Source organism: Lolium perenne, chromosome 4, assembly GCF_019359855.2.
Source record: "Lolium perenne isolate Kyuss_39 chromosome 4, Kyuss_2.0, whole genome shotgun sequence".
Classification (NCBI taxonomy): domain Eukaryota; kingdom Viridiplantae; phylum Streptophyta; class Magnoliopsida; order Poales; family Poaceae; genus Lolium; species Lolium perenne.
The window spans coordinates 48,855,668-48,927,756 of record NC_067247.2 but is presented as its reverse complement, the minus strand read 5'-3'; the positions used below and the strand labels follow the sequence as shown (position 1 = coordinate 48,927,756).

Genomic DNA, 72,089 nt, shown 5'->3' with positions numbered 1-72,089 from the left:
GTCATATTCGTGCATTTTCTGGAACTAACCTATTAACAAGATGCCGAAGTGCCAGTTGCTGTTTTCTGCTGTTTTTGGTTTCAGAAATCCTAGTAACGAAATATTCTCGGAATTGGACGAAACAAAGACCCAGGGGCCTATTTCGCCACGAACCTTCCAGAAGACCGAAGAGCATACGAAGTGGGGCCACGAGGTGGCCAAACCACAAGGCGGCGCGGGCCCTGTGGTGTGGGCCCCTCGTCAGCCCCCCGACTCTGCCCTTCCGCCTACTTAAAGCCTCCGTCGCGAAACCCCTGATGCGAAAAGCCACGATACGGAAAACCTTACTGAGACGCCGCCGCCGCCGATCCCATCTCGGGGGATTCTGGAGATCTCCTCCGGCACCCTGCCGGAGAGGGGATTCATCTCCCGGAGGACTCTACACCGCCATGGTCGCCTCCGGAGTGATGAGTGAGTAGTTCACCCCTGTACTATGGGTCCATAGCAGTAGCTAGATGGTTGTCTTCTCCTCATTGTGCTTCATTGTTGGATCTTGTGAGCTGCCTAACATGATCAAGATCATCTATCTGTAATACTCTATGTTGTGTTTGTCGGGATCCGATGGATAGAGAATACCATGTTATGTTAATTATCAAGTTATTATATATGTGTTGTTTATGATCTTGCATGCTCTCCGTTACTAGTAGAGGCTCTGGCCAAGTTTTTGCTTTTAACTCCAAGAGGGAGTATTTATGCTCGATAGTGGGTTCATGCCTGCATTGACACCGGGGACAGTGACAGAAAGTTCTAAGGTTGTGTTGTGCTGTTGCCACTAGGGATAAAACATTGGCGCTATGTCCGAGGATGTAGTTGTTGATTACATTACGCACCATACTTAATGCAATTGTCTGTTGCTTTGCAACTTAATACTGGAAGGGGTTCGGACGATAACCTGAAGGTGGACTTTTTAGGCATAGATGCAGTTGGATGGCGGTCTATGTACTTTGTCGTAATGCCCAATTAAATCTCACTATACTTATCATGTCATGTATGTGCATTGTTATGCCCTCTCTATTTGTCAATTGCCCGACTGTAATTTGTTCACCCAACATGCTTTTATCTTATGGGAGAGACACCTCTAGTGAAATGTGGACCCCGGCCCATTCTTTTAATACTGAAATACAAATCTGCTGCAATACTTGTTTTACTGTTTTCTCTGCAAACAATCATCTTCCACACAATACGGTTAATCCTTTGTTACAGCAAGCCGGTGAGATTGACAACCTCACTGTTTCGTTGGGGCAAAGTACTTTGGTTGTGTTGTGCAGGTTCCACGTTGGCGCCGGAATCTCTGGTGTTGCGCCGCACTACATCCCGCCGCCATCAACCTTCAACGTGCTTCTTGACTCCTACTGGTTCGATTAAACCTTGGTTTCTTACTGAGGGAAACTTGCCGCTGTGCGCATCACACCTTCCTCTTGGTGTTCCCAACGGACGTGTCAACTACACGCATCAAGCAAATTTCTGGCGCCGTTGCCGGGGAACTGAAGAAAAGCTACACCACAAAGATTTCTAACTCCCACGTCAACTACGCACCAGCAAAATTTCTGGCGCCGTTGCCGGGGAGATCAAGACACGCTGCAAGGGGAGTCTCCACTTCCCAATCTCTTTACTTTGTTTTTGTCTTGCTTTATTTTATTTACTACTTTGTTTGCTGCACTTATATCAAAACACAAAAAAAATTAGTTGCTAGCTTTACTTTATTTACTGTCTTGCACTCTATATCAAAAACACAAAAAAATTAGTTTACTTGCATTTACTTTATCTAGTTTGCTTTATTTACTACTGCTAAAATGGCCAACCCTGAAAATACTAAGTTGTGTGACTTCACTAGCACAAATAATAATGATTTCCTATGCACACCTATTGCTCCACCTGCTACTACAGCAGAATTCTTTGAAATTAAACCTGCTTTACTTAATCTTGTTATGAGAGAGCAATTTTCTGGTGTTAGTTCTGATGATGCTGCTGCCCATCTCAATAATTTTGTTGAACTATGTGAAATGCAAAAATATAAAGATGTAGATGGTGACATTATAAAATTAAAATTGTTCCCTTTCTCATTAAGAGGAAGAGCTAAAGATTGGTTGCTATCTCTGCCTAAGAATAGTATTGATTCCTGGACTAAATGCAAGGATGCTTTTATTGGTAGATATTATCCCCCTGCTAAAATTATATCTCTGAGGAGTAGCATAATGAATTTTAAACAATTGGATAATGAACATGTTGCTCAAGCTTGGGAAAGAATGAAATCTCTGGTTAAAAATTGCCCAACCCATGGACTGACTACTTGGATGATCATCCAAACCTTCTATGCAGGACTAAATTTTTCTTCGTGGAATTTATTGGATTCAGCTGCTGGAGGTACCTTTATGTCCATCACTCTTGGTGAAGCAACAAAGCTTCTTGATAATATGATGATTAATTACTCTGAATGGCACACGGAAAGAGCTCCACAGGGTAAGAAGGTAAATTCTGTTGAAGAATCCTTTTCCTTGAATGATAAGGTTGATGCTATTATGTCTATGCTTGCGAATGATAGGACTAATGTTGATCTTAATAATGTTCCATTAGCTTCATTGGTTGCTCAAGAAGAACGTGTTGATGTAAACTTCATTAAAAATAATAATTTCAACAACAATGCTTATCGGAACAATTCTAGTAATAACTATAGGCCATATCCTTATAATAATGGTAATGGTTATGCTAATTCTTATGGGAATTCTTACAACAATAATAGGAATACACCCCCTGGACTTGAGGCCATGCTTAAAGAATTTATTAGTACACAAACTGTTTTTAACAAATCTGTTGAGGAAAAGCTCAATAAAATTGATATTCTTGTTTCTAGAGTTGATAGTCTTGCCTCTGATGTTGATCTTTTGAAATCGAAAGTTATGCCTAATAGGGATATTGAAAATAAAATTGTTACTACAGCAAATGCCATCCAAGTTAGAATTAATGAGAATATAAGATTAATGGCTGAACTGCGTGCTAGGTGGGATAGAGAAGAAAATGAAAAACTAGCTAAAAAGGAAAATGTAGCTAAAGTTTGGACTATTACCACCACTAGCAATGCTAATAATTCACATGTTGCTGCACCTCCTACTATCAATGGTAAAATAATTGGTGTTGGCAATGCTTCTACTCCTAGTGCAAAGCGTGCAAAATTACCTGAAACTACTAAAACTGCTGAAACTGCTTGTGATAAAACTGCTGAAATTTTTTCCAACCTTGAGGATGATAATCCCATTGCTTTAGATTGTAATGATTTAGATTTTGATGATTGCCATATCTCTGAAGTTATAAAGTTCTTACAAAAACTTGCTAAGAGTCCCAATGCTAGTGCTGTAAACTTGGCTTTCACAAAACATATTACAAATGCTCTTATAAAAGCTAGAGAAGAGAAACTAAAACTTGAAACTTCTATTCCTAGAAAGCTAGAGGATGGTTGGGAGCCCATCATTAAAATGAGAGTCAAAGATTTTGATTGTAATGCTTTATGTGATCTTGGTGCAAGTATTTCTGTTATGCCTAAGAAAGTCTATGATATGCTTGACTTGCCACCATTGAAAAATTGTTATTTGGATGTTAATCTCGCTGATGATGCTAAAAAGAAACCTTTGGGGAAGGTTGATAATGTTCATATTATGGTTAACAATAACCTTGTCCCCGTTGATTTTGTTGTCTTGGATATTGAATGCAATGCATCTTGCCCCATTATATTGGGAAGACCTTTTCTTCGAACCGTTGGTGCCACTATTGATATGAAGGAAGGTAATATTAAATATCAATTTCCTCTCAAGAAAGGTATGGAACACTTCCCTAGAAAGAGAATGAAGTTACCTTATGATTCTATTATTAGAACAAATTATGATGTTGATGCTTCGTCTCTCGATGTTACTTGAGTTACACTTTCTGCGCCTAGCTGAAAGGCGTTAAAGAAAAGCGCTTATGGGAGACAACCCATGTTTTTACTACAGTATTTTTGTTTTATATTTGAGTCTTGGAAGTTGTTTACTACTGTAGCAACCTCTCTTTATCTTAGTTTTGAGTTTTGTTGTGCCAAGTAAAGTCTTTGATAGTAAAGTAAGTACTAGATTTGGATTACTGCGCAGTTCCAGATTTCTTTGCTGTCACGAATCTGGGTCTACCTCCCTATAAGTAGCTCAGAAAATTAAGCCAATTTACGTGCATGATCCTCAGATATGTACGCAACTTTCATTCAATTTGAGCATTTTCATTTGAGCAAGTCTGGTGGCCTAATAAAATCCATCTTTACGGACTGTTCTGTTTTGACAGATTCTGCCTTTTATTTTGCATTGCCTCTTTTGCTATGTTGGATGAATTTCTTTGATCCATTAATGTCCAGTAGCTTTATGCAATGTCCAGAAGTGTTAAGAATGATTGTGTCACCTCTGAACATGTGAATTTTTATTATGCACTAACCCTCTAATGAGTTGTTTCGAGTTTGGTGTGGAGGAAGTTTTCAAGGATCAAGAGAGGAGTATGATGCAATATGATCAAGGAGAGTGAAAGCTCTAAGCTTGGGGATGCCCCGGTGGTTCACCCCTGCATATTTTAAGAAGACTCAAGCGTCTAAGCTTGGGGATGCCCAAGGCATCCCCTTCTTCATCGACAACATTATCAGGTTCCTCCCCTGAAACTATATTTTTATTCCGTCACATCTTATGTACTTTGCTTGGAGCGTCAGTTTGTTTTTGTTTTTTTGTTTTGTTTGAATAAAATGGATCCTAGCATTCACTTTATGGGAGAGAGACACGCTCCGCTGTAGCATATGGACAAATATGTCCTTAGGCTCTACTCATAGTATTCATGGTGAAGTTTCTTCTTCGTTAAATTGTTATATGGTTGGAATTGGAAAATGCTACATGTAGTAACTCTAAAAATGTCTTGGATAATTTGATACTTGGCAATTGTTGTGCTCATGTTTAAGCTCTTGCATCATATACTTTGCACCCATTAATGAAGAAATACTTAGAGCTTGCTAATTTGGTTTGCATATTTGGTTTCTCTAGAGTCTAGATAACATCTAGTATTGAGTTTTGAACAACAAGGAAGACGGTGTAGAGTCTTATAATGTTTACAATATGTCTTTTATGTGAGTTTTGCTGCACCATTAATCCTTGTGTTTGTTTCAAATAACCTTGCTAGCCTAAACCTTGTATCGAGAGGGAATACTTCTCATGCATCCAAAATCCTTGAGCCAACCACTATGCCATTTGTGTCCACCATACCTACCTACTACATGGTATTTATCCGCCATTCCAAAGTAAATTGCTTGAGTGCTACCTTTAAAATTCCATCATTCACCTTTGCAATATATAGCTCATGGGACGAATAGCTTAAAAACTATTGTGGTATTGAATATGTACTTATGCACTTTATCTCTTATTAAGTTGCTTGTTGTGCGATAACCATGCTTCTGGGGACGCCATCAACTATTCTTTGTTGAATATCATGTGAGTTGCTATGCATGTCCGTCTTGTCTGAAGTAAGAGAGATCTACCACCTTTATGGTTGGAGCATGCATATTGTTAGAGAAGAACTTTGGGCCGCTAACTAAAGCCATGATTCATGGTGGAAGTTTCAGTTTTGGACACATATCCTCAATCTCATATGAGAATAATAATTGTTGCCACATGCTTATGCATTAAAGAGGAGTCCATTATCTGTTGTCCATGTTGTCCCGGTATGGATGTCTAAGTTGAGAATAATCAAAAGCGAGAAATCCAAAATGCGAGCTTTCTCCTTAGACCTTTGTACAGGCGGCATGGAGGTACCCCATTGTGACACTTGGTTAAAACATGTGCATTGCAAAGATCCGGTAGTCCAAGCTAATTAGGACAAGGTGCGGGCACTATTAGTATACTATGCATGAGACTTGCAACTTGTAAGATATAATGTACATAACTCATATGCTTTATTACTACCGTTGACAAAATTGTTTCATGTTTTCAAAATAAAAGCTCTAGCACAAATATAGCAATCGATGCTTTCCTCTTTGAAGGACCATTCTCTTTACTTTTATGTTGAGTCAGTTCACCTATCTCTCTCCACCTCAAGAAGCAAACACTTGTGTGAACTGTGCATTGATTCCTACATACTTGCATATTGTACTTGTTATATTACTCTATGTTGACAATTATCCATGAGATATACATGTTACAAGTTGAAAGCAACCGCTGAAACTTAATCTTCCTTTGTGTTGCTTCAATACCTTTACTTTGATTTATTGCTTTATGAGTTAACTCTTATGCAAGACTTATTAATACTTGTCTTGAAGTACTATTCATGAAAAGTCTTTGCTTTATGATTCACCTGTTTACTCATGTCATTACCATTGTTTTGATCGCTGCATTCACTACATATGTTTACAAATAGTATGATCAAGGTTATGATGGCATATCACTTCAGAAATTATCTTTGTTATCGTTTTACCTGCTCGGGACGAGCAAAACTAAGCTTGGGGATGCTTGATACGTCTCCGACGTATCGATAATTTCTTATGTTCTATGCCATATTATTGATGATACCTACATGTTTTATGCACACTTTATGTCATATTCGTGCATTTTCTGGAACTAACCTATTAACAAGATGCCGAAGTGCCAGTTGCTGTTTTTTGCTGTTTTTGGTTTCAGAAATCCTAGTAACGAAATATTCTCGGAATTGGACGAAACAAAGACCCAGGGGCCTATTTCGCCACGAACCTTCCAGAAGACCGAAGAGCATACGAAGTGGGGCCACGAGGTGGCCAAACCACAAGGCGGCGCGGCCAAGGGGGGGCCCGCGCCGCCCTGTGGTGTGGGCCCCTCGTCAGCCCCCCGACTCTGCCCTTCCGCCTACTTAAAGCCTCCGTCGCGAAACCCCTGATGCGAAAAACCACGATACGGAAAACCTTACTGAGACGCCGCCGATCCCATCTCGGGGGATTCTGGAGATCTCCTCCGGCACCCTGCCGGAGAGGGGATTCATCTCCCGGAGGACTCTACACCGCCATGGTCGCCTCCGGAGTGATGAGTGAGTAGTTCACCCCTGGACTATGGGTCCATAGCAGTAGCTAGATGGTTGTCTTCTCCTCATTGTGCTTCATTGTTGGATCTTGTGAGCTGCCTAACATGATCAAGATCATCTATATGTAATACTCTATGTTGTGTTTGTCGGGATCCGATGGATAGAGAATACCATGTTATGTTAATTATCAAGTTATTACATATGTGTTGTTTATGATCTTGCATGCTCTCCGTTACTAGTAGAGGCTCTGGCCAAGTTTTTGCTTTTAACTCCAAGAGGGAGTATTTATGCTCGATAGTGGGTTCATGCCTGCATTGACACCTGGGACAGTGACAGAAAGTTCTAAGGTTGTGTTGTGTTGTGTTGTTGCCACTAGGGATAAAACATTGGCGCTATGTCCGAGGATGTAGTTGTTGATTACATTACACACCATACTTAATGCAATTGTCTGTTGCTTTGCAACTTAATACTGGAAGGGGTTCGGACGATAACCTGAAGGTGGACTTTTTAGGCATAGATGCCCAATTAAATCTCACTATACTTATCATGTCATGTATGTGCATTGTTATGCCCTCTCTATTTGTCAATTGCCCGACTGTAATTTGTTCACCCAACATGCTTTTATCTTATGGGAGAGACACCTCTAGTGAACTGTGGACCCCGGTCCATTCTTTTAATACTGAAATACAAATCTGCTGCAATACTTGTTTTACTGTTTTCTCTGCAAACAATCATCTTCCACACAATACGGTTAATCCTTTGTTACAGCAAGCCGGTGAGATTGACAACCTCACTGTTTCGTTGGGGCAAAGTACTTTGGTTGTGTTGTGCAGGTTCCACGTTGGCGCCGGAATCTCTGGTGTTGCGCCGCACTACATCCCGCCGCCATCAACCTTCAACGTGCTTCTTGACTCCTACTGGTTCGATTAAACCTTGGTTTCTTACTGAGGGAAACTTGCCGCTGTGCGCATCACACCTTCCTCTTGGGGTTCCCAACGGACGTGTCAACTACACGCATCAAGCAAATTTCTGGCGCCGTTGCCGGGGAACTGAAGAAAAGCTACACCACAAAGATTTCTAACTCCCACGTCAACTACGCACCAGCAAAATTTCTGGCGCCGTTGCCGGGGAGATCAAGACACGCTGCAAGGGGAGTCTCCACTTCCCAATCTCTTTACTTTGTTTTTGTCTTGCTTTATTTTATTTACTACTTTGTTTGCTGCACTTATATCAAAACACAAAAAAAATTAGTTGCTAGCTTTACTTTATTTACTGTCTTGCACTCTATATCAAAAACACAAAAAAAATAGTTTACTTGCATTTACTTTATCTAGTTTGCTTTATTTACTACTGCTAAAATGGCCAACCCTGAAAATACTAAGTTGTGTGACTTCACTAGCACAAATAATAATGATTTCCTATGCACACCTATTGCTCCACCTGCTACTACAGCAGAATTCTTTGAAATTAAACCTGCTTTACTTAATCTTGTTATGAGAGAGCAATTTTCTGGTGTTAGTTCTGATGATGCTGCTGCCCATCTCAATAATTTTGTTGAACTATGTGAAATGCAAAAATATAAAGACGTAGATGGTGACATTATAACATTAAAATTGTTCCCTTTCTCATTAAGAGGAAGAGCTAAAGATTGGTTGCTATCTCTGCCTAAGAATAGCATTGATTCCTGGACTAAATGCAAGGATGCTTTTATTGGTAGATATTATCCCCCTGCTAAAATTATATCTCTGAGGAGTAGCATAATGAATTTTAAACAATTGGATAATGAACATGTTGCTCAAGCTTGGGAAAGAATGAAATCTCTTGTAACATGATCATTCAGTGCGTCATAATCCACCCATCGGGTGTACTCCCCTATACCTACACCATAGGTATTTCCTACATTCGTATCCGACTCAACCTGTGTCGGATACCCTCCAACTTCCTCCTCATTCCATGGATAACTCTGGTGCTGGGACGTGGCATCTTCATTCATCTCCCCATCATAATACGTTGTGGTACTATGAGTTCCAGTATCAGACCCCCAACGCCAACCCCTGGAATTCTCGATAGGAGTCTCGGAACGCTGGTTGTTTCCGGATTCCTCTCCGCCTTCGTATCCCCCATAGGAACTACCCAGATAGTTCCCAGGTGTAACAGGGGTAGGTTCACGTGCAAGTGGATCAATACTGATGTAGTCACCAGCTGAATAAACTGGTGTGTGCACCACATTCTCCATAGGTTCTTTCCCCCTACTCTCCTCCTTGGGTTCAGTGAATTCCTCAAGCATCGTATCAATTGCTCCTATCAGATGATGATTCAACTGAAAGAGTAATGATATGAAGTTACGGCTATTGTCCATGTATTTGGCTGCTTCGGCTGGTTTGCTTTTGGCATATTTGAAATGGTTCAGCATGGGATCATTATCCTCCTCCATATGAGGAATGTGTGTGAATTCGGAACCCATAAGCTCTTTCGTCTTATGCTCCCGAATATCGGTTATGGCTCTCATAACAGCTATATGGTAAGCTGTGTTGGTTGTCCTAGCTTCCCCAGCTGGCATGACTACGCTCATTCCCAAAGATTCGGGAAGTCGCAGTCCTACCCTGCACTTGGCCAATACCGGACCATCATAGAACATGTATTTCTTTACTGGAATCTGGGGATCGCACCCAAATTCCAGTAACATGGCTCGTAGGATGTCAGCAAGTCCTCCTTGGTATTCGTTCAGTGTGGAATCCATAACTTTCACGTTTCTTCCCGGTCGTGAACTTGCCATGTTGGCTGTAGAAATAGAAAGATTATAAGATTAGTAATAATGCATCATAATAGAGATAATAAAGAATTATCGCACTAAAAGATATGATTGTTGTATTCTCAATTGAATATACACCATATTTTTAGAGAATTCTTTACTAATCCTATTTGACTCCTAACGTTTAGTCCCATTTACTAGGTTCCAACCTAAGGTCAAAGCTTTTGCTCTGATACCAACTGTGGTGACCCTGCATACCACTGCATGTTGTAGTATGCCAGTCGTTGATATAACATTCACGAAGTACCATTCCGCAAATATTACATCCCTTAGAGTAGTACAACAGAACATAGCAGGGTCCATAACTCATTCATTTATTATTACAACTATCATACACATGTCATCTTGGAGCTCCTCTTGGGTCCTAAGAGGAATACTCCTGGGTTCGAGGCGAACCCAACTTAACTTACAATACAAGAGTCTCATTAAACTAAACATTTATTTCATCGAGCAGCTAAATACTAGGAGTTCGGGCTGCTCGGTTACTATTATACTCTCGGATATCTCTAGGCTTGGTCTCCTCCGGAAGCCTCCCCGGATCTGTAGACTATGAGATAGTCTACGCCCTCAACACCTCCTGAGAGGTCAGGTTCATCATAGCCGATGATCTCGGCTCCTTCATTTTTGTCGAAGTCCTCCTCCAGACGATTCAGACAATCTAAGCATGAGATTTAAGAGTGGTATGAGTACGAGCGTACTCAACAAGTTCATTATAGATAAGAGGTGTTTGATGCACTAGCTACGATATTAGACCAGAAAGTCTAATACCAATGCAAGTTTTGGTAAACATTTCTTCAAGAGATTGCTTTTATTCCAAAGAGCTATGTCCGTCAGCCTTCACCGGTTTACTAGAACTTCATGGAGCTCCTTTCCGGCCGCGTTCGCAGTTCCTTATCCCGGAACAGGGAGTGACAGGTCACAGTTCTTTACACTCTGCAGAGGTGTGTTGCTTTACCCATAAGAGATCTTAACCTTGGTGCCAACCGGGCAGCTCTCCCGTCCACACTTCCTTTGGTGTGAGGCCTGGTATAAGGTCTAGCCAATCATGTTCCTCCGCTACCTCGAACACCCACCCTTTGTTGCATGCCCCGACCCTGGGTCCACGTCGGTCCCATTATTCCTGTAGATTTCAAGGTGGACCCCGACCACGACAACAGTGCTGGGCTCTACCATACACTCCTACGCCGGTAGCTGCAACCCATCATAGACCGCAATACCGTGGGGACTTAGGACTCCCCAGCCTCACCGCTTGCTCCTTCGGGCGACAAGTGTACTACAGACTATGCCGTGGGGACTTAGGACTCCCCAGCCTCACCGCTTGCCCCCTTGGATTACAAGTGTACTATGGTAAAGCGCATCCGTTGATGAACGAGAGGTGGAAACACTTTTGACTACTCCGTCCCACTCCGGATCTTATGGTTAACACGGGTATTACGGCACAAGAATTACTGGCGACATTTGTTGTTTAATCCTAGATGGATATAAACCCTTGCAATGGAACCTCCACTATATCAACACAATCCATGGTTCCATTGCCCACCACATAGTCATATTCATAGTTATGAAAGTAGTGGTTTTGGTTTTTATGTAATAGTGATAACCATAGTACTTTGCAAGTAATTTGATAGAAATACTCAAATGACATGAGCAAGTGATGAACTTGCCTGAACACTGCAAAGTTTTGCAGTTGGAAGGTGTGGACTGACCCTTGTCCTCTGTTTCTGAAAAATAGCATCATTGTCCGATAAGGGCAATGGTTAAAGAAGCAATTATGCATGATTCCATTTTTAGGGTTTGTTCCCCCCTTCCGATGTCGTTATTATTTCATGTAAGAAGTTAATACTAAGAGTAATTTGGGGATACTTGATTTAAAGTAAAATACAACCTTGAAATGTTGTCAAGGTGTTTTTTAAAGTCCAAATGCATTAATGGACTTATTTTCATTATTGAAAATAATATGTGTGATTTAAATCATTATTTAAATCATCAATTTAAGAATTATTCTTCTTTGTCTTCAAAAATTCTCTTTGATATTTTATTTAGATAGAGAATTTTATGCTGATTAATTTTCATATTTTTACTTATTTTTTTAGAGCGGTATTTTATTTTATAAAATTCTTGGAAATTCTCATTTAAATGGGTATTTTGGAAATGTCCAAAATACCCCTCGGGCCCACCTGTCAGGCGGCCGAGCTGGTTAGATTGGACCAACCCAGTGGGCTCGGTCCAACCGACCCAGTCGCTTCGTCGTCCTCCCTCACTCTCGAACCCTAATCCCCTACTCGCTCTGGCGACGCGCGCGTCGCCGCCCCCTTTGCCGAATTGTTCCGGCCGACTCCGGCCATCGCCGCCGGCGAGATGTGGCGCATCTGATCCGCCGTTCGACGGCGCTTCAGATCCACCGCGCCGATCTGTGTTTCGCCGCTTCCTCGACGCGTCCCCATCGCCTCTGCTCGCCTGCCGTGGTGTGCTGCGGCGAGTTCGTCGCCGCCGATGCTCCTGGTGCCGAGGCCGTGTGCCTCGTCGTGCCTGCGCTGGAGCCTCCGTGCTTCGGCGACCGCCTGGCTTGGCTTGGCCTGGCGCCGCCGCGCCCTGGCGTGTGCCGCCGTGGCCGCCATGGTGGTTGGCCTGCTCGACCCTGGTACGTCCTCCACCTCTTCTTCTCCCATGTGTGTCTGTTCTTCTTCCTCTCTTGCGTCTGGCTCGCCTACTGGCCTCATTCCCCATGTGGAGATGTTGGCCGTGCCGATGCGCTGCTGCGGCTTGCTAGCTTGTGCTTTCTTTGCTATCTTTGTGTGTGTCTGCTTCTTTGTGCATCTGCCATGGTTCTAGCTTGCTGTGCTGTGCTGTTCTTGCTCAATTTCTTACTGTTGCAACTCATGAACTATTGCTTATGAGCATGCTGTGGTGCTCTGTGTAATTTTAGTGACTCCTGCTGATTCTCTGTATAATATTCCTTTCCTGTATATGCCATGGATTGCTCTTGGCTTGATCATTCTGTGATGATCCTTGCCTTTGGCAAGTGCCAGTGCTCCAGATGTGCTATTATATGTGCTCTAATTCCTGGACATGCTCAATTGAGCCTAACTGTTGCATTAACAACTCCATCACTTGATGGAGTGCTTCTGGATACAATTGTAAAGCTCTATTCACTTATCTGTGATGCAATTGTTCAATTATATGGTTAATTTAATTATCTGGGCCTTGTGATGATACTATGCTTGGCTATAGTGATCTGTAGCAAAAGTAAGTGATGCTTTGATGATCAATTGATCATTACTTGCTTGTGAGCAAGTGTGTGCTCCTCTCTGTGACTCACTGGTGTTCACCAGTGCTGTTTGTGCTTCATACAGGCTTAACCTGGTGTGTACTGTTGTTGGCTTAAGCAACTGCTGTTGCTTGCAGTGATCCATTGGATCACTGCAAAGCCCTGGTGCTTTGATCTGTTTGTTTAGTTCACTTATCTGTATTTGCCTGAATTATTCTGAAGTGGATAAGTGATGTGATCTGCCTTGCAGTTGTGATCATCCAATTAATTGTGACAGGGCTAGATGGATGCCAACACTCAGTTGTGTACCCTAGCCCTCTACTGAATCCAAATGGATAATGATGTGTGGGTTCTTGTGCTGGCTGTAGGTTGAGGTAGCCCTGGCAGCACTGTGATGCTGTCAAGGGTAGCTCCCTTCTTCTGTGGCTTGCTCTAGTTGGTAATTGCTTGCTGGATTTGAACAACTGCTCACTGGCTTGATCCAATACTGGACTTCCAGTGGATTTTGATGTTGAGAAAATATATAGACAAAGATTTGTCTATAGTCTGATGGCCTAGCTAGCTGTAGTGCTTAGTGTGTGGGTTAGGCTAACTATGAATTCATTCTTGGCTGGATTCCTTTAGTTATGCACTGATTTGCATAACTGATGTTCCCATAGGGTGATTACCTAGTGGTCTTACCCATATTTGCTTGCACCAACTGGCTTTGTAGCCAGATGATGACACAAACAGGGTATTCTACCCTTCTGTGCTCCTGTGATGCATTGTATGCTTATTTATGAGCAAAACAGAGTTTTGCTCAGGTTGATCTTGTTTATACCTCACTCCAGCTCCTAGATGATTTGTTGATGTAGAGGTTTTGCTTCTGTGATGATCTTGTGGTTGGTTTACTTGCTCTGCTCCTCCTGGTGATCTGGTGGGGCTTGATTCAGTGCTGTGGTGAGTTAGCAGATGGAACAGCAGTGGCTGTTCTTGTGTTCTTGTGTTCTTGTGTTCTTACCAGTGAAGCCTGTCGATGGATATGGCTTAGGGTTTGCTTCTGAAAAGCTTATATTTGGTGCTCCCCTGCCTCCCTGGTCGACAGCTCTTGCTTGTCACTTTGGTGACTCACTGTGTGTGTGTGCTGCATGCACACAGCCCTGTGAGCAGGCTGTGTGTGTGTGTAGACCTGTGCTGAGCACCTAGACCTGGGTCTTGACTATGGCATGGATCATCTCGGCCACTTTGATCCTATCTGCTCATTTCCTATTTTCAATTTATTTCTAACCTGCCAAGTGGCTATGCCACTTGGCATAACTTGTGTTTGTTGTGTTTTTGTGCAGGTTCAAAATGATGATCAAATAGGCAAGATGATCTTCAAGCACAAGTTTGGATGATATTCACATTGTAGTATTTAGGATAGATTCATACTTGTACTTTTCTTTTTATTTTCTTTTATTTTACAATTTCTCCAATTCTTGTAATGTGTTGTAAAATTCATTTATTTCCATTATGAATATTGTAAAGACAATGTATCTTGTGTATTAATCAATAAAGCTCAAAGTTTTCTCTAATGAGCTTTACTATAGTTTAATTGTTCATATTGTTTATTATTTATAATTTACTTGATGAATTTCCTCACAATTGGATTTATGAGGTATTCATTTGATGTTTGAATTTGAATTTCAAATTCAACTTAAGTTTGAATTCAATCATGCAACTTAAGTTATGATGCAGACTCTCCCCTCTCTTCTCAAAACCCTAATTTAGTTAGATAAGAGCAAGTTTATCGCACTCTCAAAACCCTAACCCTGTAAGGTGTCGAGAGAGAAACTTGTTCCCCTTCGTTGCAGTTTTTGTTTAAAAGCGCGAAATTTCCCCAGAATTTACTATGAAATGCACATCCCTTTCTAAAATCTACCCCTCGATCGCCTCTAAACCTGGGACATTACAGGCCTTTGCCTGAAAATGAATTTATTGCATCTGCTAGAGACAGTATTCCACAATCTACAACAACGGTCACAACTGCATCAACAAGGGGGAATTTGAGAGCAAGAGGAAGAGGCAGGGCAACAGGAGGAAGAGAAGCTACTGCAGCTGGAAGTAGAGGAAGAGGAAAAAGAAATGCTACAGGTCATGGTACTGTACATGCAACCACAAGTAGAGGAAGAAAAACAAGAAAAACCAATTCTACGGTTGGTAATGCAGATGCAAACACAACAAGAGGTCACACCGGCATTCCTGATTTGAATGATGCTATTCCTGAGCTAAATGCACAGGAATGGATGCAAACACAACAAGAGGTCACACCGGCATTCCTGATTTGAATGATGCTATTCCTGAGCTAAATGCACAGGAATGGCCTCTCAGTCAGAATGCACCACAAGCAGATGATGCATTAGATGCCTAGTTGTTTCCATATTCAACATGTAATTCTCTTTATTTTCATTCGCTGAAATCACAGGTCATGGTACTACATCACACTATAATTGCATTTCTTATCAGTGCTCTGATCTTAACTGTCTGCGGAATAATAGTGTACTGGTTGCCCTGGAATAATAGACTGTGGTATAATAGATGTGCAGATGGTTGTTGCATGTCCTCTGTTTTTTAGTTCAGTTAACTGTCTGCATTCTTCAGTTAGTTCAGTTTACTATACCACACTGTAGCAGTCTCCGTTCTTCAGTTAGTTGCATTCTCTTGTTTCTGCTAAATGTATTCACAATACTTATGAATTGAAACCAGAATCCTCTTTATTTTCATGTCCGTAAGCAGCTGTGCGGCCATGGATTATCCATACAAACAAGTTAATCAAAGAAACAAGTTGTGCACTTCGATTGCTCAGGTTCAGCAAATTTTGAAATAATCATTATATTCAGCAATAGAACAAGCCCAGCATTTACAATATATTCAGGTAAACTGCACTCATTATAGACATACATGCATACAACATTACACAACTACCAACTACACAGAGGAAAGCCATTTCTTTGTTATCCCTATTTCTCATATCTTCTATGTGATTTGTATGCAACATCTTGTTCTCTGCCTTCAATTTGTCGACCTCAAGCTGCACGTCAGCTAGCTTTCTCGCAAGCTTCTCCACATCTTCTTCCTTGTAGTTACTCCGGAATTGGTTCTGCAAATGACGCAAGAAAAACAATGTTCTTCAGTTAATACATGTGCAATGTTAGCTGAAACTGATTACCAGACACGCACAACCAGCGGAATTCATGCTCACCTCCGAAACTAACAGTCAAAATAAGACATAAGGAATGCTATGTATCTGACGGCATGTTAGCTTAGCGATGTGGTGCTTCACTGTTTCTGTCCAGATGGGACTCTTCTTTTGCTTGCACTGACCAGCGTACACAGCAGGGGCTGCCACCACCCGTAAGACCAGCCCGTACTGTATCAGCACCAAAGAAGAGCACCGCGCACACTGACAACATGAAATGTTTCAGCACGTAGCAGCTCCATGTAGAGTACAATAGAATAGAAAGGAAAAGATGGACTGATCTGCTACCACGGTGTGAATGAAATCATTGGCCTGCAAACAAAAGCAAATGAGGTTCAGAGTTGGTTAAATGAGCAGATCAAACTCACAAAGGTCATACCTGGATGATAGCTACAATTTAAGTAATCTATCTACTTTACTTGTATGATTTCCAGATATGCAACATAGAAGTTTCACATGTAGCTCTAATTAAACTCCCAAGGAAATCCCTGGAGGTGGGGATTCGAGATGTTTCACTGGAGGTGGGGGATTCGGGAAGCTGAATCGAGGGCAGCACGGGAGAAATCGGGAGCGAGAGGGGGGAGAGGGTAGAAACATACACTGGCCGCAGACTCCTCCTTCGCCTATTAACGCCGCCGGCCTGGGCAACCGCCTCGAGGTCTCGAATCGGACCGCCGCCGCCGGGGATGAACCTTTTGTTACGAGCGGCAGCAGCTCCGGTCAACGGATCGGCTGAATTTTTTTTCTTGCCCCAAACACCTCAACTCTGAAACTTGGATCAAAATCCCCACCCGGCTGCCTCCTTTCCCCTCAGATTAGGACGCCAATTCTTTCCTTGCCTAGCATCGATTAGCCTTGCCTCGTAGATGAACGTTGGTATCTCCTCGTTCTACTACAGGGGTTTTTTTGCAAACATTAAACTGGCCTGGCGTGAGTCATCATCCCTCGTGGCGTCTCAGGTGGCAACTCTGGACGCGATTAGTGCCTAAATGACCCCGAAAACCAACATTAGGTACCAGTAACGCACGTTTTGCAACTTTAGGTACTAAAGTGCACCCGAATGCCAAGTTTAGGTACTAATGGTGCATATAGCTCTAAAATGTATGACAGTGACAGCACGCGGGCCCGGGCCAGCTCTGGTGCATGCACCCAGCAAGCAACATGCGCATGCGCAAAGCGGCATGATTGCAAGGTTAACGCAAAACGACAAGAAACAGTACAACTTCGCTTTTTGCGGGAGAGCTCCGCGCGCGCGGTCAACTGTGAGGGAGCGGATTCGGTTTTCCACCACATTTCACCAAGGCGTTCTATCTTTCTTACGGCTATCACTTTCCAAACAGGGTAGTAATGCATCTAAAATGCATATATATTCTTTGTAATATAGTGTGTCATATTTCATCATAATTAACTCGTATAAGGTGTTATAATCATGATTCAGGATGATATGGGTGATTTTTTTTAAAGATCTCTTTTATTTCTATTATAACCTTTCTGGACGGGAAAAACCATGTTTTTCGTATTTTTGACTTCCAAAGACATCCGCGAACTAAAAAGGACCTGAGATTTTTTATACGCAACTATTTTATGAAGAGTGAAGTCATGGAGCACTTGCACCTCACCTGAGCCGGCCAGAGGGCATTCACATGAGCAGCAATAATATTCCTCCGAGGATTAAGCATTGCTGCGTCCTTAGACTTTTGTGACTAACATTCTTCCACTGTGCTTTGCATTCCTTCTACCATAAAGATAACTCGCGCTGCCAGTTTGACCCTTCATACCCCCAAAGATGAAAGAAATACTTAAACTGAAAACATGCATAAACCCTTAACTTGAGAATACGAAAGCCAACACCCTTAGAGGAAACTGTGAAGGAGTAAATTCGATCAGCAATCAAAGAAACCTTGAGATCACCACAGTGGCCACCAATGACTGCCTCTAAAGCCAAAGAAATCATATCTTCATCAAAATGGAAAGAGACATGTCCAAAGAAAACCACCATCGTAAAATGAGCAGATCTAATATAAGGGTGGACTACAGATTGGAACAAGGACCTGACCTCCTTAGCAAAACCTATCCCATGCGAGAAATCCAGATCCAAGACAAGAGAAGCATGCACCGCCATTGAGGATGGATAAATTGGATTCGACTCAATAACACGATCTTGATCGGCAGATAGATTCATTTCTACTAAGGAGTCATGTACCAACAACTTTCTACCTCTTAAGATCAGCCAATCATAACCTTTACATGATGACATGCAACCCGGATCTCAGACACACATCTGATACATTCGGAGGGAGAGAATTTACGTGTATCCACGATGATGCCATCAACTGTAAGGAGCTGGATCTTGCGCTCCTTGGGAGAAACCTCCAAAAACCCATTATTATAGATTTGATCCCTGCGTCTTCAGAAGACGTGTTCAGTACCGATCCCTCCACTTCCAACAGGTAGGACTCGATAGAGCACCGAGATACATGACGAGAGGGAGGGAGAAATGGAGCGAAGGGTAGGAAGGCACCGGCGCCGGCGTGGCACCGGTGACTTCAACGTGGAAACCCTAGATCGAAATGCAGTCGCCTCTCTCCAACAGGGCAGTCGTCGAGTGCACACACCGTTCCATAATAAATAGATGACCACACTAGAATTAGGGAATAAATTTGTTGGCTTGTTTGAATGCTTAAGATTTTTTTTTTTTGCATCGTTCAAGGGTTCTGCTGGTTCCTCACAATATCTACATCACTCCGTGTTTGGTGCATTTACAGTCCGTATCTATTTTTTGCCAATACATGCTTCCGTTTTTTGTTTCTGTGATTTCTATTTATCTTTGCTTCCCCAAAAAAATGAGAAAATAAATGTGGCACCACTCAATTCTATCTGTATCCGCTCCGTTTTCATCCCTTCTGGTACATGTAAAAGATATTTGCAGACAAAACAAAACTAACACGAAAGGAGTAGCAAATAAATTAGAAAAAGGATCAGAAAAAGCTCTCAATCAAATCTTGTAACCAAGAATATGACTTCCTAGAAGAATGTGGCCAATTTTGCTCCCGGGCTCGCCCTTTATTTTGAAGATTTGAAAGAAAAATGTATTTTTAGAATTTCATTTTTTATGAAATATGTACTTATAGCTAGGCAAAGATGTATATATATTCAAGTGTGCAAAGTCTCAATTACACAGGAACACCAAAAAAAATTGAAGGAAGAAACACAAAATTATAGATCTAGGTGTGTGAACAATACACCTTCAAACCTTATCAAGTTTTGACTTTTTCGTGTCACCCATAATGTAACATATTTCAGATTCAGATAATGCACGCTTGGCATATATATTATTACCAAATTATTTTTAAGAATTTTTGAAACTTCGAAATGTCATTTTCGAATATTAAAATACATTGAGCTTGAGTCTGAATGCACTTTCCAGCCATATATTTCAGCCTTTGCAGTGCTTCTGCAAAGATAGCCTTTGAACGATAAGGGCCTTTCTTTAGCAGCAAGGCATTATGTCAAACGGGATGCAAAAGGCTGAGGACTAGAAGAGCATCTTGCAAATGTCAAACACAATTAGTACAAGCAAACAACAAAATTTTCTTTCACACGGCCAACCAAACAACCATATTTTAGTTGGAGCTAGACTTATTGAGCAACTTGTGTCCATGTTTGAAGAAGTGGTTGCCAACTTTGTCCCGACCGATAGTGACGACTGACTAGGTGCCAACTTGTATATTTCATCTGCTTTAAATTAAGTGTCACAATTTTGTTTAGTTATAGATGTATCTACAGATTAAGATGCACCATATCTAAACGAATTTGTCACACTTAATTTTAAATTTAGAAAGTGTTAGTCAAAAGAGCAGGTAAGGAGGGAGAGAGAGAGAGGCGATGCTTTATTCATGCCCACGCATCACATGTTTAACATATCTTCTTTCTATGGACAATGTGAAAGTTTACATACAATAATCCACCACTTGCTTCCACTTAATTATTTAAGGTGAGGAAAGCTAGGTGGCTTGGTCGCATTGTGTTTTGCCGTCCACATGATGGCAACTGAACAATTAATAGAGAATTCATCCAATGGTTATCGATTCTCACCACTTGCTTTCACTTAGAGCAAGTACAATAGAGTCCAGTCAGCTGACTATAAGATATTAAATAATATATTTTAGATGAGTTGGAGGAGTGAGAAGAGGAGAAAGAAGGGAGGTGGGCTACTATGCAATAGCCAGCTCTTGCACGTGCTCCTAGGCACTTTGTGAGAGTGAAAGGTGGACCATATGTTAGTAAAGTACTATATTCTTATAGCCAACTATTGTACATGTTTGCTATATAATGACTACAAATGATATGACAACTTGTTATAGCCAGCAGTTGACTATACTATTGGAATTGCTCTTAGAGTAACTCCAATAGTATAGTCGATTGTTGCCTATAAGCAAGATGACATATCATCTATAGCCAACTTGTAGCCAACAAGTATAATGGTTAGCTATAAGAATATACTATTTTCTCAATAGATGGCCCACCTTTCATTGATACAACTTGCATAGAAGCACGTGCTAGAGAGCTACCTTTTGATTAAGACTGCTCATAGTGGGAGTAACATAGCTAATAACATCACACATCTCAAAGCATTTTGGTGACATGGCATGCTATTAAATGAAGAAAGAGAGTGAGGTGGTAACTAGGTATGTTACCGTAACATCACACACCTCAAGGCAAGATGAGTCTACAAGATAATAAATGATACAATGCATGACACCACATATAAGTTACTACCCACTATGAAGGTAGTACATATGTTACTAGTCTAAGTTACTCTCCACTATGACCAGCCTAAGAGCCCACTTACATGTTTTCTTCTCCTCTCTTTCCTCCAACTAGACATAAATATATTATTGTAATCCTTGTAGCCAACTGACTAAGACTTACTCTACTTGCTCTTAATTTACGGTGAAGAAAGTTAGGTGGCTTGGTCGCATTGTCTTTTGCCGTTCACATGATGGCAACTGAACAATTAATAGAGAATTCATCAAATGGTTATCGACTTTAGAGTTTAGACTTTAGACAGCTACTAGGGGTTGAGAAGAAGAAAGGCTTCGATGTGGCTCAGCTGCTCTATCGGGGAATTGCTTCCATCGTCTGCTGTTTTGATGGCTTGAAATCCTAGGTATAATATGCGTGGGCACTCTTTGATTCTCTCTTGATCTTCTATTGTACGTTATGGATGGTAATATTACTTACTTGCTTGCTGATCAGGCTACATTTCGAGAGATCTATGGAGGAGGATCCGGCCTGCTGCGTTTTGGCCGGGGGCGCCATGTCCAAACTTGCCGCGAAGCTCGATGGGCTCCTGATCAGAAGTCAAGGGCGTCGACGTCACTTGGCAATTCCCTGGGAAGTAAAGAACGTGTTGATACCTCGCATCAAGCAAAATCTGGAAAGCATGATGGCAATCATCCAAGACGACGGCGACAATTACTCGTCAAGAGAAGTGATCAGATGCTTGACGAAGGAGATGCGTGAGCTGTCGTACGACATCCACGACTGCATCGACGAGCACGCCGCCGGTCCGGCCAGAGATCATGCCACTCGGCTTCTCTGGAGGATGGAGCGGCACGTACGCGTGGCCAAGGGCAACGACAAGAGACGACGATCCACGGTACTAGCTCGTCGCCGTACCAGCAGCAAGCCAGTAACTTCCTGGCTCTCCGAGAGGCTCAAGGGTCGTCTATGGTTGCTCGACAAGATGAGAGAATTCACCGCGCGCTCGGAGGAGGCGCTGCGTCGGTACAACTCTTTTAACCACCCTCTCAAGAAACAAAGAAATGACGACAACCATGGCGGCAGTAGCACCAGCGCTAGTGCTGCTAGATCTGGTGAGTCTTTCGGCTCTTGGAGTCCCCTGCCATATACCCACGTCCTCCACCGGCGTGTTGGTGTCCATGATCTCGCTATGAACACGCTCAAAGCGTGGCTCACGGATGGAGATGGCCCAAGCCTCAAGGTGGTATCCATGGTTGGATGTGGAGGGGTTGGTAAGACCACGCTTGCCAGCGAGTTATACCGTGGAATTGGAGGGCAGTTTCAATGCCGGGCGTTTGCGCGGACGTCCCGGAAGCCTGATATCAGGAGGCTTCTCATCAGCATTCTTTCTCAAATTCGTCCACGACAGCCCCCTGTTAATTGGGAAGTACAAAATCTAATTGGCGATATAAGGACACATCTGCAAGATAAGAGGTAAAATACTATATTTTTGTTATACCTAAAGTGTGAAATTTGGAGATTGTCCTACAAAATTGTCTAAGTAAATTATTTGTCTTGTCCACAAGAATTTACAATTGCTTTTTAATTACTATGTTAGATTGGTCGAAAATTTCTAGGCATGTGCCATTTTTTTCCTTTCAGAAACTTGAATATACCTCGTCAGCTGCATCAATATGACGCACACATCGGTTTTATCGTACAGTTGTATCATTCAGAGTCTACTGATCATGGATCATATAGGCTGGAATCACACACAATAAACATTGAAATAAAAAGAACATAAAGCTCCTATGTGTCATGAGTTCTATTAATATGCCGCCTGACTTCTTGATTGAAGATATCACCTGCAACTGACTTCAGCTGGTTGCATCAAAAAAATCTCATGCTCCACTAGAAGTAGGAAGGGCCAAATGTAGATCCAATGTGTAGCGGTGTGGATAACCTAAAAAAAATGTAGATGCACTAGCCGTGGCCTGCAGGACTCCCTCTTCGGCTGCTCCCCGAAGCTGCGGGCCAAGGTCCTGAAGAGCAAGGCTCTTGATGCCGCACGTAAGCCCATGGGAGCGACGTCTGTGTCCGAGCTACGCGCGGCCGCAGCGATCCCGCCCTCTCAGGTGCCCGCAAACGTCGATGCTTAGCCGCAACAACGAACCAACAGCTGAACAGCAGCCGTGGCCTACGTGCGCTCGCCTTTGTCTCCTCCGTCTGCTCGTTCGCATGTATCTCTATGTCTCTTGCCGCATCTTATTTTCCCTCTGCATCGTGTTATGTCCTGTGTAACCCTGTTCTCCCCGTGTCTGTACTCCCCTGTGTTTGTTCCCCGGTGCTTGTTATGTTCTAATGGATAGTCCCACATCCAAAAATCTTGTTGTGCTTTCCTGGAACACTCAAGGGGTCGGCGACGATGATAAGTGTGTGATTGTCCGCGACGCTGTCACCGACGCTAACCCCTCTGTTGCTTGCATCCAGGAATCAAAACTTGCCGCGCTTTCTCTCGGCAAGCTCCGCTCGTTCCTTCCCTCCCGCCTTTCTTGCTTCTCCTCGCGCGACGCCGATGGCAGCCGAGGAGGCATTGTCACCGCCTGGGATCCATCTGTCTTCTCCCTCGTCTCCTCCACCCCGCGCACTTTCACCCTCACCACCGTCCTCGTCTCCACCACCACCGACCTCTCTATCACCATCACTAACGTCTACGCCCCGCAAATCACTCCCTCACCGCTGCCTTTGTTGACGAGATGCTCTCCATCCTTCCTTCTATCTCCGGTCCTTGGCTTGTTCGTGGAGATTTCAACCTCATTCGCCATCCCCACGAGAAAAACACCCCTAACTTCAACCAGGGGCTTGCCACCGCTTTCAATAGTTTGGTGAACGCCTTGGCACTCCATGAGCTCCCCATCTCCGATCGCCGGTTCACTTGGACCAACCGACGCTCTCCCCCCACCCTCACTAGGTTAGACCGTGTCTTCTTCAATGAAGAATGGGACATCACCTTCCCAAACTCCGCCCTCGCCTCTCGCCCCCGCACCACCTCCGACCACTTTCCGCTCCTCACCACCGCAACCACAACCATACCTGAGTCTCACCGTTTCTTTTTCGAAAACTCTTGGCTTCTCCATCCCGAGTTCCTCAATTCCACCATCCCCGCCTGGACACTAGTACCTCCTGGAGAAAACGCTGCTGCTACCATCACTACTAAGGTGCCGAGGCCTCACTCCGCGCTGATGCTCGTGCTGCCCTTGAGCTTTCCGTGCGGACGCAGGCGGCCTTTTGGAAGCAGCGGGGGAAGTTCCGAGCCGTCCGCGAGGGCGACGAGAACACCCGCTTCTTTCATGCCATGGCGTCGCAACGCTACCGGAGGAACATGATTCGTGGGCTTGAGGTTGGAGACACTATCGTCGTGGCTCATCGCCGGAAAGCCGAGGCGTTGCACGCCTTCTACTCCGACCTCCTGGGGCTTGCCCGCGACACTGCTTGGGCCTTCGACCTTGATCGGCTCTACTCCAACTCTCGCCGGGTCGACGGTCCTAGGCTGGTGGCCCCCTTCACCGAGGTCGAGGTTAAGGCAGCGGTAGCTGGGCTGGACCGCTCCAGCGCACCTGGCCCGGACGGGCTCGGGCCCAGCTTCTTCCAGGTTGCGTGGCTGTCCGTTGGGACGGACATGATGCGCCTCCTCGACGCCTTCCACGCCGGCACAGTGGGCATTGAGCGCATCAACCGCGCCCACATCATCCTGCTGCCCAAGCGCGATGCCTACCCCCAGTGGGTTCCGCCCCGTCTTGCTCCAGAATTGTGACATGAAGATCATCTGCAAGGCGCTCACCACACGCCTCCAGGCTCAGATCGCGGACGTGATCGATGTGGATCAGTCGGGTTTCATCACATGCAACGGAGATGGTGCAATGCTGTTTCAAGCAACGTGCCCCCACCTTGGTCCTCAAGCTTAACTTCGCGAAGTCCTTCGACTCCATCAACTGGGGGGCCTCCGCAGGGCCCTTCTTGCGCGCGGCTTCCCGCCGCTGTGGTGCGACTGGATGGATGCTATCTTCCACTCCTCAAAGTTCGTCGTGGTCCTCAATGGTGTGCCCGGAAGATGGATCAACTTCAAGCAGGGTCTCGGGCAAGGGGACCCCCTGTCCCCTTACCTCTTCCTCATCGTCGACGACATCCTTCAACAGCTTGTCAAACAAGATGGTGTCCTCCAACACCCTCTGGTTGACGGGCGCCCCCTGCTAGTGATGCAGTACGCCGAAGACACGCTCATCATCCTCCGCGCTGAGCCCGGGGCCGCGGAGAGGCTCAAGGGCATCCTCGACGACTTCGCCGCCGCCACTGGCCTTGTCATCAACTTCTCCAAGAGCACCCTCGTGCCCATGTCCATGGACCCAGAGTCGCTCTCTTCCGCCGCCCAGGTGCTGGGCTGTGTGGTGGAGGGTTTCCCCTAGACCTACCTCGGCCTGCCGCTCTCCTGTGACAAGCTCGCGCTCGAGGCGTTCGCGCCACTCATCGCCAAGGCCGACAAGTACCTCTCGGGCTAGAGAGCACTCCTGCTTTCCCCCGCGGGCCGCCTCGTCCTTGTCAACGCTGTGTTGGATTCCCTGCCCACACATGCGATGGCGGCGCTTCAGCTCCCTCCCGCGGTCATTGCCGCCCTTGACGCCCTCCGTCGCGCGTTTCTCTAGGGGGTTGGCGATGACTGGGCCTCCGGCGCCAAATGCCTTGTCGCTTGGGACAAGGTGTGTCGTCCCAAAGATGAAGGCAGCCTCGTCGTCCGCGTGCTTGGGCTCCAAAACGCGTGCCTCCTCGTCAAGCTTCTTCACAGGCTCCACGTCAAGACGGACAGTCCTTAGGCTGCTTGGCGCTGGGCGGAGATGGGCACCGGATCCATCGCCGTTGGCCCTGCTACCTCCTCCGGTGGACACTGGGCGGCGCTGCGCAAACTGGTTCCCTCTACCGCTGCCTCACTCGGGTCGCGGTCGGTGACGGCTGCCGCACCTCCTTCTGGCATGACGACTGGCGGCCCGGGGGGGGGGGGGCGTTGTCGATCTCCGCTGTGGCGCTCTACTCGCATACAAACTCTCCCGAGTCGACGGTCGCTCAGGCCCTCGCCGCCGGATTAGACGGCATCCTGGCTCCGCGTCTCTCGCGGGTTGGGGCGATGGAGCTGGACGCGCTTCGGGCCTCTCTCGGGGAGATGACGCTGGTCGAGGGGGGCGACCGTCGCTTCCTTATCCGCTGCTCCGGACCAAGGAACAGGCTGGTCACCGGCGCTCTCTACAAACTCTGCAACTTGGGCGGGGTTAGCTCCGCCAATGCGGATTTCATCTGGCGAAGCCGTGCGCCATCTAGAGTCATGTTCTTCGGGTGGCTCCTCACCCTGTCGCGTGTCCAAACACACGACATGTTGCTCCGGAAGACCATCGTCGATGCTGCCGTGGCTGGCTGCCCCCTCTGCGACGCCACCCTCGAGACCGCCAGCCACATGGCGATGCACTATCCCGTGGTTGCCCGCTTCTGGTCGACGATCGGCATCGAGGTGCCGCATGATGTGCACGTCAGGGACCTCCATCTCCTGCCCATGCCGCAGTCGATCACCGTGGAGACGGCGCCCGCCTTTACCCTGCTCTGGTGCTGGCAGCTTTGGAAGCAGCGGAACGCGGTCGTGTTTAGGGGGGCGGTGCCCTCTCTTCCTCTTCTCCTTATGTTGTGCCGGGATGATGCAACCATGTGGCGTGGTCGGTTCCCTGCTCCACAACGTCCCGGGGTCGATGCCTGGCATGTGTTCCTAGGCGGTACCTAAAACCCACCCTCCTCCCCTAATGTGACTCCTCCTCTCTGCCTCTCTATCTCTCTGCTCTAAACGATCTGGGGTCTGCCCCTTTTTTCAATATATTCAGGTGGGAAACCTCCCCCCCCCCCCCCGGTGAACATTCGGGAAAAAAAGAGCACCCATAGTGTTGTTAATAAAAAAATGATTTCTCATGGGGAGAGCCCATGGTATACTTAAGAAGGGTGGTGAGGCAATCAGAATTCGTCCTTAGGCAGGATTCGAACCCTGACTGGCCAGGAGTGCCATGTCCGACCACTAGGCTATGCCTCAGTTCTCAAGTCTTGTTAATAACAAAGTCATTTCCTATACTATATACAACACTATTTATCCACTAACATACCTAAGAAAATTTTGGTATCAATACGATCTAGAAACTCAAAATGCCATATAAAGTATGTATATTTAATAATTTAGAACAAAACAATGAATTAAATATCACTTAGAGATATTTACTAATCTAACTTAAGCTTTTCATATACACCAATAAAAAATCACAAACAAAATTTATATACAACGATAAAAAATCTTATATGAACAAAACGCATGCTGTTATTTCTAAATTATTTGTTTTGTTTTGCGTGCTGCTAACTTGTGAGTTTAATAAAGGATCCTTTATCGGAAAAAATAGATTTTATTTCAAGAGATGCTAAAATCTTGCATGTCGGCTTGCCATGTCTCAGGTACTTGATTGTAATTGATGATGTATGGGCCATTTCAACGTGGGATATTGTTAGCCGTGCTTTTCCGGATGGCAATCATTGCAGTAGAATACTGATAACGTCAGAACTTGAAGACATTGCTCGAAAATGCTGTGGTTATGAACCCCAGAATGTTTACAAGATGAAACCCCTCAGTGAGGATGATTCAAGAAAGTTATTTTACAGTATAGTTACTTGCTCTCAAGAACTCAATGTGGTTTCAAGCAGTATCATTAGAAAATGCGGTGGTCTGCCTGTCGCAATTGTTACTATTGCCAGCCTCTTAGCAAGTCGGATGGGAAAAACAGAGCAGAGGGAGTATGTGGAGTATGTTGATAAATCCTTGGGTTATGGCTTGATGACAAATCTTACTTTGGAAGGGCTGAAACAAGTGGTCAACCTTAGTTACAGAAATCTTCCTCAACATTTGAAGGCATGCATGCTTTATCTCTGTATTTTTTCGGAGGACTACATAATTTGGACGGATGATTTGGTAAAGCAATGGGTAGCTGAAGGCTTTATCTGTGCAAGTGAAGAAAAAGATGAGGAGGAAATCTCAAGGAGCTACTTTGAAGAGCTTATCAGTAGCAGACTGATCCATCCTATTCAAATAGATGGTAATGGTAAAATTTTGTCCTGCACCATGCACCACATGATGCGTAAGCATATTATGCACGAGTCCATAGTTGAGAATTTCGTCGCTGCAGTAGATTATTCTCAGACAGCCACAAGATTTGCTCACAAGGTTCGTCGGCTGTGCCTTGACTTTGGTAATGCAGAAGATGCGACTCTATCCACAAACAGGAGATTATCACAAGTTCGAACACTTGCTTTTTTTGGGGCCTTCAAGTGTGTGCCTTCCATTACGGAGTTCCGGCTTCTTCACGTTCTTATCCTGCACTTTTGGGGTGAGCAAGAGAGTATCAGGTTTGATCTCACTAGCATTTCGGAGATTTTTCGGCTGAGATATTTGCAGGTCACATGCAATGTCAAATTAGAGATACAACAAATGCAGATGCTACAACGTCTGTCATGTTTGGAGACACTGAAAATAGAAGCTGCGAGAGGAAGTACAACCGAATTGGTCATCTTAAATTTTCCACGCTTGTTGCACCTCAGACTTCCTGCCGAGACAAATATTTTCAGTTGGATTGGCGACATGACATCTCTACGTGCACTCGGACATTTTAATCTCAGTAATAACACAATAGCTAAAGTACGGGACATTGGCGAGCTGACAAATCTCCAGGATCTTCAGCTTACCTGTACACCAGTGGGTCCTTCTTATTATCTGGGGAAGCAAATGGAATGTTTAAGCTCGGTTCTGGGGAAACTAAACATTCTGAAGTGTCTAACTCTGAAAAGTTCAAGAGACCTTGGTCTTCAACTTTCAAGGATGAGCATTTCCTGTGATGTGCTGAGCAGCGTATCCTCTCCTCCAGCACTTCTCCAGAGACTTGAGTGGTTACCGCGCGTCTGTACCTTCTCCTGCCTACCAGAGTGGATTGGGCATTTGGGCAATCTCTGCATTTTAAAGATTGGGGTTAATGAACTAGTGAGGAATGACGTTAATCTTCTCAAAGGATTGCCTGCACTCACTTATCTGTCGTTGTATGTCCGCACAAAGCCTGCAGAAATTATTGTCTTCAATAAGGGAGGGTTCCTGGTTCTCAAGTACTTCAGATTCATGTCCAGTGTACCTTGTCTGAAGTTTGAGGCGGACGTAATGCCTAATCTCCAGAAACTCAAGCTAGGTTTTGATGCACATGGAGCAATTCAATACGGTCATATCCGGGCTGGCCTCGATCACTTGTCAAGTCTTGAGGAGTTCTCTGCAAAAATTGGGCCGAAGTTTGAGGCGGACGTAACGCCTTATCTCCAGCAACTCAAGCTACGTTTTGGTGCACATGGAGCAATTCAATACGGTCCTATACCTGCTGGACTCGATCACTTGTCAGGTCTTAAGGAGATCTCTGCAAAAATTGGGGGTGCCAGTGCCAATGAACCAGTTAGAAGGATTGTCGAGTCAGCGTTGAGTGATGCAGTTAGAATGCATCCTGGACGTCCTACAGTCAACATACAGTGTGTAGATCAGATGTTCGGTGATAAGGATGATCTGGAGCCCAGGGAAGAAGCTGCCTCCAGGTATGTATTTGCCCTTCTAAGTGTGCCAGCAATTTTTGTTGTTCGTCAGCTTACCTTATTATGGCAACCAAACTGCGGGGGGAGGGTGGGGGGACCTTGCCATACGTCGTGGCCGACTGCCCACGAGGACACCACGACGCTGGTTCAGGGGACTCGGTGCGGGTAAGACCTCATAGCCGGGTGGTTCGGGTGGTGACGACGGAGTCCAGTGAGATCCCCGGCCTGCTGTTGGGAGCCGGCGGGCGTAGGCATGTGGGTCATCGTTCTGAGGCGGAGGACCTAGGGTTCCTCTCGCGCCCAGATGAATCTGCTCGATGCTTGTCATCCTTGATCTGCCAGGAGTGTCAACTTCCGGAAAGCTTCGCCTGCGAACTACCTTGGGTGCCTTATGCCTGAAGATTGCTGGATCGGATGGGTTACGGTCGTGCGCACCCATGTTTTTTCCTACCGTTTGGTTTGAGGAGGGGGCGACGCTAAGCTCTAGTATCTGTTGTCACCATGGGACATGTATTTTCCGTTCCATGTTGAAGTCAGAGGCGGAGAAAGGCATGGAAGCCGAGATCTAAGGACTAATAATGGTGGCTCAAATCTGTGCGACGATGAGGAACTTTCTTGGTGATTCGGGCTTTGTAACAGCGGCATGTAAGTGGCGGCAACAACATAGGAGATGTTCAAAGTTTTACCTTTCAGGATGAAAATCCAAGGTCTGGTATTTATTGGGTGTGCCTATCAATGACCTTGTTGAATACATTGTTTTGAAAACAGAGACTTTTTTGAGGCGAAAACCTAAGATCTATTGTACTAGAGAATGGAGTACTAGTCATTTTTCCCATTAGACATGCTTTGCATCTATCAATTGACTCAAATTCAAGTGACTCAAGAAGTCCATCAGAATGAAGTTTCTTTATGCGCTTCACTCCAATATGACCAAGACGACAGTGCCACATATAAGTAGAATTATCATTCAATTTAATTCACTTAGCATCAATGTTATGAACATGTGTATCACTACTATCGAGATTTAACAATAATAAACCATTAATCTCAGGTGCATGACCATAAAAGATATTATTCATATAAATAGAACAACCATTATTCTCTGACTTAAATGAATAACCGTCTTGCATTAAACAAGATCCAGATATAATGTTCATGCTCAACGCAGGCACCAAATAACAATTATTAAGGTTTAAAACTAATCCCGAAGGTAGATGTAGAGGGAGCGTGCCGACGGCGATCACATCGACATTGGATCCAACGTGCATCGTCACCTCGTCCCTCGCTAGGCTTCGTTTATTCCGTAGTTCCTGTTTCGAGTTACTAATGTGAGCAACCGAAGCAGTATCAAATACCTAGGCACTATTACGAGAACCAGTAAGATAGACATCGATAACATGTATATCAAATATACCTTTCTTCTTGACAAGGCCGCTCTTCAGATCAGCCAAGTACTTGGGGCAATTACGTTTCCAGTGCCCCTTCTTCTTGCAGTAATAGCACACAGTCTCAGGTTTAGGGCCAGCCTTAGGCTTCTCAGGAGGCGCAGCAACTTTCTTGCCGCCCTTCTTGAAGTTGCCCTTGTTAGGTTTGCCTTGCTTCTTGAAACTGGTGGTCTTGTTGACCATCAACACTTGGTTCTCTTTCTGTATCTCTACCTCAGCATATTTCAACATGGAGAAGAGTTCAGGTAACTCTTTGTTCATGTTCTGCATGTTGTAGTTCATCACAAAGTTCTTGTAACAAGGTGGCAGTGATTGGAGTACTCGATGAATACCCAGCTGGTTAGGAATCACTATCCCCAAGTAACTGAGCTTCTTCGCATGCCCGGACATAGCGAGCACGTGCTCACTAATGGAGCTACCCTCTTCCATCATACAGCCAAAGAAGTGTTTCGAGGCCTCATAGCTTTCCACGGCCGCATGAGTTTCAAAGATAGCTTTTAGCTCATGGACCAGCTGATGTCTACGCACGCTTCTATTCCTGTAGACAGTCTTGGGCCTCCAAGGGCAGAGGTTCGTAGAACAGCAGCAAGTTTCCCTTAAGTGAATCACCCAAGGTTTATCGAACTCAGGGAGGTAGAGGTCAAAGATATCCCTCTCAAGCAACCCTGCAATTAAGATACAAGAAGTCTCTTGTGTCCCCAACACACCTAATACACTTGTCAGATGTATAGGTGCACTAGTTCGGCGAAGAGATAGTGAAATACAAGTAATATGGATGATTATAAGTAGTAATTGCAATCTGAAATAAAAATGGCAGCAATCGAACATGTAGCAGAACTTGTTGGAAACGGTGTTTCAATGCTTAGAAACAATGCCTAGGGATCATACTTTCACTAGTGGACACTCTCAACAATGATCACATAATTGAATAAATAAATGCTACTCTCAAACACACTCTTGTTGGATAACAAACACCATTCATTGTGTAGGGCTGCAAAAGCACACCTCAAGCCGGAGTAAACAAGCTCCACAACTTCATAAAGGAATCACACACGATGCGCACACTGTCACCATCACACCGTGGACAGTGAATCCGGAGTTCATATTAAAGTAACCTCTAGAGTGCATAATAAACAAGAGGAACATCTACATATTCAACTAGATTACAAAGCTCATGATCACATAAAGATCACACCATGAGAGAGAGAGAGATGAACCACATAGCTATCGGTAGAGCCCTCAGCCTCGGGGAGAACTACTCCCTCCTCATCATGGGAGACAGCAACGACGATGAAGATGGCGATGGAGTCGATGGAGATGGATTCCAGGGGCACTTCCCCGTCCCGGCGGCGTGCCGGAACAGAGACTTCTGTCCCCCGAACTTGGCTTCGCGATGGCGGCGGCTACGTAACTTTTCGTGGAATATGACTGATCCTCTTAGGGTTTTCGCTTCTGGAAGAATATATAGGCGGAAGGGCGGCCTCGGGGGAGCCAGGGGTGGCCTCCCCACATCTGGGCGCGCCAGGGGGCCAGGCTGCGCCGCCCTATGGGGTGGCCCCCCTGCTGGCCGCCTCCGACTCTTCTTCGATGTTCTGGAATCCTCCGTGGCAAATAGGGCCGTGGGATTTTGTTTCGTCCAATTCCGAGAATATTTCCTGTGTAGGATTTCTGAAACCAAAAACAGCAGAAAACAGGAACTGGCGCTTCGGCATCTTGTTAATAGGTTAGTACCGGAAAATGCATAAAAATGATATAAAGTATGAATAAAACATGTAGGTATTGTCATAAAACTAGCATGGAACATAAGAAATTATAGATACGTTGGAGACGTATCACCAGCTCATAAGGGTCGTGGTGCTCAAAACGCTTTTGGAGTTCCGCCTCTAGGCTGCACAGGATGGCATACTGAACTTGAGAGTACCGAGTTACCCGAGTCTCGTAAACATTCTTACATCCTCAGATACTGCAGGTGGTGGTGGGGAACCTAGCGGTGCTTCGAGCATATATTGCAGATTTCCACCAGTGAGGAAAATCCTCACATGACGGAACCAGTCGGTGAAGTTGCTACCATTGCTTTTAACCTTTTCTTTCTCTAGGAACTGGTTAAAATTGATGGTGGGGGCCACCATGATCTACAACATATTTGCAAAGAGTTTAGACTAACTTTATGATAAATTGAGTTCAATTTTAATTCTTAAATTAACTAGGTGAACTCCCACTTAAAACAACATCCCTCGCATTGTCTTAGTGATCACACGAACCAAATACACTACACCAAGGATGTGTTCGGTTTTGGAATACAGAGGAATGGGATGGAACCGTTCTGCACCTGGAGGCTATTCTAGTGTTCGGTTGGGGTCATGGAACGGAAGCAACCGGTTCCCCCGAAGCGAATATTCGTACTAGATGCGGAATTAGCTCGTTCGACCAAATCGGGCGGACCGCGAGGAACGGCTCGCTAACCACTGCGTTAAATAATCGCTAACACCCGTGAGCACACTGCGGCGGCGGCGCGAGGAGCGGTGGTCGTGCGAGCACGCTGGGAGGCGGGGGCGGCCACGAGGACGCCGACGACCACCGCCCGCTCCGCCTCGCCGCCGGCGACCGCCACGGCCGCATCGCCGTCCGGGGACGCGCGCGCTGTGCTGCACCTGCTCAGCGTCGACGAGTCCCGCAGCGTGGCCCCGGGCACCAGCGGCGGCGTGCAGGGCCCTTCGGCGGCTGGCACCAGCGGCAGCGTGCAGGGCCCTCCGGCGGCGTGCAGGGCCCTCCGGCTGGCTCCTCGCCTCCATCCACGGGCCCTCCGGCGGCTGGCTCTGATTTGGCCCCAATTTTGGGGATTATGCCTTAGTAATTTAGATTTTACCTTTGTAATTTGATTTTAGAAAAAAAATGTGTAAATATTTTGAGCCAAAACAGCCCGTTAATTATAATTATTAGCATTTTAAGCACGATTGTGGCTATTCCGTTCCGTTCCCAATTCCTCCAACCGAACACAATATGGAACCATTCCATTCCTCGTTTTTTTCTGAACCGAACACGGGGTCGGAACCGTCCCATGACCTCGGAACGGAACCATTCCATTCCATTTCTCCTCATTCTGGAACCGAACACATCCCAAGTCCGATCTTCACGAGAAAAGATGTAGCTTCAAAGGCAAACACTCAAAGTGTTCATCATATCATTCATATGACTCATGCTCTACCTTTCGGTATCCCGTGTTCCAAGACCATGTCTGACATGCTAGGATCGTCAAGGCAACCTTAGTATCCGCGTGTGCAAAACTGGCTTGCACCCGTTGTATGCACATGTAGAATCTATCACACCCGATCATCACGTTATGCTTTGAAACAACAAGTCTTAGCAATGGTGCATACTAAGGATGAACATTTTATTATCTTGATTTAGTGAGAGGGATTATCTTATAATGCTACCGTCGCAATCTAAGCAATACAAGATGCATAAAAGGATTAACATCACATGCAATTCATATGTGATATGATATGGCCCTTTAGTCTTTGTGCCTTTGATCTTCATCTCCAAGCACGGACATGATCTCCATCATCAACGGGCATGATCTCCATCATCGTCGGCGTAGCGTCAAGGTCAATGGCGCCGTCTTCATGGTTGTTCTCCCATGTAGCAACTATTACAACTACTTTGAAATAATACCTCAACATGAAATATAAAGACAACCATAAGGCTCCTGCCGGTTTCCACAATACAATAATGATCATCCCATACATATTCATCATCATATCATGGCCATATCACATCACCAAACCCTGCAAAAACAAGTTAGACGCCTCTAATTTGGTTTGCGTATTTTACGTGGTTTAGGGTTTTCGAGTGAGATCCAATCTACCTACGAACATGAACCACAACGGTGATACTAGTGTTGTCAATAGAAAGAGTAGATTGAATCTTCACTATGGTGAGAGAGACAGACACCCGCAAAGCCACTTATGCAATACAAGTTGCATATCGAGCGTGGAGCAAGTCTCATGAACACGGTCATGTAAAGTTAGCCCGGGCCGCTTCATCCCACCATCCCGCAAGATGCAAAGTACACTAACTAAAAACAACAAAAGCATCAACGCCCACAAAACCATTGTGTTCTACTCATGCAACCAATCTATGCATAGACACGGCTCTGATACCACTGATGGGATTCATAGCATAGAAAACAAAAAATTCCTACCGCAAGAACGAATAACAGGCCAAGATCCAATCTAGTAGATGGTAGCAACGAGAAGATCATGAGACTAACCCTCGAAGATTCCAATGCCTACGAGATTAGATCTCGTTGTTGATGTAGTCAACCACTTGCCGCTTTCAAAAGCGCGTAGAAGATCTTGACGGTGCCACAGTCGTGCAACACCTCCGTACTCGGTCACACATTCGGTGTTGATGACGACGTCCTTCTCCCTGTTCCAGCGGGCAGCGGATGTAGTAGATCCTCCTCGGAATCTCGACAGCACGACGTCGTGGTGTCGGTGGTGGTGGAGATCTCCGGCAGGGCTTCGCCTAAGCACTACAGGAGAATCAGGAGGAGGGAGGTGGCTAGGGTTTGGGAGAGGGGGTGCTCTTGGGTGCCGGCCTTGGTGCCCTTGGGTGGTGCGGCTGGTGTGGTGGCCGCCCCCTCCCTCTCTCCCTCATTATATAGGTGGAACCCCAAAGGTTAGCCCAAAGATTCGAATAAGAGTCCAACTCAAAAACTTACCAAAGGGTGAAACCTAGGGGGAGTGGGACTCCCCCCTTTCCTTCTTCCTTGGCCGGACAAGGTGGTGGAGTCCACCATGGACTCCACCTTCCCTCTTGGTTGGCTGGTTAGGGTTGGTGGAGTCCATCCGGGACTCCACCTTCCATGGTGGTTTCTTCTGGAAGGTTCTAGAACATTCTAGTGCCTTCCATAAATGCACCGGATCATTTCCAAACTTGGAAAGTGACTTCCTATATATGAATCTTATTCTCCGGACCATTCCGGAACTCCTCATGATGTCCTGGATCCCATCCGAGACTCCGAACAACATTCGAACTCCATTCCATATTCCATATCTACTTAAAACGACATCAAACCTTAAGTGTGTCACCCTACGGTTCGTGAACTATGCAGACATGGTCGAGACTCCTCTCCGATCAATAACCAATAGCGGGATCTGGAGATCCATAATGGCTCCCACACATTCAACGAAAACTTAGTGATCGATTGAATCATTTACATACGATACCTATTCCCTTTGTCACGCGATACTTTACTTGTCCGAGGTTCGATCATCGGTATCTCCATACCTAGTTCAACCTCGTTACAGACAAGTACTCTTTACTCGTACCGTGGTATGTCATCTCTTGTGACCTAGTCACATGCTTGCAAGCTAATCAAATGACATTCCACCGAGAGGGCCCAGAGTATATCTATCCGTCATCGGGATGGACAAATCCCACTCTTGATCCATATGCCTCAAATCACACTTTCCGAATACTTAATACCATCTTTATAACCACCCATTTACGCAATGGCGTTTGATTTATTCAAAGCATCCTTCCGGTGTAAGTGATTTACACGATCTCATGGTCGAAGGACTAGGTAACTATGTATCGAAAGCTTATAGCAAATTGAACTTAATGACTTTATCTTATGCTACGTTCATTTGGGTGTGTGTCCATTATATCATTCATCCAATGACATAACCTTGTTATTAATAACATCCAATGTTCATGATCACGAAACCATGATCATCTATTAATCAACAAGCTAGTTATACAAGAGGCTTACTAGGGACTCCTTGTTGTTTACATAACACACATGTATCAATGTTTCGGTTAATACAATTATAGCATGGTATGCAAACATTTATCATAAACACAAAGATATATATTATAATAACCACTTTATTATTGCCTCTTGGGCATATCTCCAACAAAGTGGCGGCAACAACATAGGAGATGTTCAAAGTTTTACCTTTCAGGGTGAAAATCCAAGGTCTGGTATTTATTGGGTGTGCCTATCAATGACCTTGTTGAATACATTGTTTTGAAAGCGGAGACTTTCTTGAGGCGAAAACCTAAGATCTATGATCGGATGATGACGGGCCTTGTGGACTCCTTTCTGGAGACATCACTTTTGGAGCACTTAGACTTTAGGTGTTGTCTTGGTAATGTTTGTGTTACTACTGCAAGGACTCAAACACTATAGCGAGACTTTCCTTTTTTAGCTTCTTCTTTTTTTGGATGTGTGCATCTGTACTACAATTATAGTTTTACTTTGTTGCAGATGATGCGTGTAATTATTATTTTCTCGATACTGATACATTTCATTTATTGAAAAAAGTATCTACATGTCAACTCTATTATTATTATTCCCGGGGGGAGAAGAAACCCTGCCACCATGGTGGCCGGACTGCGGCAACAACTCGCTTCCCTTCGAGTTGGCCATGCCTAGGAGGTGGCTAGCCTCCAAGAAGATCACCAGCAATTGCTGGACACGCAGCTCCAACTTCACACCAACATCGAGAGCAGGATCCAAGAGCAAGGGGATCTAGTCCACTCCTACAAGCACCAGCTGGCCGAACGTGCCCGGGCCATTGGAAGAGGCCCGAAGCCCGATGGGTATTTGTTGTGATGGGCCGGGCTTGGGCCGAAATTCTAGGCCCGAAGGTCGGGCCGGGCCAGGCTTGGGCTTGGGTTTTTTGCGTCGGGCTTTGTTAGGCCCGGCCTGGCCCGAACTATGCCCTGGTATACGTGACGCTTGGTAAATCTCTCCGTTCACGGGAGAGTTAGTTCCAAGCACGGGTTCCCTTGTGCGACCGCGGGAACCCAATGGAAAATCAACTTTCCTTAGAATGCCTTTTTAACACACCAACTTAGCGGAGCAAATGAGCTTCCTCACAACAGAAAATCAGGGCGGCCCGTCAAGGGAGGAAATGATGGGATTTCCTCCTTTAACTGCAACCATATAGGTTGTGTTTTCCTGCCTGATCCAATACATTCTTCCCACTCAGCGTGCCCGTGGACGAGACTGGTGACATTTCTACTGGCAGCACACCTGTCTCATCCCAACACACTTTACATCGCAACATGCCCATGGATGAGACTGACGCCGTTTTTATCGGCAGTGCACCTATCTCGTCCCAACACACTTCTCATCACAGCGTGCCCGGGGATGAGACCAGCGCTGTTTCCATTGACAGCACGCCTATCTCATCCCAACACACTTTTCATCGCAGCGTTGTTCCACTTCCAACTCCCCCATTGCTTAATAGGTTCGCTGGCAAGGTGTTCCCTGCTTTTTGTTCTTGCTATTTCCTGAACACGAGGACCGAACATGAGAACACATTCTACGTCTTTTTTTCTTCTTCTCATTTTTTTTAGAGTATTAGGTGTTGAGGCCAGTAGTGTCCGGTACCGGAGCCAACATCCCAGCCCTGCTCGTGTCTGGGTCCAGCGTTCCCCTTGCAGGCACATTCTCTCCCTTTTTTGGGAACAAGGAACCACACAAAGGTAGGGACAACTCTTTACTCATCTTGCTATGTGCTTTACACCAGCACAAACTCGTAGCGTTGACACCCCCTTTTAGTTCGGTACATGGGCACTAGGCGCTGCGACCTGCATCAAGCACAACACATAAACACAAGATTTTTACCCAGGTTCTGGGCGCAAGATACGAAATCCCTACGTCATGAATGTCTCATCTCCTTGAGCTCAAACAATGTACACGGGGAGCTGAGACTACTCTTTCCTTCACCTCTGATAAAAAATTCTCCCCATTCCCCCAAGCATATCTTTCTACCTTTCAGCGGATCCTTCTTCTATATGTCAAGGGGACTCCACAAGCGTGGTGCGCATGCCAGACAGGTGGCAGGCGGTCACATGATGGGGCGGGTGGTCGTGCCAGCTCTCAACGAGAGACAATCGCCGTAGAGCTTGATGTGATGAGGGGTCACCATCTTGTCTCGTCATCCAGTGGGAGCGCGTAGGGCGGCATAGGGCGCTGCACGAGTGAAGCAGTGTCTCGTCATCCAAGGAATGAGCGCTAGGTGTCCCGCATGCATTTCAGGGGAGGGGCGCAGCCGAGAATGTCATGCCCGCCCAGCCCGGTGGCCGTGCGGGAGAAGCTCACCGGTGAGGTCCTCCTGGGACCTGAGTCCAGGAGACAATCCACTGTGGCAATCTTCTCGATCCGGAACTCGATGGCTGGTCGTAAAGGACCACACGAGCAACACAATGGGAACCCTGGTTTCCATTACGCCGACAGGTACCACACTACACTTACTTGAACCTGAAAATACCAGGCCCCTCTGGCACCATCATCGTCAACGGGAGTTTCACACCATCCGACAATTGCGACAGAGACTTTAGCAAGCTCTCAGAGTCGTTCGGCATGAAGGAGGAGCTACCACAACTCAAAGAGTTAATAGATACAAATGTTTTCCCCGAGATACCGAAAACTTTACCTGAGATGACATTCGACTCCACAGCGACACATGGCAGCATCAGGTGCATCCAATAGATCCTTCCAAAACCGTTCTTGTGTCGAAAAGTTTGGATAGTGCATAGGAAAGTGTGCTCGTCGAGTTCCTCTGTGAGCTCTGGGAACTTTGCCGATAGATCCTTCCAAAATCAACAAAGCCAGATTGGATCTGTTTACCTTCTTCCACTGTGTTGCCTGCTGCCGACGATGATGATGATGATGATGATGCCATCGAGATCAGGACCTTGCTACCTCTCTTCCCACAGATGGCACCAATTGACAAGGTATCAACTCGTCAATGCCTACAAATTGTAGACTTAGGGTTTCGTGGAAGTAGAGGGCAAGTAGAACTTGAAGGTGGTCAGACGAACAAAGGCGCCTAACTAGAAAGAAACGGTGGCTAGGGTTTAACAATGATCGATCCTTTCTTTGACCTCAACTTCGCCCTTATATAGGAGGCGAAGACGATGCTTTTCGTGATGTACAAGTATACAAACATCGGGTCACGTTGGGCCTTTCCATATATTGCTAGAAGTTTATATTGACTCTACTCCCTCGAACCGCATGTCTTCAGCTTCATGGGCCTCCAAACCTTCGGGTTAGTGGGCCTTCAACTCCTTATATACCTAAAAGCATAAACCAGGGGTATACACGTGACATGCCCATTGGGCATACCCATGTCACCTGGTGTCCAGCGGACATGCCAGGAATTTCCAGGGAATTCACCGAGCACGCACTCAACATCTATCCAGATGCAAGACATGACAAGCAGGAACTGCGCCGTTTCTCAGAGCCAAAGTGCAAGGCCATTGGCAAAGAATCCACATGATCCTTGATGCCAAGTTTGTCCGAGAAATCAAGCAATCAACATGCCTAGCCAACCCGGTGCTGGTCTCGAAGAAGAACACGGACATACTTCGTATGTGTGTCGACTTCACTATCCTCAACAAGCACTTTCGGAAGGATCACTTTCCGCTACCTCGCATCGACCAAATCGTCGACTCCACCACGGGCTATGAGTGTGTCTGCTTCTTCGATGTCTACTCATGCTATAACCAAATCAGGATGAAGGTGGAGGATGAAGTGAAAACTACCTTCATCACTCCCTATGGTGTTTACTGTTACACGATGATGCCCTTTGGACTCAAGAATGCAGGCGCAACTTATCAGAGGATGATGCAAGCCTGCCTGAAGGAGCAAATCAGAAAAAATGTCCAAGTTTACGTTGACAACAAGGTCATCACGACCAAGAAAGGATCTTCGCTCCTCGATGACCTTTGCGGGACCTTTGATAGCCTTGATCGTTATAGTATCAAGCGGAACCCGAACAATTCATCTTCGGGGTTCCTACAGGACAACTTCTTGGATATTTCATATATGAGAGAGGAAATTAAGTAAATACGGATAAATTTCAAGCAATGTTGACAATAGAGAAGCCAACAAATGTCAACGGCGTGGAGGAGCTCACAGGTCGTGTTGCAGCCCTCGGTCGATTTATCAGTAAGCTAGGTGAGAAGGCACTCACGTTCTATTAGTTGTTGCACAAATCAGACACTTTCGCGTGGACACCTGAGCCCAAATAGCTTTGAAGATCTCAAACGCATGTTATCAACCTCTCCAGTAATTGTGACTCCTCACGAAAGTGAGTCTGTGCTGATATACATTGCTGCCACCAATCAAGTGGTTAGCACTGTGTTTGTAGTCGAGCGCGAATAAGAGGGCAAAATCCTCGGAGTTCAACGCCTAGTTTACAACCTTAGTGGTGTTCTTTCCCCAGCCAAGCAACGATATCCGCACTACCAGAAACTGGCATATGGTGTCTTCAAGACTCCATGGTGGATGCGTCATTACTTCCAACTTCCAGGAGCACCTGATAGTGGTGGTCAGTGAGGCCCCACTATCTAACATCCTCAATAACCTTGTTGCAACATGACGATTGTCACTATGGGGCGTCGAGCTGTTTCCACAAGACATTACTTACGAGAATCCAAAGGCCATCAAATCAGATGTGTTGCCTGATTTCATCGGCGCGTGGATGGAGGTTCAGACTCTAGGTCCACCAGACATATCAGGCTCCTGTAGGATGTACTTCAATGGTTCCAAGAGGCTTGAAGGTGTAGGAGCTGGTATCATCCTCATACCCCCCAAAGGTGACAAGATGCGGCAAGTACTATGAATGAAATTTCGCAACACCTTAACAACGACGCTGAGTACGTGGCCTTGTTACATGGCATGCATATTGCTAAAGCGTGCGGTGCTACTCGCCTCATGATCTATGACAACTCTAATCTCTTCGTACATCGAACAATCAAGAAGTGTGACACGATCAATGACAACATGATCGCCTACTGCGATATCTTTAACCTCCTCGAAGGTAGTTTTGATTGTTGTGAGCCCAATCATATAGCCTGCGCTAACAATGAAGAAGCCAAGGCACTCGCCAATATCGGTTCTACTCGAGCACCCGTCCTAGATGGGGGCTTCACCCGAGACATCTATAGAGGCAGATGGTCAAGGCTCCTCCAACGTTCCAGCCCAAGTACTAATGATCAAACCAATGTGGACACATCCATACCTCGTGTACCTCGTGCGGCAAGAGCTGCCAGAGGACCCAAACAAAGGCTTGGCAAATCACTTGCCATTCTAAGGCTTACACAATAATCGATGGTGAACTCTAGAAACGAAGCATGTCAGGCGTCCTTCAATGGTGTATTGCACCCAATGACAGAAGGAGTGTATTACTCGACATACACGAAGTCATTTGTGGCCATCACGCCAACAGTCGGGAGCTCGTCGCCAAAGCTTTTGAGGGATGGGTTTTCTTGGCCCAACGGCTATGCAAGATGCCAAAGACCTCATCATCAAGTGTGATGCATGCCAATTCTTTGCAACTAAGCATCACACGCCCGCTGTGGAGCTCAATACAATCCCTCTCGCTTGGCCATTCGCCGAGTGGTAGCTCGATATGGTTGGCAAGCTGCAAAAATCCTCCCATGGAGGCCATATTTACTTACTTGTCGCAGTCGACAAGTTCACAAAGTGAATAGAAGATATGCCGTCACCAACCAAGGGGCCACTACGGCTGTGAATTTCATTAAGTCAATAGTTTTTAGATTTAGTGTTCCTAATATCATCATCACCGACAATGGCTCCAACTTCACGTCGAAGCAGTTTCAAAAATATTTCAAAGAACTAGGGATACAAGTCAGCTATGCATTTGTGTCGCACCCCCAGACCAACGGTTAGGTCGACAAAGCAAATGGTATTGTGTGCAGCGGCCTCAAGAAGTGTCTCTTGCGACCCCTCGAACGAGTAGCTGGTGCTAGCCTGAAGAGCTACCTTCAGTCTTACGGTGCGCACAATCCCTAATAGATTAACAATGTATACACCTTTTTTCATGGTTCACGGCGCCAAGGCTGTCCTACCATCAGATGTGCACTTTAATGCACCTTGGGTCGCTGCCTATAGCGGACTGCATCATCAACTGCACTCGCAGATAATATCGACGTGCTTGATGAAGCGCAACACATTGCTCTCGCTCGAACTACAGTCTAGTGTAGCAAGGCATATGCAACTATCATAGCCGTAGAGTGCAGCCCAGGTCCTTGGCCGAAGGAGATCATGTATTACGCCTCAAGCAAGAAGGTCACAGAAAATTAGAGTGCCGTTGGAAGGGACCTTTCATCATCACTGAGGTGAGACCTGGTGGAGCTTATCACCCCAAAAACGTTGATACTAGCACCAAGTACTCCAACCTGTGAAACTTGTGCAGCTGCGATGTTTTTTCGTCTTCCCTTTACTTCTCAATAAGGCTACTTAGAGCATCTCCAGCCGCGTCCCCCAAAACGTCCCCCAAAGGGATTTGAGGCGCGCCGGACAAAAATGGGTTTTGGGGACGCCCCTATACGGTATCCGACGCCCCGAGCCCGTCCCCGTCCCACAGGGGACGCTCCGGGCACGCCGGACACAACGAAAAGCGAGGCGAACCGACACGGGCCCGACGCATCAGCGGCTCGGAAGGCTAAAACCCCGTCGCCTACCTTTGGTCAAGCGACGTTAATGGCGTCCCTGTTTTCCCAGGCGACGCAGGGACGCGTCTCGTCGTGCATGGCCGCGTGGCCGTCCGCGCCGGCGTTATTGCGTGCAACCACCCGCTGTCGCCGCTGTTTAAAGACGCCCTGCAGTTCTCACCGCTCACAAACCTTCTCGTCGCCGCCGCCTCCCCCCTCCCAGATCTTCTCCTCGTCGCTCCAAAAATGTCGAGCTCATCCTCCCGCAAGATCGCCGCGGCGAACGGCTTCGGCCGCGGCAGCCTCACCGTGCCGGAGGCGTGGGCGCTATACCACGCCCGGTATCCAGTCCCGCCGGGCATGCGACTGCCAAGCAGCGGCGGCTGGAAGATGGCCGTGAACGGCATTGGCGTTCCGCCGCCGCCGAAGCCGCGCACGGACCAATGGTGGGACGCCGTCAAGACCCGTCGGGCTCAACTCACCGCCCAGGAGCGGTTGGATCCGACGTGGGCGGTCGACAACAACGACGCCTGGTGGACGACGTACTTCAAGGCGAAGTACGACATCGAGATGCACAGCAACGAGGGGCTCGTCGGCGGCCCCAATAGCTGGAACAAGGACGGCCGCGCCCTGTTCTGGGGCGTTCCGGGGCGCACCCTCGAGAACGTCATCCGCGGCATCCGCAACGGCGCTCCAAGGCTGGAGATGCCGTCGCCGCCGCCGCCGTCTCCTCAATGGCAGCCGAGGAGGAGGACGACTTGTCCTCCTCGCACTCTTGTTCCTCAGGACCGGCCCGATCGACGCCGTCCTCGTCTTACCGGTCGGCGCCGTACACCGTCCCCAAACGGGAGGTGAAGGAGGAGCCGGCGACGCCCGCCAACACGAGGCGTGGCGGCAGCGGCAGCCGGCGGCAGCCGGCGGCAGCAAGGGAGGCGCGGCGACGCCCTCCTCATCCCGAAGCCGGAGGTGAAGGAGGAGCCGGAGGAAGCGTCGCAGGCGGTGCTGCTGGCGGAGTATGAGCGGCAGCTGCGGCTCATCGCCAGCAGCGACGACCCCGAGGACTGCCCAGGTCTGCGGGCGGCGTTCTTGGCGTCCATGAACGACAAGGACGCCTGGAGGGGCGACCTCGACGTGGCGATCGCCTTGTCCATCCGCGACTCCGGCAAGCCGCTGGTGAACCTCACCGACGACGGCGAGGCAGGACCAAGCGGCTTGGTGAAGGACGAGCCTGTCGACGAGCCCGTCGACGAGCGCGTCAAGCAGGAGGTCGTCACCGACGAGATGTACAACTTCCAGCAGTACTACGACGCCTCCGGCCGCCGCAAGTGGTTCTAGATTAGGTTTAGTTTAAATTTAGTCAAATTTCGTTCGAATCTATGTAAGTTTGGACGAATCTTAGTCGAATCTCGTTAAGTTTAAAATTTCCGAATTTTTGTTTGGGGGACGCGACTGGGGAGCGACGTCCCCCAAAGGCGGCACGAACGAAACACGTCCCCCAAACGCTCAATCCGACGCGGTTTGGGGGACGCGGCTGGAGATGCTCTTAGCCAGGCTACTCACCAACAATGTACGACCTACGCTCTACCAATAAAGCTAAATGTTTCTCCATAACAGAGCTTACATTTCATTTACTGCTACACCCACGATACTCGAGGGCTGCAATATTCCAGCATATACTCATTGATTACACACGACATTTACCCCTTAATTACGTGAAAGCTTGAGTAGTTGATCCTGTCTAAGACTAGCCACAAGTGGGAGTATCATAAGACTGCTCATAGTGGGGGTAACATAGGTGATAATATCACACATCTCAAGACATTTTGGTGACATGGTATGACAATAAAAGAAGAAAGAGAGTGAGATGGTAACTACTAGCTATGTTACCATAACATCACACATTCCAAAGCAATATGAGTCTACAACATAATTAATGACACATTGCATGAAACCACATCTAAGTTAATATGAAGATATTAACTTAGATTAGTAACATGACATATATTACTAGACAAAGTTACTCTCCACTATAAGACTGGTCATAGTGAGAGTAACATAGGTAGTAAGGGCATCTCCAGCGGCGCGACGCATTTCGGACGCTCAAAAGTGGTCGCGAGCGTCTGTTTGCGTCGCCCCGCGGACGCCAAAATGACCGCGAGGGGCGAAATGTCCGTTTGCGTCGGGGGCTACCTCCAGCAGTCCGACGCATTTTGGACATGCAACTGTTTTTTTTTTGTGCTACTTCTTTTCAATTTAGTTGAATGATCAAGTTTTAAACGCGAAAAAGATGTACTCATGATGTCATGTTGGTCCAATCGAATAGATTGTAGCCTAAACAATTAACCGGATACGTCAATCGACTAGATTCAAACATATTTAACATACAAATAAGAAGAAATTTAAAAACATATAAACTAAAACTATTTTTTGGCCTTCTTGTTCGAAGGCCCTGCGTCGTCGTCGTCGTGGAAACTCCTCCGCCTCTTGCTTGTCACCTCGTCGTCGGAACTGGAAGACGACGCGCCCGTCGAGGACTTGAAACTGGAAGAAATGGCGTCTTCGTCGTCGTCGTCGGTGAACGGACGACGACGCGCCGCCCACGCCAGCGCCCTGGACTTCTTCCTTGCCGCCGCCTTGTCGCCCGCCGCCTCCTGCGCCTCCAATCGGGCGAACTTGCTATCGGAGTCCTCCTCCTCCTCCTGGCCCTCCTCCTCGTCGTCGGCGTCGCTGGCAGCGCCGCCTCCGTCCTCCTCCTAGCCTTCGCTGCCATTGCCGCCTCCCTCCTCCTCGTCCTCACTCGGTGTGGAGGTAGGGTAGCTGGGCGTGGAGCCCGGATCGCTTGGCGTCGCCGGCGATTCCCACCAATGCAGGAATCCGGGCGACTTGCCCTCGCTCTCCGAGTCGAACGGCAGCGTATAGTCGCTCATGACGTGCCGGTGTTGGAGAAGAAGAAGAAGAAGAAGAGGAAGAAGAAGGAGGCGGTTGAACTTGAATTACCGTAGACGCGGGGGTTATAATGTGCGCGGATTAACGGCGGCGCGTAAAACGAAGAGGCCGGCGGTTGCTCTTCCGCGGCGGTTCGGCGCTCCATTGCGGCGGTTGGTCGCCGCGGTTGCCACACCGGTGCGCCTTGTGAATTTGAGGCCGATCGAACCTAGGTTGCTGCCATGAGGGCCCGTGGGGACGCGAGCGGACGCTCCGTGCGACCGCCGAGCGTCCGCGAAGACGCAAACCTGGCGCATATTTGGGCCAGGTTTGCATCTCCGCGGACGGCCCGGTCACTTTGCATCGCCCCGCTGGAGCAGGCCCCAGACGCATTTCCGGTCAGGGCGGACACAAACGGTCGCTCAGCGTCCGTTTGCGTCGCACCGCTGGAGATGCCCTAACAACACACATCTCAAGACATTTTGGTGACATGGCATACTAATAAATGAACAAAGAGAGTGAGATGGTAACTAGCTATGTTACCATAACATCACACATCTCAAAGCAATATGAGTCTACAACATAATTAATAACACATTGCATGACACCACAACTAAGTTACGTACTACCCACTATGAAGGTAAGTAACTTAGACTAGTAACATGACATATGTTACTAGTCTAAGTTACTCTCCATTATGAGCAGCCTAAGTAGTATCATGCATGTCATGTTGGCAAAAATCAGATGTGGCGCACCAATTAATGAGGTGAGAGATGAGAGTGGTATCATAATATAATACTATATCATAGCACGTAAAACTATAAAACTTAATGGCAAACACATCATGTACACAAATTTGCATTGAGATTGTACAAAACATTAAATATGATAATAGTACTATCTTATGATACTATGCATTGTGGGGTAGTATATCATAAACTAGTATCATGCACATGATACTAGTGTATGATACTTTCCATTGTAACTAGTCTAACAATCGAACCCTTGATAACTCCAACGCAGTTCCTACCCAACTGACAGGTCGGTAAGGTGTATAGATTGCAGACATCAGACTAACGAAAGAGATTGCCAAAACATTTGACTAGTGACTCATTCCAATATAAAGGACCAATAAATAAAACAACATATATAAACCAGCAATCAAAAGTTTCACAAGCTACATAAAAATCTATAAGTTACAATTACCCGAGCTTAACGATCCTTTCTACGAGTTGGGTGGTATGCGAAGGGATCACTCCCATCGCATGAAAATTTTCGATTTAAGAGAAGCGGTCCATATAAAGCATACACAAAGCATAAAGAAGGCAAAAAAATTCCTTTCTTGTTCATAGAATGCAATAAGATACAAGGCTGGTGATTACATCAAAAGATTGGGTAAGCAGATTACAAAGGCAAAAAGGTAAAGGTAACTCCAGGCACTCATGCTTGGGGTCCACAAGATCCGCATCGACAAGGAGACCATGGAGAAGTCCGCACTTGAGGTCGACGAGATTTGCATCGACAAGGGCGCCATGAGATTATGGGCTACCTCTTAATCTTTATTCTTCTACGGGAAGGTACAACCGGCAACACATGAGATCGTCAAAAAAATTGACGGTGAAGGTGTAAGTGCTCTGATGATGACGGAATGTCATAAGAAATCCATGCACAAGTTGGTAGGCCTAGGAGAACTTCCTCCAGCCATTGGTGAAGAACATGGGCGTTTCTTCGTCGAAGTATGTCATCTACCTACAAGTCTTCTGGCCGGCGCTGATCTCCCTCGGGGAGGCGTGGTCGGACTCTTGTCCAGCGATGGCCTTCACGAACTTATCGGGGAGCTCCAAGCGTTCCAAATCCAAGGTCTTTTCCCTCACGAAAGAGAAGAACTCAAAGACAGGAAAACCATGAGGCATTTTCTTTATAGAAAATCCTAGAGGAGGAATGAGAATTGGAGCAGGATTAGGGCCGACGACCGGGTGATCAACATGAAGAGCTTGGGGAGGGAGAGCGAGGTTGTGTTGCTCCGGCGCTCCTTCTTCGAGCATATCAGCGCTAGCCTTGCCCTTAGGGCATCTCCAATGGGACAATATAAAAGGACGCTGAGGGGATCGAAAATGCGTTTGGAACACGCTCTAGCGGGACGACGCGTAGTGATCGGACCATCCGCAGCGACGCAAACCTGGCACATATTTGCGCCTCGGATGCGTCACGGCGGACGCTACGCGGACGCTCCAAGTGCTCGCTTTTCTACCGGGCCCATCTGGCAGCGAGCCTGTGTCAAAGGCATCGCTTCCGCGGTCAGCGCTCCCGCGTCTGCACCGCAGACTTTGCCATCAATGCCGCGGATGCCTCTTCTGCGCGCGCACTGGCGGGCGGCGGCTGAGCTTCTGTGGCGCCTTCAATGGTATCGTTTCCCGCGCACGATCGGCCTTAAAAGTCGACCGGCCTTAAAAGTCGACCGGCATCGTTCCTGGCATCGCCCACACCACGGACACCTCCACTCCCACCACCGCCGCGCGCCGTCGCAGCACCATGGGGAAGAAGAAGAAAGACTTCGAGGCGTCCGGCAGCGGCACCAAGAAGGTAGAGCGGCCGCACAGGGTGCCGCTGCCCGTCACCGTGGCGCGGCTCATGCATGCGAACTGGACGCCGTGCGACGGCTGGGGGGACGTGCACATACATGACGGCTGGCAGCTCAGCTACCTCCGGGTGCCCGTCCCGCCCGTTCCTGCGCGTGAGCCATATAGGAGCGCCTAGATCCGGCACAGGCGGTGGTACTTGCCGCCGGACCTCCGCGCCGATCCCGCCTACGCCATCGACTCCGACACTTGGCGCACCTGGCGCGAGTCGGAGAAAGATCCGAGGAGGAGGGCGGGCTTCCTCTGCGACAGGGACTTCCCCTTTGACCATCCACCGGCGCCTCATCGTCCAACACGGCATGCGCCGCCGCCTGCACAGGACGACGACGATGAGGACTAAAGTGAGGCGCTGGCCTACCACAACGCGGAGGCCAAGGACGACATCAACGACTATGTCGCCTACATTTTCCAGGAATGGCAGTTGGCCATGGTAGAGGGCCGGAAGTTCGAGTACCCGGAGACGATGACGGACGACGAGATCGCGAGACACGGTGTCCTCGTCTCGGAGGTGGACCGACCGGTGCAGCCGCCGCTGCCCCGGTACGCCACCGGCATCATGCCGCCGGGCCTCACGGAGGAAGAGACCCTACGACAGGCGCTCCAGGACTCGGCCATGCCACCGGTTCAACCGCCGCCTCCACCTCCGCCGTACAACCAGTGGGGGCCTCCACCTCCACCACCGGCATGGGCTGCTCAACCTCCAGCGCCGGAGTGGGCTGCTCCACCACCACCGCCGGAGTGGGCTGCTCCACTTCCACCATCGGCCTGGCCTGCTCCACCTCCACCACCGTCAGCGGAACCGGCGTATGTTCCGTCGATTCCCAACTGGCCGTGGCCGTTACCGGAGCTCGTCGTGATAGACAGCGACGACGAGAACATGTAGGCGCATGCATTGTTAGGGTTTTTATTTTCCTTTTTTTCATATGTAAATTATATTTTTATGTTAAAAAAAATAGAAAATCGAAAAAATGTGTCGTGCCTCTGGAGCCACCCTAGACGCAAACGAACGTGCGGTCGATTTCAATTATTTAAACCAACGCAAACGGACACACGATCATTTTCGACATCCGAATACATCGCTCTGTTAGAGATGCTTTATTTGCGAATTCGCGGGGACGGTCACGGCCGTGCTTCTCCGTCATCCCTCCCGCGGCAATAGGAGGATGGGTCTTGGGTTTGTTTTCGTTTCTATGGAAACAAGTGTCAGCACGGGAAGTGAATCGTTATGCTCTTAATGATGTCTCTGCCGAAATCAAGGAATCACTGCAATATGTCACTGGTACAAAAAGGGGCTTTAGTCCCTGTTCGCAAGGGCCATTAATCCCGGTTGCGCAACCGAAACTAATTATGCGCGACTAAAGGCCCCCCCCCCCTTAGTCCCGGTTGCTTACGAACCGGGACTAAAGGCCCCGCCACATGGGCGGCTGGCATGCGCCGGGGCGAAGAACCTTTAGTCCTGGCTATTTCGAGTTAAATTTTTTAATTCATTTGAGTTTCTAATTATTTTTCACTCCCTCTTTTTTTCTATTTTTTTCAGAATTTCTACTATTTCAGTTATTTGCATAGTTTAGTCTCTATCTACACTTATCTCTAGTCAAATTACATACTCGTGGTCAAACTTCCCGCTCGGTCACCCATCCTCCCACTACTCTAGCACTAGCACGCTTAACTTCTGAGTTCCATCCCGTTCCGCATCCAAGTGCTTCGCGCGCATGTATGTGATAGTAGTATCATATCAATCCTATTAACATGTTGATCGATGTCACATTTCTTTATTGTTTGAATTTCAAATAATTCTTTTAATAAACATCTTGAATAAATAAATAAACATTAACTTTTTAATTTGTATTATTTTTAATATTATTAATTAATTAAATATTTTTTTGCCAAACCTAAAACCTAAAAATTTGAAAATCTAAAAATTGGGTAAAAATGATAGTAATCTTTATGCAGGATGCAATTATTAATTTTAGGTTTTAAAAAAATAAAAAAAATAAAAAATCCGTAATTTATAGCAAAAACTAAAATCTTCCTGCTTTCATATTTTCATTGGAATTTTGAGAATCTAAAAATTAGCTAACCGGTAAACCCGGGTGAATTCATATGTAACTTTTTCCCACGATCATTTTGATATATTATACGTTTTTTTCGACGTCATATGCAAAAATTATTGCGATTTTACCATTTTTCAAAACTTTTTTACCAAAAAAGTGAAAATTCAAATTTGTTAATTTTCCCTAATACTAAGTTGCATAACATACAAGAATCTGAAAACATTTTACTTTTTTGAATTTTCTATCATTTTATTTTCTATTTTACAGTGCTAAAAAAGACGATCCAGGGGGGGTGGAGGTGCGTGGGGAGCCAAAAAACTTTTAATCCCGTTTGGGGACACCAACCGGAACTAAAGGGTACCCTTTAGTCCCGTTTGGTATCCCAACCGGGATTAAAGGTTCTTGCCCTGGCCGCAGCCCACCGTAACCCTTTAGTCCCGGTTGCCCCGAGCATTAGTCTCGGTTCACCAGCAGAACCGGGACTAAAGACCCATTAGTCCTGGGTCAAAGTATTTGGGGACTAATAGGTTGGATGGAAGGCCTTTTTTCTACTAGTGTGTGCTCCATTTTCTACGCTCACTGTGTGGTCAAATCGGCCTAGTGGTTGCTTGTGACGATTGGTATATGACAAGGGGCCATCATCGTCATGTCTTATCAAAATTGCGCAAAGCAGCACTTGAGTGCGTCATGATATCATCCCTGACGTCGCAATTCGAGTCCTTCAACAGGAGTCAACAAGGAAATGGGTTACACCCACAAGCAACTATTTTATCGAGTCTTTCAACAAGAATTGACGAGGTCGGCACTTCGAGCTTGAAGTCGAATTTCTGTCCGAATATTGGGATTTGAGTCTATATATTTTTTTGCGAAAATTCCACCAATCCATTAATAATCATCAACAGTAGTACAAAGATGCCTAAAAGTAATAAAAATTACAAATAGGTCGTTGGACCAGCTAGCGATGACTACAGACACTAGCACGAGCCGAAGGCGCGCCGCCGTCCTCGCCCCTCCATCACCGGAGCCAGGCAAAGCTTGTCGTAGTAGAGCTTGTTGTAGTAGACATACGGGAAGTCGTCGTGCTAAGGCCCCAAAGGACTAGCACAGCAGAGCAACAACCATCGCCAATGATGACAACCGTAGATCGGAAGAGACTGGCCTGAAAACACACAATCGAACACGAGAGACGATCGGATCACGGGGGATCCACCGGACACACAACTCCACGCGTCCTCCGCCGGCACTAGATGCACCACCAAAGCGAGGATAGGACGGGGATGACCTTATTCTGACTTCAGGAAGTAGCCGCCGCCTCACCATCCCGAAGAAGACACTGAAAACAAACTAAACGAAGAAATAAAAACTGAAACCTTCCCGCCGCGGTCTGCCACACCTCCAAAGCCCCAAGGGCACCGGAGGCGGAGCGGACCGGCAGCGTCGCCGGCGAGAGGGACGAAACCCTAGATGGGTTTTAGAGCCGCCTCAAAACGCATTGGTGTTTCGTACCGGTTCTTTGAGTCTATGTATTTGCCCATAGACTCGGGCCGGGGGCTACTTCCATCAGGAACGATGCCAGCACACCTAATAAAAAAATACTTCGTAAATCTGATGATTGTGATGGTGGCATCAACCATTGATTTAATCTCGGGTATACCAAAACTTGTACCTCACAATTTATATAACATCGAGTGCGGAGTCGATAACTCCTCGGCTGCCCAGATCGTATCCGCTGTGAGACATAATTTGGATGATGTGTCTACGACGTAAAGATAAGACCTTTAGATCCTTTCTGTTGGCATCACATTCGTCTCCGTGCCACGACGCTTTACCAGTTAAGTACCGTGCCCACGACATGATGAGAAATCCAAAAAGATGCGTTGAATACCCTTAACATAAGCACGAGCTTGACTTGATAAGGCCTCAGCGGCACGAGCCGATTTACACCTAGCATATAATGAATTCGAGTTTGGGGGCTCGAGTTTAAGTAGGTTACGTTGTTTTTGCCCAAGAGCAATTAACTGGTCCCGATCTATCGGATGCACCAGGCACGTTAACAACCCTACGACCTCCGTGCTTCCACACCACCTTATGTACTTATCGACTCCGATGGAGGATGATAATGAACTGAGTCTCTATGCGAGTCTGCGACTCCACTAAACACTCGGGGGCTACTGATGTGGGCATACCCAAATGGGTACCTCTCATGACCATACTCGATGTAGTTTCTTCAAGGGCCCACGGAAGAGACCGGCAGCCCAAGGGAAGCTGGGTTGCACACAAGCACCCGAAGGCCCATGGACCTAGCGTGTGCAACAAGGAGTGAACTCTCCTGAGGAAACTTCAACTTGTAATCTACCTGGACTCAGTAACCTGACACTGGCTTCGCTTATAAAAGACAAAAGGGGCCGTTGGGCAAAGGGGCGATCAAGAGAGACACAAAACCCTAGCTACGCTAGATTGATCTCACAATTACCATCTCGGTGATCTGTGTAACCCCATCAATAATACAAGCATACAAGCAGCACGTAGGGTTCCTCCATCGGAGGCCTGAAGCTGGGTAAAACTCGCCTTGTCCTTTGTATGTTGTGTTTGTATGCCGTCGAAACCACCATTACGCTTCTTCCCCAAAACCCAAGTCCATCACCTATGGGCATTGTCGTGGTTACTCCATGTTAGTGGGCATTTCCGTCACCGTCCGTTTTGTTTTCGGATTCACCTAAAAGAAGGAGAAAAGGGGGGCTATTTTTCCATCTACCATGGTGAGCGAATCTCGAGGAATAAATCGACGGTCCTATACACACCCACACCCATGCGTGTGTGTACAAAATACATTCTATAAATGTAACTATTTGTATAGCAATCAAAAAAAATTAATGTAACAAAGTAAAATAGAGTGGGTGTAAAATAACTTTTTACACATGCGCACATCACATACACACACACAATAGCTCAAGAATTAGGAAATACAGATAAAACATGTCTTTCCCATTACACAAGTACAGATAAAATAGAGCACTAGTGTACATAACATGCTACTAGCATTCTAGGGTTATTTTAGACTTTTAGCACATAAAAGCAGACATCCGATAGCTAGTTTGCCAACGGTTCCACTACCCACTGCTGCTTTTCAGGACAGAAGATCTTTCAAAGCCACATCCGACAGCTGCTTGTTTAAAAGTTACGGCTGAACCAAACACCCCTTACTCTAGAAGTAGTGACGAAGAGAGATTTTAAAAAATCACCCATTTGAATCAAATTCTAAACATATTTGAAAATTGTAATGCAAAATATATTTAATGGTGAATGAGTCTTTTTCCTCCTTTTATTCAGTCCCAAGGGTGATCAAGAAAGCCTTGGTGCAACTGGTACGAGTCATCTTCGCAGGAGGTATTTCCTTGTAAATATATCAGAATTTGTCCACTTTTGCAAGTCTAAATATTTTGGGAATGTGTTATTTATTATTAGGTGCACCTAATTCTCAGTAAATTGAGAATTAGCTTAATTCTTGGTTTGGTGATGTTTATACTACTTGAATAGTTTTCTTAACGGTGTGAACTTTTTTGCTCAGTTGATATGTAGTTAAAAAGATATCTTAGAATTAGATAAAATTAAGATATTCTTTATGGAACGGAGGGGTACCATTTTCTTTACAGCTGGCTTTATTAGACTGTAATGATCTCTTCGTTAGCATAACCATAAGACTAGCCACAATGAGAGTATCATAAGTAGTATCATGCATGCCATATTAGCAAAAATCTGATATGGTACACCAATTAATAAGGAGAGAGATGACAGTGGTATCATGATATGATACAGTATCATAGCACGTAAAACTAGAAAACTTAATGGCAAACACATCATGTACACACATTTACATTGAGATTCTACAAAACATTAAATATAATGATACTATGATATTATCGTATGATACTATGCATTGTGGAGGTGAAGATCATAAACCAAGATTATGCATTTATACTAGCGTGCATTTATTACTTCCATTACGATTATCTAACCATTGTAGGAAATCGGAGCCCACGTGCAGCGTGCGGACAATTACGCTCCTCGACGGCTACATCTGGAGAAAGTATGGCCAGAAGAAAGTTCACGGCTCTGAAAACACCCGGTCAGTTGCCCTCATCCGAACCCGCTAGTCACCACAAACAGGAATCGTTCCTTTTCTTGTCGGCCTTAACTTCCGTTAGCTCTCGTATGCAGAAATTACTACCGGTGCACGCAAAAGCCTGGTCAGGGCTGCACCGCCATAAGGACGGTGCAGGTCTCGGATGAGGAACCGCAGTTCTTCAATATCACATACTATGGAGTCCACAGCTGCGTTGAACCCACTATTCGGCGGCCTGAACTGCAACGTGGCTCCGGCCCCCTGGCCGTGGGTATCAAAGCCGCCGAGGAGAGTGTTGCGGCCAGCAGCAGCTTTCCGGGCTCATCCTCCGTCACCAACCCAGCGACGCCGGAAAGCCAGATTACCTACAAGACGCAGACATCGGTCGGCCAGCCTGAACGCACTTTCGAGAATGTCAACTATTGTTTCCCCCTTCAATTCGAGAATATGCAGGATGTCTGGACGGACGATATTGGCTTCGGTTTCGGTGATAACTCCAGCGATTCTGAATCCGACCAAATACTATACGGACGCCGGCCGCAGGACGAATACAAGGAAGGTATGTGGGTGCTTCCTCATTCCGGGGTTCTCAATCCAATTTTGACTATAAATTGCATTCGAATGGAGCTTTAGTGTCCATAATGTTTTATAGCGCACTTTTGTCCATGTGGAAAACAAGAAACGGAGCTTGTTGTCAGGATTTTGGCTGGCGAATCCACTAATTTAGTGCTTTTTCTTTGTTGGATGTTGGCGTCTTGGACGGTGCTACAGAAACTCCTGCAAAAGAGGGCTAGGAAGCTGTCTCAGGTGGCACTTGAGGAGTTGCGGTCATGGCTGGGCTCATGGTGTTCAGACACTCTTGCAATTATGTTGTTACGTCGCCACTTCTTAACCGCCTGAGAATCCGCAGATATACTGGCTTCGCTAGACAGCGTTTCGATGCTCTAATTATTAATGCAGACATCTAGTAAGTTCTATTGTATTCTTATGTAGTGTGCTTCAGTAGATGTAGTCGTCTGATGTCTCTGTTGCTTCACTAGATGTAGTCGTCTGATGTCTCTGTTGTGAAGACCGGGACCGGGGAGATTTCATTGTCTCTGGTTTGTTACCTGATGATGCGATGAGCTGCCTTGACACACTCCAGTTATGCAATGAAACTGGGGACCAAGTGGTCGTTGAATCCAAAAATGAATACCAAGCCTGGCTTGTCTCTTTACTTTTACTAGCTAGCGATGTGCCTAGCACTTTTTTTTACTACTACATTTACTTTTTTCTTGTGAATGAAGCAATCACAAATTCACAATGTGATATTGTATAAATTGCATACCTGATGTGTAAATCGGCAAATTGTATGACCTGGCATTACATCTATTTTAAATGTTGTTTTCTTCATTTTAGAAACACGGTACAGGTACATACGCTCACGAACACTCACATGTATGGGTGAGAGCACCCGTATGACAACCTATGAGCACCTCTCCGAAACTGAGTCGGCGTAGCTTGAGGGTGAGGTAGTCGTTTAAAATAAAAAAAAAATTATGGATCTATGTAATTTGGTATTTGCCTTCTGATCCTTTTAGGGATATTATTCCAATTAATTTCTTCCCGCAAAAGTAGTTCCCTAATAGCATTCTTGCGATTGTATGTACTTCTTAAGCACATCCTCGTAGAAAAAAATAGTCCACTCTTACGTGAGCCGTTGCGTCGCCATCCTAGGGTCTTTCTAAAAACCACCATGAATAAAATGAGAACCTCTCCATCAGTCATAAGATATCTAGGCACACCAAATCTAGGAAAAATAACATGTTTAAGCATTTTTAATGAGGTCTCACCATCAGCACTCTTTGTAGGTATAGCTTCTACCCACTTAATAACATAATCAACAGCAATAAGTATATGAGTATAACCCTCTGAAGGAGGAAAAGGACCCATAAAGTCAAATCTCCAACAATCAAATGGTTTAATAACAAGAGAATAACTCATAGGCATTTCATTGCGTCTAGAAATATTACCAACTCTTTGGCATTCATCACAAGATAAAATAAACTTTCTTGTATCTTTAAAAAGAGTAGGCCAATAAAAATTTGATTGTAGAACCTTTTGTGCAGTTCTATCTCCAGCATGATGTCCTCCATAAGCACTACCATGACATTTTCTCAATATCTCATGTTGCTTATATTCCGGAACACATCTTCGCATAATACCATCCACTCCTTCTTTATATAAGTGTGGGTCATCCCAAAAATAATGCCTCAAATCATAAAAGAATTTTCTTCTTTGTTGAGCTGTAAATGTTGGAGGCAAATACTTGGAAACAATAAAGTTAGCATAATCAGCATACCAATGACACTCACGCGAAGTTAATTTTATTACAGTCAATTGTTTATTTGGAAAACTATCATTAATAGGAATAGGATCATAAGAAATGTTTTCCAATCTAGATAAAATATCAGCAACGGGATTTTCAGCACCCTTCCTATCTACAATATGCAGATCAAACTCTTGTAAAAGCAACACCCATCTAATAAGCCTAGGCTTAGTGTCTTTCTTTTCCATAAGATACCTCATAGAAGCATGATCAGTATGAATAGTAACTTTCGAATCAACAATATAAGGTCTAAATTTATCACAAGCAAAGACTACAGCTAGGAATTCTTTTTTCAGTAGTAGCATGATTCTTTTGAGCAGCATCAAGAGTCTTACTAGCATAATGAATAACATTCAATTTCTTATCTACTCGTTGTCCAGGAACAACACCTATTGTAAAATCACTAGCATCACACATACTTTCAAAGGGTAAATTACAATCAGGTGGTTGAACAATAGGAGCAGTGGTTAAAGCCTTCTTTGGAGTTTCAAAAGCTTTCTTACAATCATCACCAAAAACAGAAGGTACATCCTTTTGGAGAAGATTAGTGAGAGGCTTTGAAAGAAATCCTTAATGAACCTCATATAGAAACCAACATGACCAAGAATACTACGAATACTTTTAACATCCCTTGGACATGGCATTTTCTCAATTGCTTCCACTTTGGCTCTGTCGACTTCAATACCTCTTTCAGAAATTTTATGTCCAAGAACAATTCCTTCATTTACCATAAAGTGGCATTTATCTCAATTAAGAACAAGATTGGTTGTTTCACATCTCTGCAAAACTTTATCAAGATTGTGCAAACAGTTATGAAAACAAGTCCCATAGATGGAGAAATTGTCCATGAATACTTCCATAATTTTTTCACAAAAACCATGAAAGATAGCAGACATGCATCTTTGAAACGTAGCAGGAGCATTACACAAACCAAAAGGCATACGTCTATAAGCATAATTTCCATAAGGACAAGTAAAAGTGGTTTTCTCTTGATCCTGCTTTTTTACAGCAATTTGAGAAAACCCAGAATAACCATCAAGGAAACAAAAATAAGTTTTCTTAGACAATCTTTCTAACATTTGATCAATAAGTAATGATTCTTCTTAGTAACTTTGTTAACTTTTCTAAAATCAGTGCACATCCTATAGTGTGGTACTCAAGTCTTCCACAGGTAAATTGTGTTTAAGCATCTCCGGTTGACGAAGAAAAATCTCATCAATCTCATTTCTTTCCTCCATAAAGATCTCACTTTCGTGGTCCTCCATATGTTGCTGCAAAACATCGTTAGGAGCAAGAGCAATAGAGCCGAGTTTTTCAACTCTAAAATCTATATTAGGCAATTCAGTTTTATATATAAGGAGCTTTAGCAAATCGAGAAAAATTAAACTCATAAGAATCTCCATCAAATTTAGTAAGAACTTTCTCCTTCTTACAGTCTATAATAGCACCACAAGTATTCAAGAAGGTCTACGACAAATTATAGGACAAGTCTTACTAGCAGCTGAACCAAGTACTAGAAAATCAGCAGGATATTTAGTCTTACCACATAAAACTTCCACATCTCGAATAATACCAATCGGAGAGATGGTCTCTCTATTAGCAAGCTGAATAACCACATCCATTTCTTGAAGTTCACAAGAACCAATTTCATGCATAATTTTCCTGTAAAGCTCGTAAGGAATAGCACTAGAACTTTCACCGATATAACATAAACCATAATAGCAATGATCACATATTCTGACAGAAATCACAGAAACACTAGTTTTCTTGGATTTACTAGGATCTGGAGCAATATTGGAAGCATCTAATAATATTTCCATCTTCTACATTTTCAGTAATCAGGTCCTTTACTATTGCTACCACAGGTTCAATAGTTATTTGTTCATCAGGTTCTATAGATTCCTTTGTAATTTTCTTAACCACGCTAGTTATAATAGAATGTTCCTTTATCTTGGCAGGGAAAGGTACTTTCTCAATATAAGGTTCACGCAAAAGACGATCAGCAGTACAAACTTCAATATTTCTAGCAGGAACACAATTAACAATATCTTTATAAGGTGCATGGTACTTGTTCCACTCCTTTTTGGGAACATCAAGATAAGAGGAAAATGCCTTAAAACAATTTGCATGAATTTGAGAATCAAGACCATAAACATCACTAGTATTACGGAAGTCACCAGTTTTCATAAAAGATTCAATTCATAATCATAATTAATACCTAACTTTATTCCTTTATCATTCTCCCATCCTTCAGTATTTTCCTTAATGCGGTCGAGAAGATCCTATTTAGCTTCTTCTTTCATACGTGTAAATGATCCGGAACAAGAAGCATCCAATAAATCCTTATCATGAAGAGAAAGCCTTGCATAGAAGTTATTAATAATAATATTACTAGGGAGCTCATGAATGGGACATTTGAGCATTAGTGACTTCAATCCCCCCCCCCCCCCGCTTGGGCAATACTCTCTTCATCTTGAGGCCAGAAATTATATATTTGATTCCGATCTTTATGAATCTCACTTGGAGGATAGAATTTAGAATAAAAGAGATGTACATTTTCCTCCCATCTAATAGATCGGCCATTCTTCGGCATCTTATACCATTCTGCAGCTCTTCCCTTAAGTGATAAAGAGAATAACTTCCTCTTAACTTGGTCCACTGAGATACCTGCACACTTGAATAACTCGCATAATTCATGTATAAAGAGTAAATGATCATCCGGATGGACAGTTCCATCTCCTAAATAGCAGTTATTCATAACACGTTCAACAATTTTCATAAGTATTTCAAAAGGATCCAATTGAGCATGCAGTGGTTCATCTACTACCGTAGCAGTGGTAGTAGTAATCCCAAATAGAGATTCAAATGGAGACGTCTCCATAATGAAATAAAGCAGTAGCAGACAGAAATAAAAATAGCACTTACAGTAAAATTTTCCTTTACCAATTCCACTCTTCAATAGCTCTTCACTCCCCGACAACGGCGCCAAAAAATAGTCTTGATGCCCCACAAGTATCGGGGTGTATCATAATACTTTTGATCAATAAGAGTGTCAAACCCAACGAGGAGCAGAAGGTGTTGACGAGCAGTTTCGATCAAGGATTCAGTGTAAACACTAGCAAACAGGTTTTCAGGGGTACTTGGTATTGTAAATAAATAAAGTTCGGGTAAATAAAAGACAGTAATAACAATTGCAGCGAGTGGCCCAATCCCTTTTAGAGCAAAGGACAAGCCGGTTATTTTACTTATGATGACCAAATGTTCCTGAGGACACACGGGAATTTCGTCGAGTGCTTTCGCTTCACATAGTTGAATAGTCTTCATTGGTTTGGTAAGTGTTGTGTGGGTGAACCTATGCTCATGCACTACCCCAACTTGGACTAATGCATACTTGTGATTATACCCCTTGCAAGCATCCGCAACTACAAGAAAGTAATTAAGATAAATCTAACCGCAACCTTATACTTTGAGATCCTACACTCCCTCGTGCACCGGTTTCCTAACGGGGATTTGGGTTTCTGTCGCTCCCGCAACCCCATAATTAGTAGCCAAATACACGATGCATTCCCCTAGGCCCATAAAGGTGAAGTATCGTGTAGTCGACGTTCACATGACACCACTAGAAGAATAGACCACAACTTAAGTATCAAACCATTAAATATTACTCAACATAGTTCCACTACTAACATCATGACTTCTTCCATGTCCTCAAGAACTAAATGAACTACTCACGAGACATCATATGGATTATAATCAGAGGTGACATAATGATGAATAACAATCTGGACATAAACATTAATTCAATGGTTTCACTCAATAGCATCAACTACAAGGAGTAATCAACACCGGGAATGTTTCCCCTGTGAACTAGACAAGTATCAACCCAAGATGTTACAGCGGGACGGCATGGAGTTGGCGGTGATGATGGTGCTGGTGGTGGAGATGTTGGTGATGATGATCTCGATGAAGTCCAGCTCGTCACGGTGACGATGGCGATGATTTCCCCCCTCCGGGAAGGAATTTCCCGAGCAGATATCTGCCTTTCGGAGAGCTTTTCTCTCTCTCTCTGGTTCTCCGCCCCGTAGCGGCGGCGGAATAATTCTGCTCCCCCAGTCTTAGGGTTCTCGGGAGGATGAAATATGCGAGGGGCAATGTCAGAGGTGGGCCAGGGCCACCACACCATGCCTAGGCGCGGCCAGGGGGTGGCCCCCGCCTAGGGGTGGTGTGGGCCCCTCCTGGACCCCCTCAGGCTCCCCTTCTGGCTTCCTCCGTCATCTGGCAAAATAGGAGTTTTTGGGTATTTTCCGGGCATTGCTGTTCTTCAGAAATATGGTATCTTGACGGTCCTTTTTCCAGCAGAATTCTGACTCCGGTAGTTAATTCTCCAATAATCATCAAACATGCAAAAAAATAGATGGAATAACATAAGTATCATCTCTAAATATGAAATATATCAATGAATAACAATAAATTATGATATAAAATAGTAATGCAAATTGGACGTATCAGTGGGTAGGGCGGAAGACAAGATCGAGCCTGAGCAAGCTGATACCAGATTGATAAGAGCTAGTGTCCTACCAGATCTAGGGTGCAGATTATATGGGTGGAAGGAGGGACGGTGAGGAGCTGGGCGCACCCGACGGCGTGCTGGCGCCGTGGTCGCGCGTGAGAAGGAGAAGGCAGTGGCGCAGGGAGGGCGGCTAAGGTTTGGAAACTTCTGACTCCTGAGGGAGTCGGCAACAAATATGTTTATTGCTTACCTCAATATGTAGCATTACAAGTGTTTATACAATAGTTCAGTTAATAAAACCCGTAGATAAGTTGGGCCAAGCCCTTAAGTCGAACCGCTGCTGGGCCTCTTCCGGCTCTAGGCCAGCCCAGTCATAACAGTTATGTGGTAGCAGACCGTAGGCCGCCAACGTCTAGCACTTTGGCATGAAAATAACCTACAAATTCCAGAATAAACACAGTATGGCGAGGTTATTCAAAAACATATTGACAATGCTCATTGTATGTTTGTCTTGTCATCTTGGTATGGGAATGCTCCTATATCATGGGGCAGGAGGTACCCCGTTGGCGTTCTCAATGATACATGTATACTTACAATGATAAGAACTTACTTGGGACCTAAGTTGAGTAGCATGAGGTTTAGGTACTCGTATTCAAGGATCACGAAATTTTCAACTTGTGATTTGTCAAGCATATAACACATATTTTCCCTCACATTAACTTTAACCATTCAAGATGCTTATGATATGGGTAATGAGAGCTCAAAGCTAATGAGTACCAAAATTTTTGGAAGGTTTATAAAACTTGTTAATCTTGCTTCCTTCTATGAAGGACCTTTCTTTTACTTTTATGTTGAGTCTTCATCTTCTTGTTTTATACACCAATTAAGAGAGCATAGTTGTCATTCTGAGTATAATGTGCATAGTTCCAAAATTTATTATTGATTGATTCATGATTATGTTATTGCTTGTTCTCAAATTACTTGTATCTAGTCACCCTTTAAACTTTAAAGGTGTACTAGCATTTATGTTTTGTTACTTCATAAAGGACAGGTTGAGTACCACTTTGCCATGTTTTCTCTATGCGCATAAACAAACAGTTGCTTTCAATGCACAATTATTCATGATCCTTTGTTTCATTTCTCATGTTATTATTAACATAGTTGCTAAGTTCTGTTATTAGAATTATATCTATCATGTCTATGTTTAGAGTACTTTAATCCCAGCTCACAATGCTTTTACAATAAATTGATCAAGATTGTGTTGGCTTCATGTCACCTCAAAAATTATTTTGTTATCACTTACCTACTCGAGGACGAGCAGGAGTTAAGCTTGGGGATGCTGATACGTTGCAAACGTATCTATAATTTTTTATGCTTCATGCTTGTTTTACACCAATTTATATATGTTTTGCTTACACTTCGTTGCACTTTTATATATTTTCCGGCACTAACCTATTAACAAGATTTCATAGTGCCAGTTCCCTGTTTTCTGTTGTTTTGTATTTCAGAAAAGTTGTACAGGAAATATTCTCGGAATTAGATGAAACAAAAGCCGAAGTCCAGAGGGGGGACGAATAAACGCCACAGGGCGGTCAGACCAGCCCTAGGCGCGGCCTGGCCCCTGTCCGCGCCAAGGGGTGGTGTGGGGCCCCCTGGCCTCCACCAACCTCACCCTTTCGCCTATTTATTCAAGATCTCGGGAAAAACCTAAACACCCGAGCCTCCATCCACGAAAAGTTCCGTCGCGGCCGCCATCACAGACCCTAGCTCAGGAGGGTTCTGAAGCTCTTCCCAGCACCCTGCCGGAGGTGGAGATCATCACCGGAGGCCTCTACATCGCCATGCCCGCCTCCGAAGTGATGCGTGAGTAGTTCATCCCTAGACTACGGGTCCATAGCAGTAGCTTGTCTTCTCCAATTTGTGCCTCGTGTTTAGATCTTGTGAGCTGCCTATCATGATCAAGATCATCTTTATGTAATGCTACATGTTGTGTCTGCTGGGATCCGATGAATATTTAATACTATGTTGAGATCTATTATATACTTGTCATATGTTATTTGTGATCTTGCATGCTCTCCGTTGCTAGTAGATACTCTGGCCAAGTAAATGCTTGTGACTCCAAGAGGGAGTATTTATGCTAGATAGTGGGTTCATGCCTCTAGTTTTCTGGAAGAGTGACAATAACTTCTAAGATTATAGATGTGATATTGCTACTATGGAGAAGACAACAATGTTTTATCTGAGGGCAATTCTATTGTTTACTTTACATACATTGCTTAATGTGATAATATGTTGCTTGCAACTTAATACTGGAAGGGGTTCCGACGATAACCGGAAGGTGGATTATTGTTATCACCAGAATTTGACCGGATCAGAGGTGGGCCGCGATTGAAGATGGGCTTGAAGGATATACATGGAAGAAATACATGAATCGGCCTTATATGCCAAGTTTGGGCTAGTTTGCCCGTGTATCTGTAATATAGTAGGATATGTGTCGGTTAGATAGAGTTTGGCTCGTGCCCGGTTGGGATTATTCCCATGGTAGAAAGTCTACGGACTATAAATATGTATCTAGGGTTTATGAAATAAACAACAATCACGTTCACCACAAACCAATCTAGGCGCATCGCCAACTCCCTTGTCTCGAGGGTTTCTTCCGGGTAAGCATCATGCTGCCTAGATCGCATCTTGCGATCTAGGCAGTACACGTTTATTCGTTGTTCATGCGTTGCTCGTGCTGAAGCCTTGTTGATGACGAGCAACGTAGTTATCATAGATGTGTTAGGGTTAGCATTGTTTCACAGTATCATATGCTTTCGTCCGTGCAACCCTTAGACGTCTAGTCGCCCTTACACCTATCTTAGGTGTAAGGGCGGCACCCCGCTTGATCATTGTGTAGTAGATCCGATCCGTTATGATTGCTCCTTGTTTCTTCAAGGATTAGTTTAATATCTGCATAGTTAGGCCTTACAAACGGGTTGAAGGATCCAGTGGCGCGTAGGGTGTAGTTTGCTAGCCCTAGACAGGATGTTCCGGCGATCAACTTCATGTTGGTTTTTAGGCCTTGTCTAGGGTCGGTTTATGATCACCGTGCGTGGCCGCCAGGCTCAATCACGAGTAGGATGTTCCGATTATGTGGTGAAAACCCTAAATCGTAGTAGGTCGTTTTAGCTTTATTTTGATCAAGCAGGACCACCATATATTCGTACACCTCGTACGGATCATGGGTGGATCGGCTCCTTGAGCCGATTCACAGGACAACCTGAGAGCCGATCGAGGCTCGTATTTAATGTTTATGTGTATGCCATGCAGGAAACTAAGCGAGGCACATCCATCACCTTCCTGACCAGGTATAGGTCAGGTGGCACGCCCTTGCACCAGCATCGGACGTGCGTGCCGAGTCTTTGCGGGCCGTCGCTCGGAGGGACCAGGGCCAGCCGCAGTCCTGGGAGCCTCCCGGCTCTACTGTGTTGCCCGTCGCTGCTCGCCGGTGGGTTTCTGACCGCAACACATTCTGCCACGCCCGGTGGGACAGTCTTCGACATCAACCGCATCGCCATCTACATCTGAGATGGCGGAAGGCACTCCAGTCACGTACGAGGATCTGACCGAGGAGCTCAAGAAGAAGTATGCCGAGGTCAAAGCAATCCTCGAAGCCGACCTCATCGGCTCTTTTCACAGAACCCGCTCACACGGCATCAGGTGGAAAGGGTTCTCACCTGAAGGCGCGCTCGATGGAGTGGACCTGTCCGCCCCGTCAGAAGAATGCACCAGGTCTCTGCGTCCGGAGATTAACTTCATGGTAGCTCATTCGCTGCACCGCCATTCTGAGAGCCTGGTGAACACTTTGGAGCGTGTCGCTCTTCGGGTGATCCAGGAAATCATGAGGCATCAGTACTCTCCGTCAGGACCAGCTCTAAGGACTCACCAAGGAGAGATGCCACTCCAGTCCCGACCACCGCTGCCATTCGCGTTGGCAGCACCAGAAGTGCCGAGTTCACCGGCATACGTCGTCTACAAGATCGGTGGTGACCCTAGTGATTACCAGTTTTTGCATGAGGCGCCTAAGGAGATCCCTCACGGATACACGTGCACATACGTGCCAGATTGCAGTAACTGGGCCCTCACAAACCAGACTGCAACAGCAGGGACTTCTGGAACAGCAGGAGGAACTTCGGGAACAGATCTTGAGAAGCAGACGTGGCTAGCTAAGTATGCCACCCCGATAAACCTCCAGAGCCCAACTCCTGCAGTTGGCTCAGAACTTGAGAAGCAAGCATGGCTGGCTAAGTATGCCACTCCGGCAAATCTTCAGAGTTCGACTCTGCCGGCCAAAGACCGCGGATCAGATCAGTACAATCTTGAGAGACCAGTTCGGCATGGTGCCGAAAAGGAGGGCAATCGGCTATTCCAAGCCGTACCCCAACGAGTACGAGTTGATCCCACTACCACCCAAATGTCGGCTCCCTGAATTCTCCAAATTTAGTGGATCAGATGGCTCCAGCTCAATCGAGCATGTGAGCCGATATTTGGCACAGCTGGGCACGATCTCAGCATCAGATGAGCTGCGTGTGAGGTTCTTCGCACAGTCCCTCACAAGATCGGCTTTCGGGTGGTACACATCGCTGCCACCAGACTCAATCCGGACTTGGAAGCAGTTGGAGGAGCAGTTCCACATGCAGTATCACTCAGAGGCTTCCGAGACTGGCATTGCCGATCTAGCACAAGTACGATAGAAGCGCGGAGAAACAGTGTCAGAATATATCCAGTGCTTCAGGACTGTTAGGAACCGATGCTATTCGGCTCGTGTGACCGAAAAAGAAGCAGTCGAGTTGGCGGTGGTGGGTCTCGCATCACCGATCAAGGACGTGGCCTCCCAAGCAGAATACCCTTCACTGGCGCACATGGTGCAGAAGCTGTCATTATATGAACAGCGCCACCTAGATGTATACCAGGACAAATTCAAGCGTGCGGTGGTCCTGGTTGAGGCAGATGAAGATGAAGGCTCTGCGGGAGATCAAGAGGTAGCAGTGGTTGAATGGACTCGGGGGGGCAAGCCCCGTGTCCTGCAAGTGGGTTAAGCCACAAGGTCCTCCAAGAGGGTTTGACTTCGACGTGACCAAAGCTGAGGAAATTTTCGACCTCTTACTTAAGGAGAAGCAGCTAAGGCTACCCGAAGGCCACAAGATCCCCACGGCGCAGGAGCTGAACGGAAAGCCATACTGCAAGTGGCATAACATGTTCACCCACGCCACCAACGACTGCAGGGTGTGGCGTCAGCAGATCCAAATGGTGATAGAGCAAGGGCGTCTAATTTTCAGCCAGTACGCCATGAAAGTCGATACACACCCCTTCCCCGTCGTTAACATGGTGGAGTACACTTACCCTGGGAGGTGCCAGCCAAGTTTCTCGTTCAACATCAACATGGTAGGACCTGGGCACCACCCTGGTAAGGACAGAGACGAGGGCAGCTGCTCTCATGACAATGACAAAGAGGAAGCCGTTCCACGCGATCGGCTCCGTCACGATGGCAAGCGCTACATCACAGAGGGAGAAGTGAGGAATGTGAGATATCAGCGACCTCTCTCTGATCACCTCCTCAACAAATATGTGAGTCAATACGACCAACGCCGACGATACAACGACGATGATGAAAGAGATCGTCTGGCTAGGGATGCCAGGAGACATCGTCGGCACGATCGCGACGAGGAGAGATATGAGCGCCACGCCAAGGAAAAGTCGAGAGAGCAAGACGACGTGGATAGGCACTGGGATTGTCCCTTCTTCAGACACTGCTGGGATTCAGGAATGAGCCGATTGCCTACAATCGGCAACTGTCCAGAATGTAGACAGAAGAAGAAGGACGCAGCTAATGTGTCCGTGTTCAAACGTCTAGGGCCTCTCCCGCCTCGGAACAAACACGCTGAGTCCTCTCGAGTGGAAGATCTCGAGGAATTGGAAGACGATGATGAAGAAGAAGAAGATAAGTACCACCGGCCAAGGTGGTGCCCTGATGGACTCAGCCGTTCCCAAAAGCGTAGGGTTCAGCGACTACGTGGTTTGGAGGAAGCCGAAAGGTTATACCTGCACACGTTGAGGAAGGCGCGGCCTGATCTGGCCGCGAAAATTCAGCGAACCCTGGACGAAGAAGGTCGGCCACAAAGGAAAGAGTGGCGCCCCAGACAAAAGAAAGCCGATGATGAGACATCGGCTGGCACAAACATGGTGTTCATCCTTCCGACGGAGTTTAGTGCTCCAGGATTAGACGAAGCACCTGTGGCACAACTTGACTGCGGCCCACGGCCAGTTATCTTTGAGAAGCCACGAGAAAGAAGCTACAGACACCTGAAGGCCCTGTACTTGCGAGGTTATATCAATGGGCAGCTTGTCAACAAGATGTTGGTGGACACCGGAGCGGCAGTCAACATTATGCCATACTCCATGCTACGTCGGTTGGGACGCTCTAGCTCGGACCTGATCAAGACCAACGTTACACTGAGCGATTTCAACGGCCAAGCATCTGACGCACAAGGTGTTCTGAACGTGGATCTGACCGTAGGAAGGAAAACCATCCCTACGACGTTCTTTATTGTCGATAGCAAGAGCACCTATGCTGTCCTGCTAGGGAGAGATTGGATCCACGCCAACTGTTGCATTCCATCCACGATGCACCAATGCTTAATACAGTGGGATGGAGATGAAGTAGAGGTCATCCACGCAGATGATTCAGCCAAGATTTCAACGGCTGGCATGAACGTTTGGGAGACAACAGGCCAAGAGCCACTCTCAGGCATCAATTTGGACGACTGTGAGCGCATCGACGTGACGAAGGACGGGGTTAGGCTGGTCTTATCCACCGGCCTGACCGTGTAACAAGAGCAAAATCTATGGACAAACGTGGCGAGGCCGATCCTTGTGATCAGCCCCAAAGATCTATGGACGAACATTGCAAAACCTTCATTGAGCGATTCAATCAACGTGGAGGCCGATTCCAGCAATCAGCCAAAAAATTATCCTCACCATACGTTCTGCCTGTGTTCAACATCGATCTAATGGGCAACGGGTTTACGTCGGCTGATGAGTTGGAAGAAGTCAACATTGGTCCTAACGGAGCCGATGTTCAAATACAGTGCCTTGGCTAACTACAGAGCCGATATCCGCAGTTACCTGGCAGATTCGGCTCGGGGGGCACCTAATCAGATGAACATGTGCGATACATGTGCAGTGAAATATTGGGGGCCGATAGAAAAATCGGCCAGTAAAAAAAAATTTCTCACGATGTACAGCCGATGCACAGACATCGACTTTAGAGCTAAGAAACAAAGCCGATGCACAGTCATCGACTCTAGTACAAATTACACAAGATCTACCAGCTGCGTGTTCAAGACGCGGATTTCGACCAAGTCGGTCTTCAGTTCAGCTTCGAGGCCTTCTGCTTCCTTGAGGGAGTAAACAATGAGCTGATTTTGTTGCCCGAACCTTCTCTTCGAGAACCTCCAACCCTTTGCACAAGGTCGCCAATTCAGCAGTGCTGTCAGAGGTGTCAGGTTTGGCGTACAAGGTAGCCTTTTGCTCATTAAGCCGTTGGTGTTTCGTCTGCAGTATCGGCTTTCAACGGAAGAAAAGGTGATCGGTTTTTGTGTATCTACTGTCGGCTTGGCCAAGTTGGCCACCTTCTCAGCTACACTCGTAGGAATGGCTAAGAACAGAGGGGTTGATCCTTTCTTGGAGGCCGATGGTGGCAAGTCTGGCTGGCTCTGCGTGGTGGTTTACTCAGATCTGCCCAAGCTCGGGTCCATTTGTCTGAACTGTGTGTCATCACCGCTGTTCTCGCCTTGACTGAGGCTCGGGGGGCAGCTGACCTGGTAGATGCTCTGTTTTTAGAAGCCGATTGGGGTGTCATCGGCTGGCCCTGCATCATAACCTTCTTCAAAGATGGTGAGTTTTTGCAGAAGAGGATCACTGGAGCTGGTGGGAGGAATTTAAGGGCTCTCTTGAAGGCATGGGTCTTCCACATTATCCACCAGATCTCAAAGTCATCAGTCGAAGAGTTGAAGGATAGATTGTGAAGGACCGATGCGTTGCCATCGGCTCATTAAGCATTGGCTAAGTGGACAATCGGCAAAGTCAGTATGAGGGGAAATCGGCTAAATTAGCATAAAGGAAATCGGCAAAATAAAATTGAGGGAAATTCTTCATTGATAATGGGATTTCTTACATAAAGAGCTGATTGCTCTCAAAAGGAAGTACCAGGGGATACATTGCCCCATCTACTACTACTGATCCTATGCTAAGGGTCCTATCTAGGGGCCGTCGCTGCCCTCGTCGTCGCCGTCGTCGCCGCTGTTGGCGCTCCTCCCGGCGGGCTCGTCGTCGCTGCTGCCGCGGCCGCCGGCAGGGCCCTCGTTGTCCTCGTCTTCCTCGTCAGCGTCGTCGTCGCTGTCGAAGTCGCTGAGGTTCCCCGGCCAGGGGCAGAAGCGCTTGGCCGGCGGTTCGTCGGAGGAGGTGTGGTCCTCCTCCTCCTCCTCCTCCTCCTCCTCCTCGGAGGAGGTGAAGTCGTCCCAGGAGAAGCGATCGTCATCGCTCTCCTCCGTTTCCCCGTCGGCAAGGAAGCGGAGGTCACTTTCCCCGTCGATCGAGGACTTGTCGTCCTCAGACCAGACGGAGAAGTCGTGACTGGACTCGTCCCCGTCTTCGATGGCGCGGCGGATGTTGGCCTCATGGGCCTCCTCCGGGTCCCACTCCGGCGTCGGCTCGCGGGAGGGGGAGGACTGGGTGGAAAGATCCGATGAGGCAGAGGAGGAAGAAGACATGGTGGCAGAGGAGGGCTTTTGGGGTGCTAATGCGAAGGGGATGAAAAGCGAACTATTTGGAGCGGTTAAATAAAAGGGGATATAGTGGAGATTCAATGCCGCAGCAGTTTCCGAGGAAGTGGTGCCCAACAGAAAAAAAAATTTGCCAGGTCACGCGGAGAAGTGGAAGAGGAAAGGCATCATGATGAAGGATACTGCGACGGTTCTGCTCTGCCACGACATGACCCGACGAAGAAAAAAGCAGAGTGATTTTGGAATTGTCATTTCCAAAACCAGGGGGGCATGTGTTATCACCAGAATTTGACCGGATCAGAGGTGGGCCGCGATTGAAGATGGGCTTGAAGGATATACATGGAAGAAATACATGAATCGGCCTTATATGCAAAGTTTGGGCTAGTTTGCCCGTGTATCTGTAATATAGTAGGATACGTGTCGGTTAGATAGAGTTTGGCTCGTGCCCGGTTGGGATTATTCCCACGGTAGAAAGTCTACGGACTATAAATATGTATCTAGGGTTTATGAAATAAACAACAATCACATTCACCACAAACCAATCTAGGCGCATCGCCAACTCCCTTGTCTCGAGGGTTTCTTCCGGGTAAGCATCATGCTGCCTAGATCGCATCTTGCGATCTAGGCGATACGTTATTCGTTGTTCATGCGTTGCTCGTGCTGAAGCCTTGTTGATGGCGAGCAACGTAGTTATCATAGATGTGTTAGGGTTAGCATTGTTTCACAGTATCATATGCTTTCGTCCGTGCAACCCTTAGACGTCTAGCCGCCCTTACACCTATCTTAGGTGTAAGGGCGGCACCCCGCTTGATCATTGTGTAGTAGATCCGATCCGTTATGATTGCTCCTTGTTTCTTCAAGGATTAGTTTAATATCTGCATAGTTAGGCCTTACAAACGGGTTGAAGGATCC

General features: G+C 46.1%; 1 protein-coding gene and 1 long non-coding RNA gene across 3 annotated transcripts; one reads left to right on the top strand and one right to left on the bottom strand.

Moving 5' to 3' along the window:
• Window positions 1-15,960: 15,960 nt before the first annotated feature.
• Window positions 15,961-17,245, bottom strand: LOC127348356 (uncharacterized). The gene is made up of 3 exons (XR_007879752.2): window positions 16,974-17,245; window positions 16,378-16,686; window positions 15,961-16,275 (listed from the first exon to the last, which is right to left on the bottom strand). It is a non-coding gene; the product is annotated as an uncharacterized lncRNA (long non-coding RNA).
• Window positions 17,246-21,411: 4,166 nt separating this feature from the next.
• On the top strand, window positions 21,412-56,826 carry LOC127292440 (disease resistance protein RGA5). Of its 2 annotated transcripts, XR_007845153.2 has the most exons (8): window positions 21,412-21,544; window positions 21,634-22,614; window positions 27,649-29,811; window positions 54,682-54,738; window positions 55,376-55,477; window positions 55,570-56,033; window positions 56,246-56,441; window positions 56,515-56,826. XR_007845153.2 is itself a non-coding variant. In XM_051321830.2 (7 exons), the coding sequence occupies exons 2-7, from the start codon at window positions 21,653-21,655 to the stop codon at window positions 56,266-56,268; spliced, it is 3,771 nt and encodes a 1,256-aa protein (XP_051177790.1). In that variant the 5' UTR covers window positions 21,412-21,544; window positions 21,634-21,652; the 3' UTR covers window positions 56,269-56,826. The 2 variants fall into 2 exon arrangements, 1 of the variants encoding a protein (XP_051177790.1); XM_051321830.2 differs by having other exon boundaries at window positions 56,246-56,826.
• Window positions 56,827-72,089: the final 15,263 nt, after the last annotated feature.

Bases quoted from the DNA above. Each gene is read 5' to 3' on its own strand.
- LOC127292440 (XM_051321830.2), top strand. From the start codon at position 21,653: ATGGAGGAGGATCCGGCCTGCTGCGTTTTGGCCGGGGGCGCCATGTCC. The intron at 22,615-27,648 runs GTAAAATACTAT...GCCATGTCTCAG, and splicing joins ACACATCTGCAAGATAAGAG to GTACTTGATTGTAATTGATG. The intron at 54,739-55,375 runs GTATTTCCTTGT...TAACCATTGTAG, and splicing joins ACGAGTCATCTTCGCAGGAG to GAAATCGGAGCCCACGTGCA.